This window comes from Arachis stenosperma, chromosome 9, assembly GCF_014773155.1.
Source record: "Arachis stenosperma cultivar V10309 chromosome 9, arast.V10309.gnm1.PFL2, whole genome shotgun sequence".
NCBI lineage: Eukaryota > Viridiplantae > Streptophyta > Magnoliopsida > Fabales > Fabaceae > Arachis > Arachis stenosperma.
Window position 1 is genome coordinate 51,564,209 of NC_080385.1, and position 72,089 is coordinate 51,636,297.

A 72,089-nucleotide genomic window follows, 5' to 3' on the forward strand; every position below is an offset into this window, starting at 1 on the left:
AAGAGTGAATGGAGAGGGAAGATGAAGAGGGGGCCGAAGAGAGTGGCGAGTGGAGGGAGGTTAGGGATACATTAAATGCTGATGGAGAGAGATAGTGGAGGGAGTTATTAACCATTAAAAGGTGCGATTATTAACCAAGGAAATATTTAAAATTAAAAATTGAAAGATTAGTTCCTAGAATCAAGGGATGAGAGAAGGATAAAGATTGGATTTGACACACAACTCCTTTCTTTGATAGGACAACCTTCAAAATCATGATTCAGGCAAACTCAAACAGAAACGGGTCAGACCAAGGTCAACGAGATTTTGGGGCCCAAGATAATTAATGTAAGCGCAGTCTCCCCTTGTCTCATGACCCGTTCATCATAGCCTGAAATTTGTCTCCTATTTTTCTACGAGACAAAAACAAACAGAATCAAAAAATTCACAAGTTATCAACAGAACATAATTCTATCATTCCCAAACTACTTCTTAAAGTACAGAATCTGTCTTCACACAAGGGCTTAGGGAAAATATCCGCAAGTTGATCTTTGGATTTTACAAATTGAATATCAATAGTTCCCTTTTGCACATGTTCTCTAATAAAATGATATTTAATTTCAATGTGCTTGGTTCTTGAGTACAAAACAGAATTTTTTGAAATATTTATGGCACTCATATTGTCACAAAATAAGGGTATACTATTGATTTTTAATTTGTAATCCTCTAATTGAGTTTTTAACCATATTAATTGTGAACAATAAGCGGAGGCAGAGATATATTCAGCTTCGGCTATGGATAGAGCTGATGTGGCTTGTTTCTTGCTTGACCACATGTTGAGTGAGCTTCCAAGGAAGCAACACATGCCCGATGTGCTTCTTCTATCCACCCGATCTCCCGTATAATCTGCATCACAAAATCCTACTGCACAAAAATCATCAGATTTTGGATACCATAAGCCATAATCACTAGTTCCCTTAATGTATCTAATGATGCGCTTAACGGCTGAAAGATGGGATTCTTTTGGGTGAGATTGAAATCTTGAACATACACCCACACTTTGAACAATATCTGGTCTAGAGGAGGAAAGGTACATGAGTGAACCTATCATTCCTCTATACCTTGTTTTATCCACATCTTTCCCAGCATCATTCTTTTCAAGTTTAGTGTTTGGATGCATTGGTGTTCCCATTGGTTTGGAATTTTCTAGGCCAAATTATTTTATTAATTCTTTAGCATACTTCTCTTGGTGAATAAAAGTACCACTAGGAGTTTGTTCAATTTGGAGGCCAAGAAAGAAGGTTAGCTCTCCCATTAAACTCATTTCAAACTCACTAGTCATGAGTTTTTCAAACTCTTCACACTAGAATTCATTGGCCGATCCAAACACAATATCATCCACATAAACTTGAACTAGGAGAATATCACCATTAGATGCTTTAATAAATAAATTTGTGTCGGTGGTACCCCTTTGAAAGTTATTTTCCAATAAGAAGGCACTAAGCCTTTCATACCAAGCTCTTGGAGCTTGCCTAAGGTCATAAAGAGCCTTTGAAAGTTTGAAAACATGATTTGGAAATTTTTTATTTTCAAAACCGGGGGTTGTGCCACATACACCTCTCTATCAATAAAACCATTAAGGAAAGCACATTTGACATCCATTTGGAACATTTTAAAACCCTTATGGGCAGCATAGGCAAGAAGAAACCTAATTTCTTCCATTCTAGCTACCGAAGCAAAAGACTCGTTAAAATCTATACCCTCTTCTTGATCGTAACCTTGGGCCACTAATCTAGCCTTGTTACGAACAACTTTTCCATCCTCACCAAGTTTATTTTTGAAAACCCACTTAGTACCTGTAATCTTCTTACTATCCGGATGAGGTACTAGTGTCCAAACCTCATTCTTGTCAAATAGGGCCAGCTCCTCTTGCATAGCTTTGACCCAAGAGGGATATTCAAGGGCTTGCTTCACATTGTTGGGATCCATTTGTGACAAGATAGCAAAATTGCTTGGTTTGGTTTGCTTTTTGGATGAGGATCTTGTTGTTATACCTTGTGAGGGATCATCAATGATAAAGTCATGAGGATAACCCCTCATAGACTTTCATTCCCTTGGTTTTCAAAGATGTGTTGAGCCTTGATGAGCTTCGGTGGGTTGTTCTGCTCCAGTTTTTCTTACTGGTTCAGGAGACAAAACAGAAATGTCTCCTCCATTCTTACGAGACAAAATTGGACAGACAGATTCTTCATTTTGAATAGACTTGGGATTTTCTTAATTGATTTCTTTATTGACAGCATCTTCACAATCTAAATCATTTTCTATCACAGTACTGGGAATTGAATTAGAATCACAAAAAGATAAATGTATGGATTTCTCTATTTTTCTATGTTCTTTGAGGTAAATTCTATAAGCCTTACTAGTGGTGGAGTATCCAACAAACATCCCCTCATAAGATTTTAGATCAAATTTACCAAGATTTTTGTTGTTGTTAAGTACAAAGCATTTGCATCCAGAAACATGGAAATACTTAAGATTAGGAGGGGTTCCTTTCCATAGCTCATAAGGAGTTTTCTTTAACCCTTTTCTAATGATGGTTCTATTCAAAATGTAACAAGCTGTATTTACAGCCTCAGCCCATAAAAATTTTGGAACCTCATTTTCACATAACATAGCCCTAGTCATCTCTTGAAGGCTTCTATTCCTTCTTTCAACAACCCCATTTTGTTGAGGTATTCTAGGGCATGAAAAGTTATGAGCAATTCCAAAATCATCACATAATTTTTCAAAGTCTTGGTTTTCAAATTTCTTTCCGTGATCACTTCTCAAATGGGCAACTTTTAAATCTTTTTCATTTTGAATTCTTTTGCAAAGAATTGAGAAAGCATGAAAAGCATCATTTTTATAAGCAAGAAAAAGTACCCAACCAAATCTAGAGTAATCATCCACCACCACTAAGCCATAGTGTTTACCTCCTAAACTTTGATTTCTTGTTGGTCCAAAAAGATCAATGTGTAACATCTGTAATGGCCTCTTGGTTGAAATTCTATCTTTTGTTTTAAAAGAGGATTTTACTTGTTTGCCTAATTGACAAGCATCACAAGAAAGATCATTATCAAATTTAATATTTAGAATTCCTCTAACCAAGTTCTTCTTAACTAGCTTAGAAATTTGGTACATGCTAGCATGACCCAATTTCTTATGCCATAGCCATTTTTCAGATTCAAGAGAGGTAAAGCATGTCACTTTTTGATCTTTCAAGTCTTCAAGACTCAATCCATACACATTGTTGCACCTTTTAGCCTCAAACAAAATATTCCCAGATTTTTCACAAGCAACTAAGCACACAAACTTTCTAAAAATAACTTCAAATCCCAGATCACATAATTGGCTAACACTTAGTAACTTATGTTTCAAGCCATCAACAAGAAGAACATCATTTATAGAAGATGAGAAGCTTTTACCAACTTTTCCAATGGCCACTATTTTTTCTTTACCATCATCACCGAAAGTGACAAACCCTCCATCATACTCATCAAGCTTTATGAAGAAGGTTGCCTTTCCGGTCATATGCCTAGAGCATCCGATGTCCATATACCACATATTGTCCTTCTGCTTGGATGCTAGACATACCTACAAAATGAGCTCAAGTGACCTTAGGTATCCAAATCTTCTTGGATCCTTTTCATGTTAAACCATCTCCTATGTCCCAAGCCATTGTAGTAAAAAATAACTTTGTAAACTTTGTCACCAATCATTCTTTCACCAAAAAACATTGAATAGGAAAGTGGCCATTTCGGTTGCATAGTCTACAAAATCTTGGAGTTGATGTTTTGCTAAAGCTTGTTGGGTTTTGAAACCTTGTATCATTTGAAGATGAAACTATGTTTTCAAAATAAGATTTTTCAACAGATTTGAAATTCTTGTAAAACCCCAAGCCAGCTTTATCATATAGAGGTTTTTGACTAGCCAAGATTTGATTTAAATTTTCAGAACTTTGAGTGAACTTGGCTAAGTCATTTTCAAGATTTTTGATATTTTTCAGCAACTCTTCATTTTCTTTAAAACAATTTACATATGCAACAACAGAATGATCACTTTCACAGCTTCTAAGTTGAGCTTTTAACTGCTTGTTTTCTTCAACAATTTCAACAGCAGTTTTAGCCTCCCTTAGTTTCTCTTTAAGGAAACCATTTTCAGCTTTAAGAATGGTGATTTGCTGTTTAAGATCTTGGTTATCAAGCAAGAAACATCTATTTTTTTCAGAAAGGTGGTCTATCATAAGATGAAGATCTTCAGTGTCAGGGTTATGAAAAACTACTTGTTCAATGTGATCTGCCATGAAACATGGTTGGGACTTGGTCTTTGATTCTTCATCATCGTCCGAGTCATTTTCCAAGTCCTCCCAAGAAGCCATCAGTCCCTTTTCTTTCCTTTCTTTGGCTTCTCCTCTTTCTTCAACTTAGGGCAATCAGATTTAAAATACCCAGTCTATTTGCAGTTATAGCATGTCACCTTGTTAAAATCTTTCTTTTGTTTTCTTGAACTGCTTCCCTTGCCTCTTTCCTTGAACTTCACCATTTTCCTAAATTTTTTGGCAAACAACACAAATTTATTTTCAGAGAAATTATCACTGAATTCATCATCCAGGGGGTTAGTAACAGATGTAAAAGTAATTCCTTTCTTTTTTGAATCCTTTTTCAAATAAGTATTTTCAAAAGCAAGTAAATTTCTTCTCAAGTCATCATATGTCATGGAATCTAGACTACTACTCTCAGATATAATTAATGCTTTAGTTTCACACTCTTTTGTGAGACATCTCAAAACTCTTCTCACAAGCACAGAATCAGGATACGTAATTTCCATAACATCCAAGCCAACAATGATGATGTTGAATCTTTCGAACAGTTCATCAATAGATTCTTCTTCCTTCATTGCAAACATTTCATACTCTCTGTTCAACATATCTATCCTGGTCTTCTTCACTATGGTGGTTCCTTCACGGGTGATTTGAAGTATGTCTCATATTTCCTTTGCTGTTGTGCATCGTGATACCCGTCGGTATTCTTCGAAGCTGATACCACAGTTGAGCAAGTTGACAGTCTTGGCATTGAGCTCCACCTTCTTCCTATCTTCTTCGGTCCAGCTTGCTTCGGGTTTGAGAGAGATTACACCTTCAGCGCTTGTGGTGGTTGGAAATTGAGGAACCTCCAGGATAATCTTCCATAGTCTGTAGTCCACTACTTGCACAAAAATCTTCATTCTCTCCTTCCAATAGGTGTAGTTTTTCCCATTGAAAAAAGGAGGTCTGTTGCTTGATTGTCCTTCTGTCAGGTTATAGGACACCAATAGGTGTAGCATTCTTCTATACCTTCCCCAGGCATCATGAAGAGATTCTTTATTCTCTTGTTTGAAGCCTTGGATGTCCATCCTTAACTGGGTCAATTTCCTTGGGGGAAAGTATTGATTTGGAAACTCGTCTACTAGCTGCTTCGATGTTTTCAAGCTAGATTTGGGTTGGTTATCTAACCACCTCTTTGCTTGATCTCTTATAGCAAAGGAAAAGAGTAGCAGTCTGTAGACATCCTGGTCTACTCCCTTAGCGCATACTGTTTCAGTAATTTGTAAAAAGTTTGCCAGGAACTCAGTAGGTTCTTCTTGTGGAAGTCCAGAGTACTGGCAGTTTTCGAAAAAGAAGAGAGAGAAAGAGATAAGAAATTTTTGAAATTAAAGAGAGAGGAATTAGTTAGGAAGTTTTGAAAAAGAAGAAAAAGAAAACAAGTAACTAATTAAGAAATATTTGAAAATAAAATATTAGAAAGAAGATTATAAAAATATTTGATTTAAAAAGTTTTGAAATTTAAGAATTGGAAAGAAAAAATCAACAAGATAATATTATAATTTAAAAGATTTGAAAAAGATTTGATTTTGAAATTAAAATTGAAACAAGATAAGATAAATATTTGAAAATAAGTTGAAAAGATAAGATTTGAAATTTGATTTTTAAAAAAAGATTTGATTTTGAAATTTGAAATTAAGATAAGATAAGATAGAGATTTGAAAAAGTTTTGAATTTTAAAATTTAAAAAGAAATATAAGATAGGAAAGAATCAAATTAAAAGAAAAGATTTTAAAAAGATAAGATTTGAAAATTAAAATTTCAAATTTGAAATTAAGATAAGATAACATAATAATTTGAAATAAAAATTTGAATTTTTTTTGGAATTTTCAAAAATTTTTTGAAATAAAGATAAAAAAAATATTTTTTTGGATTAATAAAGAAAGAGAAAAACAACCAAAAGACACCAAACTTAAAATTTTTAGATCAAAAGACACTAATTTTCGAAAATTAAGAAGACAAACACCAAAAGACACCAAACTTAAAACTTTTTAAGATCAAAACAAGAAAAGAAACAAGAACAACTTGAATATCAAGAAGAACACTAAAGAATATGATGGTTTATTAGTGGCTAAGAGAAGGAGGGGTTGAATCTTAGCCCCTTTTTCACTTAGTAACTCTTGCTGTACTTTAGAACACTTGAGGAGATATTTTTGTTTTTGTCTCGTTCCTAGTCAAGAGACTTTTTCGTTTTATCTCGTGACCAGCCAGGAAATATTTTTCAGTTTTGTCTCCTATGCAGCAAAATAAGAAATGGAGTAGAAGAGAGAGAATATTACACCCAGATATATCCTGGTTCAGCTGCAAAGTGCAATGCAGCCTACATCCAGTCTCCATCACAACAATGATGGAATTTCACTATAATCATCTTTGATTACAAGCACCAATTCTCCCTAGGAACTATCCTTCCTATCCGGGACAAGTCCAGAATTTAATCTCCAATCCTGAACTTGACTTGGTCACTGTCAAGCTTTCAACTGCTAAGTGCTAACCCAACTTTCAAGGGGATTCCCACAGAATCATAAAACACAACACAGATGTACAAAGGACCTTTAAGGACATCTATGACTTTTTCTTTTAATTTTGTGCACTCTGCCTTTTTCTACTCTATAGCTTTTTCTTACAAACCTCACAGTTTGCCTTTTTCCATGAGACTCAAGACAGACAAAATTAAATAGAAAATTACAAAATAAAGAACATTGAAAGAGAAGAAATTCTGTTAGCTTAGGTAGCTATGTGAACACTGTGCTTTTCACTCTTTTTCTTGCTTCAAGCCCTGGTTGTTCTCCCTTATTTATAGAAGGGGAAGGCTCCACAGTTGAAACTGTTGAACCAAGCTAAACTTCTTCTTCTTCATGCAAAACTGGTTCGGCCAGAGAGAGAGGAGAGATAACCGAATGTAATAACCAACATGCAATTACCTCTGTGTCTTCTCTTTACACCAAGATTTATCAATCTGAGCCATCCCTCTTGACTTTCACTCCAAGAAGGACTCCTAGCCCTTGATGCATGACAGCTCCTTCTGCTCTACTTTTTCTTCCTCCTTCACGTAGCCTCCCTAGCTACCTTCTGTGATGAGTGAACACAAAAAGCAGAGACGAGCCATGCCTCTGAGATCTTCTTCCTCTGACCAAAACCCTCTTCTTCCATTTTTGGTATGGAGAGCATGAGCTTACTTCACCAAACCTTACCTTATTTTGGTGAAGATCTCAGCCACAACATACTTTTTGTTTTCTTTTTCTAGCCATCATTAAAATGGTCTTGTTATTTGCTTCTTCTTCTCTACAGTAGCTTGCCATAGCTTCCATATTTTACTGAGAAGTGACCGAGAGTGAGAAGAGAGAGTAGAGAGAGAAGAAAGAGAAGGAAGAAAAGCATTCAATGGATTTGAACAAATGAATTAAATAGAATTAATTTGCTTCCCTTTTTGCTTTAGGTAGCGTGTATCATCATTAAAGCCATCAAATAATTTTTCTCTTTCTCTTTCATATTTCCAATGCTTACATTAACTTCACTTAATAAAATTTGAATTCCACTAGATGGAGAGAGTGGTATCCGTGGAAGCATGTAGTCATGAATCAATGAATTGGGTTTCATTACTTTGAAAGAATAACTTAACCATAGTGCTCCAATTCCATCTTACTTTTGGACCAAGCCTTTTTGTTGGGCTTTTAAATTGGTTTTACTGGCCCAATAACAAGATGTTGTTTCAGCCAAGCCACTTAAACAATTTAACTAAGGCTGAATGTTTGCAATTTCATTGGGCTTACAATTTTTCTTTTCTTTTCGGCCCAATATCAAAATCTGCACAACAAAATTATTTTAATTAACATATATGAATTGAAATCAAATTAATAATTTTACAATTAATTGTTTTAATAATGTTTGATCATCATCAATTTTAAATTTGAGTTTTCTAAACTCATCAGAACAAATTCGAAAACTCAAAGGAAACAAAGAACACACAAAGGACACCAAACTTAAGAATTGATACTAGACTCAAACAAAAGAGACTATTTTTGAAAATTTTTTGAAACAAAAACAAGAAAGTTCGAACCTTTAACAAGAACAAGAACAAAAGACTTAAACAAAAGATAAAGATTAATAAAGAGAAGCAAAGATTTTTGAAAAAGAAAATAAAAGACTCAAACAAAATAGTAAAAAGTACCTAATCTAAGTAACAAGATGATCCGGTAGTTTGTCAAATCCGAACAATCCCCAGCAACGGCACCAAAATCATGGTGCACAAAACTGACTCTGCACGTTTCGCACAGATAGACAGGGAAGTATATCGGATCGTCCAAGTAATACCTCAGGTGAGTGAAGGTCGATCCCACAGAGATTATTGGTTTGAGCAAGCAGTGGTTATCTTGCAGATCTTAGTTAGGCGGATAGAAAATATAGTTTTCACGAGAAAACGCATAAAACAGATAAATAAATAAAACGTTACTAGGTATGTGTGAAATATGAGACCGGTTGAGGTTTCGGATATGCTTTGTCTTTCCGGAATAACTTTTCTTACTGACTACTTCAATAACTTTCTGATTCCTTCAATGGCAGCCGTAAGTGATTAACTCATGTCTTCTCGTCAAGTTAACCTCCTCTACTGCAGCAATCCACCATGTTGAGATGACTCATGTCCTCTCATCCTGTCACCCCTAGGCTTCTCACTGTAGTAGAAGATGAAACTCTAAGCGATCCACTCCCCTTCATGATCCTACTCAAGGTGCCACAGACAAGGCAGATCTTCCGGATCAGAAAGTGTTGCTTCTCTGACTCTAGCCTTAACACCACAGAGACCTCACGCACCCATAGTCAACGGGATTTCATGTCACGTATCCAAAGTTGCTCAGATGCTCTATTGGAATCCGCAATGCATTCTCTAGCTTTAGTTCAATGCTATCCGGGTCAAGACTCGTACGGAACCCATGTAGAACATGGGTGATTGTCACGGGTCACCCTCAATTCATGAGATGAAGAACTAGAATGCATAAGAGAATAGAATCAGACTTACATTGAAATAGAATAGTAATATTATTTATCCATGAAACTCAGCAAAGCTCCTAACCTTAACCTTATGAGATTAGCGACTCATACTGTACAAAAGTGATGAATTCGAATGGGGAGGAAGAAGATCAAAAAGTTTTTAAACAAGGGTAATCTTCTCCTTTAAATACTAATCTAATAACTAAGGATTACAGAAATATGATAGACTAGACTTAGAGGTGCGAAAATCCACTTTCAGGGTCCACTTGGTTAGTGTTTGGGCTGAGCTAAGGGTGTCTCCACGTACTAATACCACTTAGGGGCGTTGAACACTGGCTTGGGACTCCCTTTTGGGCATTCAACGCCAGCTACCCCCCCCCTTTTGGGCGTTGAACGCCATGAATGGGGCTGGTGGTTGGCGTTGAACGCCCATTCGAAGAAAAGTATAAACTATTATATATTTCTGGAAAGCCCTGGATGTTAGCTTTCCATAGCTGTTAAGAGTACACCATTTAGACTTCTATAACTCCAGAAAAGCTCTTTCGAGTGCACAGAGGTCAGATCCTGACAACATCTGCAGTCCTTTCTCTGTCTCTAAATCAAACTTTTTCTCAAGCTATTCAATTTCAGCCAGAAAATACTTGAAATCATCATAAAACACAAAAACTCAAAGTGGAATTCAAAAATGTGAATTTTTCACTAAAACCTATGAAAACATAATAAAACTTAAACAAACATAACAAAACCTATATGAAAATATGACAAAAGACATATAAAATATTCGCTCATCAGTGGCGTTGTTTGTCTTCTGTCTTCTCCTTGTAGGTAGCGTCATAGCAAAGAAGAAAGTCTCTCTGCCTCACCCTTCAATCAGCATCAACAATGACCGTCGTAACAACGAAGACACTCTCCCCCATTCGCATTTTGTTCGTCTTCTCTTTGGCAGCGAGAGCAACTACAAATCTATAGCAGAAGCAACCACAGATCTCATTACAGATATGATATTTTCTCGTTGGTCCTGTCCTTCTTCCATCTTTCCTCATTTTCATCTTCTTTTCATTCTTCTCCACTTCATTCTTTTTTTCATTTTTTATGTTGTCTTATTCTACCTAAGATTCAATTTGTATTTGTGAGTTGTATATTCTATCCATGTCTTAATTATCAAACAAAATATAAAATTAACGTCTTCTTATATTTATATATGCTTGTGTATTTGTATTTATATCTTCATAATTTTAAGACATAAACTAAACACAACCTCTTTGAACAACGATTTATTAGCATGAAAAATCTTAACACACCAAAACTCTTAAATTCTAGCATTATTTGGTAAGAGAGATGTCATACAAATAATCGTTACAAGATTCAACGTAATACATATATATATATATATAAAAGATGATGTCAAATGACTTCATTATTTAACTATAACTTTGGTTTACTTTGGGAAAAAAATTGGTGTAATTAGTATATTATTCATTAGTTAGGTAACGATAATTTTAGGAAAACAATAACTTAAAGTTATTTTATTTAATTTAATATTAACAATTTTATATATGTAATATTTATAATTATATCTAAAATTATTTAATTATTTATTTTTACAAATACAAAATAAAATAACTCTAATTTTGACGGTTTTGGATTATTTTTTATTATTTTTTAAATTTTTTATGTAATTAGTTTTAATTATTATTATTATATTAATTACGTTGAATTATTATGAAATAAAATAGTTTTTCAGTCCGTTGAATTACTCGGAGTAAAATCTACCATATCCAAAATAAAGACAACTGAAATTAAAAAAAAATACTGATTATATATGTTAAATACGTGCGTCCGTATTAATGTCTAAAGTTTTCTTACTTTTTTCCGTTCTGATATAAAAATTTAATTTTAATATATTATTATTATAAAATTATTTTATATATATATATATATATATATTTAATTATATAATATTATATCAATAAAAATAATTATTTTTTATATTAATCACGTAAATAATAATTTAAAAGAACAATTGTGGCTGTTACACTATTAGAGTTTTAGTGTATCAAAATTAACTTCTAACGTAATTAATTACTATACTATTTATATATACATGAATATCAACATATATAGGCATGATAATATAGCTCACCAGACACCAGCCAATACCTACTTAAATAGCCTATTCGATCTCTTGAACATGCAACATTATTTTTCTTTTTCTTTTATTTTTTTCTTATTCGTTCTATTTTCTCTCTGAAGCTTATCTTACTCGATCACTCGCTGGTTTTGTTGATTATCCTCCCACTACTACTCGTTTCGATCCTTTCGAAATGACCATGGCTAATGTTCCGGTATTCATTTTCTTGTACAACAACATGCAATTGCTTCGCAAGAAGAGTTAGGAACAAAAATAGATAAATAAATAAACAAAAAGAAACATTGTAGTTTATTAAATTCATAATATTAATTGATATATATTTCATCATGTCATGTTAGTTATTCTAATGTTCATCATGCATCCAAATGACATCACTATTTTATTTCTTTTTTTTTTCGCTTCTCTTTTCAATATGCATGGTCAGGAATAAGAATAGGATGAAAATTTCTATGAACGAAATCCGACCCGTCAGTAAAATGTATATATTTTCTTTAATTTTTATATGTATTGTGTTGTGTATAAATATATTCCGCTTGTCTTAATAGAAACCACAAAAATTGAAATTTTATATTTTCTACTCATCAAAATTATGATATTATATCATAAAATTATTTATTTTTAAAAGTTTGTATTATTAATTAAAAGATAAATAAATCTTTTCAGAAAAAATTTAAGTCACAAAGTAAAGAATTAATTATTATTAAATTTATAATTTTTATCATCCATAAATTTTATTATTTTGATTCGAGAGTGATTAAATTCTCATTTTCTTATTTAGAGGAACTATAGATCCGATCCTTGTATATCTAACAAAAAATACATACAGTTAGTAGGGAAGGATCTTGGAACAGTGGCGGGTGGAGGAGGAAGAGGAAGAAAAAACTCATGTCTAGTATGTGCAGTAATGATGGCGAAATCAGTGGAAGAAGCGTTGATTGTGATGTGGAAAGCTAAAGAAGCTGGTGCTGACCTTGTTGAGGTTCGGTTGGACTTGTTGAAGAACTTCAATCCTTCACATCATCTTCAACTTCTCATCAACAACCGCCCTTTGCCCACCTTAATCACTTACAGGTAATAAATAAATAATCATGTTACCATCACAATTTTATTATCATTTTTCAATGTGTACATATGTGTTTGTTACATATATAATTATTTATGTTCTTCGTTCTATTAATTTAAATTTCTTTAAAAAATAATTTTATAATATAATATTAAAATTTTTATGATTCAAAAATTTAAAATTGGATCATTGTTGATGTAAAAAAAAAAAAAACCATTGACATAAAACAAATAAAAAAAATCTATGAAACATTCAAACAATGTCAAAAGAGATTTTTGTTAATGTACACCTTTCTAATAACTTAAACTTTTAATAGAAGTGATTTTATGAAACTGATCATCCACTTTAATTTAGTTTCTGTATTTTCTTTATTTTTTTCTGTTTTCTTAAACACTCGGTGATGAAACCATGTATGTTCTGCATCGATCAATGCATCTAATAGGAAATTGAAAGACTTGCAATGATTACTTCCTACAAAAAATTATAGATTCAGGATTTGAAAATCATACCTTTAAAAATCTAATATATATATATATATATATATATATCTTAAAGCAATACACTTTATACAAAATTGTATTAAAGAAAATAGATCCACACATAACTTTCCATTTCACTTTAACAAGTTCAAATGTAATGTCTTACTTAAGGAATCAAAAGAAAATATATAAAAGAATGTCTCTAAAAAATTGTGAAAAAAGTATTGTATAATAAGATGTTATACCTTATTAATTACATACAAGATCATGTTAAAAAAAAGTTGAGAAGATCTATTTTTAAAATTACACATAAAAAATTATATATTTTCTTTAATTTAATATTGTTTTCTAACTTTAGATATGTATTTTTTAAAATTTTAAAACTGTAATATAACACAGAGATATCACATGAGACTAAAAAACGTGAATTTAAGTAAATGAAGAATAATTAGAAGTCTTAATTTATTAATGTAATTCTTAAATGATTAAAATTTAAATATATACGTATTTTTTGAAAATATTAAAAACATTAATTTTAATATACTACTAGTATAAAACTATTTTACACATGCATTCAGTCATTCAAAATAATTATTAAAAACTATTTGCATCAACGTTAAATTCATTAGAAAAAGAAAAATTTATTTCAAAGCATTTTTATTTAAACATTAAAAATTAACTGGAACGGTCAATATATTTATATCTCATTGAAAAAACCGTGTTATGTTAAGTGTCACCTACTCACCTAATATTGAACATAAACATAAAAAGCTTCACTATGCAACGGGTGGAAATTCAAGTGTAGTCAATTTTACGTGAAGTTGATACTTGAGAGCTGTTAAATGATTTGACTGATTTGATTAAATTTTCATCTAACAGTTCTCAAATATCAACTTCATATGAAATCCCTGAGTTTTCACCCCATGCAATAATAAAAAGATTTAAAAATATGAATATGGATGATGTATAAATTGTGAAATTTATAGTATTGTACTGCAAAATTATTATATTGACTTAGCTTTTGATGGTGCATGTACTACGTACATAATGTGTGTGTTGATGAATTGTACTTTGGTATCAGACCAATATGGGAAGGAGGACAGTATGATGGTGACGAAAGCAAGCGACAGAGTACTCTACGCCTAGCCATTGAGTTGGGTTCTGACTTTGTTGATGTTGAATTAAAGGTAATTTATGTCACTGCCATCTTCTATACCTACCTTGTGTCATATAATTAATAATCACCCAATCATTTAAGTGTAAATAAAACGTCAATTTCATTCAAACTGTATTCATATTTCACTCGATAATGAAGTTTGTGTGAATTCACATAGTTTTCTTTTCATATATAATCTAGCTAATTGCTGTTGATTAGTATTATGGATTAAATATATATAATATATATATATATATATATATATATATATATATATATATATATATATATGAATATTGTATGGTAAAACGCAAGGAGAAAAAAAAATATGGTGGGATTGAAATAACTATCATTCTATATATTAAAAAAAAGACATTAATATTCCAATCAATTTTTTTGTGTATTTTGACATAATAAGAACAAACATTCATTCATGAAATAGTCATATATAGTACTTACAGATAAGAGAAATTCAAACATTAGATCTAAGTCTAATGAAAAAAAATCAAACACTAGCTCTCCATGGTTTATTTCTTTCCACTTTAGGTTCAAAAAGAGAGAGAGAAAGAAACGCAGAGGTTTACTTCAGAATGAGATCCGTGTCTATATAGTAAATAATGTACTTTACAATGTCCCTCGTTCTAAATGCAATCTATATATCTATTAAGAAATAAGATTAGTTTTCTTTTTATGATTCCTTTTTTTTATCTATTAACGTCAATTTATTATTTTATCATCATAAAATAGAGTATATAAATTTTGCTTAATTATTTACTGAAGGTAGCTCATGAATTCTACAAGTCCCTTGGAGGGAAGAAGCACGAGAGTGTGAAGATCATGGTATCTTCACACAACTTTGAGAATACTCCATCCATTGAGGAATTGGGTAATCTTGCTGCTACAATTCAGTCGGTTGGTGCTGACATCGTAAAGATTGCAACAACTGCCTTGGATATCACGGACTCAGCACGTGTTCTCCAAGTCCTAGTGCATTCTCAGGTATTTTCACCTTCACAAAAATTAAATCACCACTATATATATTTTATACTTTTATTGTATTTTAGTTATAGATATAAATTTATATTAGAAGAATGATAGAGACCCTCAAAATTTATTGTTTTTGGTCATCAATAATTAAAAGTGTGGACTTGTTGAATTACTAAATTAAAAGAATTGAATTGATGGTTAAAAGTAATAGTAAAAAATAATAAATTTTGATGGACTTCTAGTATTTTTTTTATTTTAATATAACAGAAGTTTTTAATATATGATTTATTTTGAGCTATTTTATACTTGTTGATGAGTCCAGAACTTTATAAGTTGAAATAGGAAGGACAGTTAACATTTTAACTGAACAATGATAATTGTATATAGGTGCCAATGATAGGAATAGCAATGGGGGAGAAAGGATTTATGACACGAATACTGTCAGCAAAGTTTGGAGGATTTCTTACCTTTGCTTCAATGGAGGCTGGAATTGAATCAGCAGCAGGGCAACCATGTATCAGTGACTTGCTGGATTTGTACAACTTTAGACTCATTGGACCAAATACCAAAGTGCATGGCGTTATTGGAAACCCAATTAGCCATAGCAAAAGCCCTCACGTTTATAATCCAGCTTTCAAGTTTGTGGGATTTGATGGAATTTACTTGCCCTTCTTGGTTGATAGTGTCTCACGTTTTCTTCACACTTTCTCATCTCTTGATTTTGTTGGATACAGGTATGTAATTATGTATCCTAACATGGATTGTTTCTTCCTGTATGATTTGATTTTGGACATCTTTATGATACAGAATGGGCAAAATAACCATTTTTCGAGGTTTTTTTCTTTTTTTTTTTTTTTTTTGTTATGCTAACTTACTATTGAAATTTGAAAGGAATGTGAATTTGTTTCAAGTAGAGTAAACAAATTAGAAGTTAGATAGAGTAAACAAATAGAGCAGTTAGTTAGAGTAAACAAATGTAGCAGTTAGTTGGTTAGCATGAAAGTTAAGCAGCTTGAGTCAGTTAGAGGTATTTAGTGAAAAACGTCGTTTCACATAACACGGATCTCTTTCTCACTAGTGATGGTCATAAAACAATATGTATTTTACTCTGTTTGTTCATGTGAAACGCGTCATTTCGATGAAAATTAGACACTAATATAAAATGATGTCATCATTTTTATTCAGTATATGTGACAAGTTAACGTGACAAATTAGAATGCTATTAACGAAGATGAGTTTAGGAATTAAGCGAGTTATGGTTGTAAATTTTGGGTACATCTTGGATCATTTAAAATTTTAAAAATCAATTTTATGATCAATTTGAGTAGTATAGCTCATATACTAGCTAACTGATAGTTCCATCTTGTATATAAGCATCATCTCTCAGATCCGATAGAGATAGAAGCTTCTAGCACACTTTCAGATCAACGCACAACAACAAACTCTCCCTCTTTTGTATCTCAGCTCTGTTTCTTGCATTCTGAGAATCATAGTTTTCTTCTTTCCCAACCATTGTATACAAATACAATAGTTACTTAAGCTAGTTCTTCTTCTTATTATTTCTTTAATAATACAGTTACACGATTCCTCACAAGGAAGATGGACTTAGGTGTTGCGATGAGGTGGATCCTATTGCCAAGGTACTTACCCTAAAAGGTTATCCCATAATTGTGGATGCTATGGTCTTAAACTGCAGTTGTAATTATAGTTAATTGTGGTGTAATGTGAAAATAAAAGTAATTAATTCATAGACTGTAATTTAAAATAATATAAACTAATGTTTAGTGTTAACAAATGTTTAATTTCTAACAAAATCTTTGTTATTTTTTCAGGAAATAGGAGCTATTAGTTGCATGATTAAGAGGCTACAAGATGGAAAACTACTAGGTTACAATGTTGACTATCTTGGGGCCATTACAGCTATTGAGAAGGGACTAACAGGTCTCTGTATGTTTCAATTATTTTTTATTTAAATTGTTAATATAAAAACAAGCTTTTATTAATTAGTTACCTGTAAATATGTGAATTTGTAGAATCAATCGGAAGATCCAAATCTAGTTCACCTTTATCTGGAAGACTATTTGTGGTAATAGGAGCTGGTGGTGCAGGAAAAGCACTTGCATATGGTGCAAAAGTGAAAGGGGCAAGAGTTGTTGTTGCTAATCGTACATATGGTATCATAATATTTTTGTCTTTGCTTTATTAGAATTATTATTCCTGATTAATTAACAATTATGCTTAATTAATTAATTTCAGCCAAGGCCAAAGAACTTGCTAAAAAAGTGGGAGGAGAGGCTATAATTCTATCTGACTTAGAGAAGTTCCACCCAGAAGAAGGAATGGTTCTCGCAAATACTACATCTATTGGAATGAAACCAAATATTGATCACACACCCTTACCAAAGGTTTGGAGTGAGTTAATGTTGCATAAAATCCTCAAAATGAGCTAAATTTATTGGCTTAACCCATATACCCAACTTAAATGAATGAATTTTTATCTTTAAAATTAAACTCGTAAAAATGAGAAGTTAAAAGTGTTAAATGGACTTGACATGATTAATCCGAAAAAATAAAGTTAAAGGGACAAGTCATGAGTTAAACTAGCGGTCTGTTTAAAATTTTATTTTTTTTATTTTCCAAAAAAAAGAGTAATTTTTTTTTCAATTTTCACTAGTCCAATTTAAAACCTGACTCCTTTGCTAAAAAAAATTGTTTGTTTACATTTTTCACTTAAAGTGACGGTTTTTGTAAAAAAAAATATTATTTTGGTGCCAAAACTATATTTTTATCTATTTTTTTTTAAATAGGGCAATAGACTAATCTATATAACTCATTATATTAGTTCATAGTTGTAAAAATTGGATTGGACTGATTCGACTAAAAAATCGGTGAATCAGACTCCCAACCAGTCTGGTCCAGTTTAAAAACTGTTTAAGATAAAAAAAAAAAAAAAACTGATAAGAATCAGTTAAACTAGTAAAAATCCGTAAAAAACTAATTTAACCGAACCGCTCAAAAAAAATTTTAAATTTGATAAAGGTGTGGTTTGAAGTTATTCCTTGTTATTTCATATGCTAATTATTAATTATATAATAAAATTGCATAATAATTTTTCTTAATATTTTTTTAATTTTATATTCACTTATATTCAAATTAATTTTTTTATCATTCATAATTATTAATATAAATATTATTAAATATGTGTAATAAAAAATATCAAATATTTCTATTAATTATAGTATAATTCTTTTTTGTATAATAATATGATATTTGTTAATATTATTGTTCAATAAATACATATATTATATAACAATATAATAAATATAAAAATATTTTAATATAAAAATAATATAAAAAAATTTTATCATGAAAACTATTAAAATTTTATATACTTATTTAATAATAACTGAATTATAATTTATTGATTATAATTTATTAAAACTTAATTATTTTTAAAATATTAGTTAAATATATATTTTAAATTTTAATTTTAAATTTTTTATTATTTTATATTTTTTATTTATATATGATTGATTTTTATTGGTTCAACCAATAATTTATCAGTTAAACCAATAAATCAATAAACTAATAGTCTTTCAATTATCGGTTTGATTTTTACAACTATGTGTTGGCCATGAACTGTTTATGCTTAAAAACTAAAACAGTAAAACTAGTGAATAAACGAAAATAAACGAGACAACTCCTTTGATAACACTAGTGTTGCATTTACATATATGCGCATACTGTTAATTATGTTGGTTTTGATGGAAATGATTAATTTCGTATTTTTTTTGTCAACAATATATTAATTCGAAGGGTTAGTTATTAGTTCTTATTTGATAAGTGTGTGAATAAATTTCAGTTAAAAAAAAAGGTTGGTGGTGAAGACTCTCATCAAATAACAAGATATGGGTCTGAATTTGGTTAATTAAGCAAACATATCAATTTCACAGAGCTTGCACTCCTTGCTGGGTCTTAACGAATCTCAAGTTATTATATATGTAGATTTCATGCCACTTAGTGTTTGTATATTATATTAACACGCAGGAAGCCCTGAAACACTATTGTTTGGTGTTTGATGCTATATACACACCCAAATCAACAAGACTCCTTCAAGAAGCGCAAGAAGCTGGAGCTGCTGTAGTCTATGGTACAGAAATGTTCATCAACCAAGCATTTCAGCAGTTTGAAAATTTCACAAATTTGCCTGGTATGTACCAAAGAAAAAAAGAGACATTCTAATAAAAAGTGAAGACTTTGAGTTAATATTCAATTTGGTCCTTAAAATTTAAGGTCAGACTTAAATTGACCCTTAAAATTCCAATTGACTTACTTCGCCTCCCAAAATTTATAATAGTAATTCATGTTAACCCGTGAGCTGATTTTCATAAATGGCGTGTTGATTTTACATGTTAACTTGTCAAGATTTGGATCCCTTGCCTAGATTCTATATGACTAAGACTTACTAGACCTCCTAGAAGCTTGATTGGCTCCCAACATCCTTACGAATATGACAATAACAAGTTTAATTTAAAAATTTTGCGGCTCTGAGAGCAACAATCAAGTTTTTGGAGTTCTAATAAATCTTGATCGCATGAAAGTTTGGCAAGCAATCCAAATCATAACAGGTTAATGTACCAAATCAACACGTCGTTAACGGAGACTAGCTCAAGGGTTAATGTGAGTTGTGATTATAAATTTTGGAGTCCAATTTAAGTCTATTGAAATTTTAAGAGTCAAATTGAATCTAATTTTAAATATCAAGGGCCAAACTAAATATTAACTCGAATACTTCTATATAGAAATTTTATTGTACAGTGTAAAGATCTTTTTAAAATGAAAAAATATAGGTAGACAATGAAAATACTAAACAATGTGAACAAAGGATTATTGCATGTTTATTTCACTAGGTATCCGGATGGTTATTCTAATATTAAAATTTAGGTGTGTAATTTGGAGGTATAGTATGTTTTGATTTGATTGGTAGTTGTTCATGTTGTTCAAAAAAATTATTGGTTACCTAGCATAACCTTTTAAAAATTATTCCAAAGAGTGACATGTACCCTTTGAAGTTTAAATTTTCTTGTTTTAATTAATAAATGTAGCGGATTAACAACAATTACAAGAAGTAACTTTATAAAGAAAAGAAAATATGGTACCACATGATAAGAATAAAACACAATTCCCTACTTGCAAGAATTAGAGGAGCAACAATATCTACTCACAACAAGTATTGACACCAGCACAATAATACCCAATAGCAGCAAAAAAATCACATAAACTAGAAATTAGAAACAAGCTAACACACCAAGATTTTTAACGTGGAAAATCTCCTCAATGTGAGAAGTAAAAACCACGAGTCACCAAGACCAGGATATAGCTTCACTATGATGAAAAATAGGGTACAAGAGAGTCACAAATTACTGCACAAAATGTGCATACAACAAGCCAAACAACCCAAGCTTCAAAACTTTCAAAACAAGAACAAGAAGATGAAAATACCACAAAACAGAGCTACTGTGTGTGGCTAATATCTCCAGCTACAGACATCTAATTGAAGATTCGAATAGTGAAATCAAAGAACCAGATGTGTAGAACACACTGTCCAAATTTGAGCTTGATCCAACGGTTAATGAATCTGCAACAACCAATTTACAGAGACAGCTTTGTATATGTGCAAAAATGACTTTCTCTCTTCTCTTCTCTCTAGTATTGGTGTTCTCCTTTCAAAATGATCTCTCTCACTCAACCCTAACTCACTTCAGCCACTTCAACTATTCATGGGCTTCGATACTAGCATTTGGACTTTTTCTCTATATAGGAAGGGAGCCCAAAAAATCCAACAAATCTCCCCCTCACTACTATATGGAGGTAACCGCCAATCTGGCGATTAAGCGACAAACTTCAAACTTCCATCTTAGTAATGCCTTGGTCATCATATCAGAACCATTCTCATCAGTATGAACCTTTTCAAGTTCCAAAAATTCAGCATCCAAAGCATCACGTATCCAATGATACCTCACATCAATATGTTTGGATCGAGAATGAAAAGTAGAATTTTTACCAAGATGTATAGCACTTTGACTATCACAAAACAACACATACATCTCTTGAATAAACCCGAGTTCCTTCAAGAATTTCTTCATCCAAAGTATCTCCTTGCACGCTTCGGTAATGGCAATAAACTCAGCCTCGGTAGTAGACAAAGCAACACAGTTTTGAAATCTTGATTGCCAAGACACAGCTCTACCCGCAAAGTTGATCAAGAAGCCTGAAATGGACCTTCTAGAGTCAATATCTCCTGCCATGTCTGAGTCAGTGTAACCAACTAGAATAGGCTTATCACTTTCATAGCACAACTTCATGTTAGAAGTGCCACGAAGATATCTCATTATCCATTTTACAGCATTCCAATGCTCTCTTCCTGGGTTTGAAACAAAACGGCTAACACAACCAACAGCATGAGCTATATCCGGTCTTGTGAACACCATAGCCTACATTAAACTACCCACGGCTAATGCATATGGAACTTTTTCCATGTCTTTCTTATCTTCATCACTTGATGGACTTTGCTTGCAACTCAATTTGAAGTGTGTAGCAGGAGGAGTACTAACGACCTTTGCTTTCTCCATTTGGAACCTGTGCAACATTGTCTCTATGTATTTCTCCTATGACAACCAAAGTTTCTTCTCCTTTCTATCACGCTCGATTCTTATACCAAGAATCTCCTTTGCTGGCTGATGAGCAATGATTGTTGTCGGTCTAGAATTTCTCTTGTAGAAATAAGAACTTCGTTGTAAGCATAAACCCAAACCAACAAACAATTCTCACATCAAATTAAAATTTGGTTGTCACAAGTAACAAACCCCAAATAAGAATTAACCAAAGTATTTAAACTCCGGGTCGTCTCACGAGGAATTATAATGAAGTGATCAATTATTGGCTATGAAGGGACAAAGGGGGTTTGATTGATAAATTGGCAAGAATTTAAATGACAAGAAAAGTAAATCAAGTAAGTAATTAAAGAAAGCAATTAATGAAGAGAGACATTCATGGCAGAGATTGAGAATATAGACTTTCTATCCTAGTCATGCAATGATTAATTCATCATATTTAGTCAACCCCAACAAATGGAAGAATGTATCATGTTATCTTCACATAGGGAGAATGTCAAACAAGACTAGTCAATCATATCACAATAATAACAAGAATTTATCTTATTAAGTCATCCTGAACGATAGAGGAAGATGTTATATTATCCTCACACTCCAAGAAAGTCTAATAAGACTAGCTAATCTCAATCCAAAAGTTCTAATCACTTACGAATTAAATTAGCAAGAGACTAGAGTCAATGGAAATCATATTAACTAATAACTCTAGATCACCAACCTAAGTTGGGTATCCATGACTCAAGATTGCCTAATTACTCTTTCCAAGCCAAGAATGCTCAAGATCTACTCTAACATCCCACCAAGCATTTTATCAAACACTTGGTGGGTATAAAAGGAAAGCATGGTAAAAGTGCAAGAATAATAAGCCTACCAACTACCAATTATAAGGAAACTAAAATTCACAACTCAAATCATCAATAAAAAGAACATCAAACATCAATTGTATTAATAGAAAATCCAAATCCAACAAGTGTTCATTAATCCTAAACAAAGAGGCATGAAAAGAGAAATTAACAAGAGAGAGCAAGAGAGTTACACTACTAAAGCATGAAAATGTAGAAGAAACAAGATGAAATCAAGAAATTACATTTAGATCTAAGAGAATTTAACTTAATCCTAACCTAATTCTAGAGAGAAGAGGGTTTGGGCCTGAATTAAGTGCTCCCTCCTTGCTCTAGCTTGAATTCTGCATGAAATAGCTTCAGGAATGAGTTGGGTATGGGCCTGGGCAGCTCAGAAATCGCCCCCAGCGTTTTGCCTTTAAGTGAGTCACGTGCGAGCATCGACGCGTACGCGTCATGTGCGCTTACGCGTCATGTGCGCGTACACGTCGCCGGGCAATTTTCCATCCACGCGTACGCGTCATGTACACGTACGCGTCGCCATGCGACGTCACTTCTGAGCGCGCACACCTTGTACGCCTGTGCGTCCAATGATGCACTCCCAATCCTTAATTCTTCATGTATTCTTCACTTTTGTATGCTTTTTTCTTCACTTCTTACATCCAATACTTGCCTTATAAACCTGAAATCACTAACAAACATATCAAGGCATCGAATGGAATTAAGGTGAATCAAAATCACTAATTTAAGGGTCTAAAAAGCATGTTTTTATATTTAAGCACAAATTGAGGGAGAATTACAAAACCATGCTATTTTATTGAATAAATGTGGGAAAAGGTGATAAAATCCTCTAAAATAAGCAAAAGATAAACCACGGAATCGGGGTTTATCACTAGCCCAAAGTCCTTCATTGCAAATGACATTGCAAGTTGCTTCTTCAACATATCAATCCTAGAAGCATTCTGACCAACAATAAGCATGTCATCAACATATATCAAAAGGATAATAAAATCATTACTAGCAAACTGTTTAACAAATACACAATGATCAGAAGTAGCCTTCTTGTAGCCTTGTTCTGCCATAACAGACTCGAACTTCTTGTACCATTGTCTTGGAGCTTGCTTCAAGCCATACAAGCTCTTCTTCAATTTGCAAACATGATCCTCTTTGCCTTTTACCATGAAACCTTCAGGTTATTCCATGTAAATTTCATCCTTAAGATCACCATGAAGGAGAGCAGTTTTCATATCCATCTGCTCTATCTCTAAATCAAGACTTGCAACTAAACTCAAAATAGTCTTAATAGAAGATCTTCTCACAAACGGTGAAAAAATTTCATTATAGTCAACTCCCTTTTTCTGCCTGTAGCCCTTGACCACTAAATTAGCCTTGTACCTTGGACACTGAGAATTTTCTTCATGTTTCAACCTATAAACCCACTTGTTTTGCAAAGCTTTCTTTGCTTTTGGCAACTTCACAAGCTCAAATATTTGATTAACATACAAGGATTTTATTTCATCTTGTATTGCATCAAACCATTTCTTATTGTCGTCACCTTCCATAGCTTCCGCATAACATTCAGATTCTCCCCCATCAGTCAAGGTCACATATCCATCAGTAAATGTTGCATACTCACTAGAAGGATACCTCGTTGAAGGTCGTCGCTCTCTAGTAGACCTCCTAGGATGGAAACCTAGTGGATCTTTAGGTAGCTCAGGTTGATTATCAGCATCATCATCAACTGGAGCATCAATCGGATCTCCCATCTCCTAGTCATTAGGAACCAAAGGCTCATTTTGCTATATATGCTCCTGATCTTGATTCTCTGTTTGTTTTAACAAAGGAGGCGGCTGAACTGGATCTGCATCAGTCAAGTCACTGCTCTCTTGTGATTGACTCTTCTCTGCCTTATCAATGTCTTCAATGGTCTGGTCTTCAACAAACTTTACATCACGGCTTCTTACAAGCTTCTTTTCAACTGGATCATAAAGCCTGTAACCAAACTCATCTTGACCATATCCAATAAAAATGCACTGCCTCATCTTCACATCCAACTTGGACCTCTCATCCTTTGGAACATGAACAAATACTTTGCATCCAAAGACTCTCAAGTGACCATACGAGACATCTTTGCCAGATGGTGCACGAAATTGCAATAACACTTTTGCAATCCCGCACAACTAACCAGCAAGTGCACTGGGTCGTCCAAGTAATACCTTGCGTGAGCAAGGGTCGATCCCACGGAGATTGTCGGCTTGAAGCAAGCTATGGTTATCTTGTAAATCTTAGTCAGGATATCAGAAATTATCAGGATTGATTGTAAAAAGCAAAAGAACATGAAAAAGGTACTTGTTTTGCAGTAATGGAGAATAGGCTGAGGCTTTGGAAATGCTCCATCTTCCGAATCTCTGCTTTCCTACTGTCATCTTCATCAAACACGCAAGGCTCCTTCCATGGCAAGCTGTATGTAGGGTTTCACCGTTGTCAATGGCTACCTCCCATCCTCTCAGTGAAAATACGTCCTTGATGCTCTGTCACAGCATAGGCTAATCATCTGTCGGTTCTCAATCAGACCGGAATAGAATCCAGTGATTCTTTTGGCGTCTGTCACTAACGCCCCGCCTTCAGGAGTTTGAAGCACGTCACAGTCATTCAATCATTGAGTCCTACTCAGAATACCACAGACAAGGTTTAGACCTTCCGGACTCTCTTGAATGCCGCCATCAGTTCTAGCTTATACCACGAAGATTCTTGTTAAGGAATCCAAGAGACATCTACTCAATCTAAGGTAGAACAGAGGTGGTTGTCAGGCACATGTTCATAATTGAGAATGATGATGAGTGTCACAGATCATCACATTCATCCGGGTTAAGAGCAAGTGATATCTTAGAATGGAAGCAAGCATGATTGAATAAGAAACAGTAGTAATTGCATTAATCCATCAAGACACAGCAGAGCTCCTCACCCCCAACCATGGGGTTTAGAGACTCATGCTGTGGAAGGTATACAAGAAACGTGTAAAAAATGTCATGAGGTCATAAGGTACTGATACAATGTCAAAAGATCCTATTAATAGTAAAAGCTAGTATCCTAAGGTTTACAGAAATGAGTAAATGACAGAAAAATCTACTTCCGGGCCCACTTGGTGTGTGCTTGGGCTGAGCATTGAAACTTTTATGTGTAGAGACGTTTTCTGGAGTTAAACGCCAGCTTTCATGCCAGTTTGGGCGTTTAACTCCAAGTTTTATGCCAGTTCCGGCGTTTAACGCTGGAATTTCTGATGCTGATTTGCTACGCCGGTTTGGGCCATCAAATATTGGGCAAAGTATGGACTATCATATATTGCTGGAAAGCCCAGGATGTCTACTTTCCAATGCCGTTGAGAGCGCGCCAATTGGGCTTCTGTAGCTCCAGAAAATCCACTTCGAGTGCAGGGAGGTCAGAATCCAACAGCATCTGCAGTCCTTTTCAGTCTCTGGATCAGATTTTTGCTCAGCACCTTCAATTTCAGTCAGAAAATACCTGAAATCACAGAAAAACACACAAACTCATAGTAAAGTCCAGAAAAGTGAATTTTAAATAAAAACTAATAAAAATATAATAAAAACTAACTAAAAGATACTAAAAACATACTAAAAACACTGCCAAAAAGCGTATAAATTATCCGCTCATCACAACACCAAACTTAAATTGTTGCTTGTCCTCAAGCAACTGAAAATCAAATAAGATAAAAAGAAGAGAATATACTATAGACTCCAAATTATCAATGAAACTTAGCTCCAAATCAGATGAGCGGGACTAGTAGCTTTTTACCTCCGAACAGTTTTGGCATCTCACTTTATCCTTTGAAATTCAGAATGATTGGCTTCTTTAGGAACTCAGAATCCAGATAGTGTTATTGATTCTCCTAGTTAAGTATGATGATTCTTGAACACAGCTACTTATTGAGTCTTGGCCGTGGCCCAAAGCACTCTGTCTTCCAGTATTACCACCGGATACATACATGCCACAGACACATAATTGGGTGAACCTTTTCAGATTGTGACTCAGCTTTGCTAAAGTCCCCAATTAGAGGTGTCCAGGGTTCTTAAGCACACTCTTTTTGCCTTGGATCACAACTTTATTTCTTTCTTTTTCTTTTCTTTTTCTTTCTCCCCTTTTTTTTTTTCGTTTTTCTCCTTCTCTTTTTTTTTTTGTATTCACTGCTTTTTCTTGCTTCAAGAATCATTTTTATGATTTTTCAGATCCTCAGTAACATGTCTCCTTTTTCATCATTCTTTCAAGAGCCAATAATTTTAACATTCATGAACCACAAATTCAAAAGACATATGCACTGTTTAAGCATACATTCAGAAACAAAAGTATTGCCACCACATCAAACTAATTAAGCTAGTTTTAAAGATGAATTCGAAATCCTGTACTTCTTGTTCTTTTGTGATTAAAACATTTTTCATTTAAGAAAGGTGATGGATTCATAGGACATTCATAACTTTAAGGCATAGACACTAAGACACTAATGATCATAAGACACAAACATGGACAAACATAAGCAAAGAAAAATTCGAAAAATAGAAGAATAAAGAACAATGAGATTAAAGAACGGGTCCACCTTAGTGATGGCAGCTTGTTCTTCCTCTTGAAGGTCTTATGGAGTGCTTGAGCTCCTCAATGTCTCTTCCTTGTCTTTGTTGCTCCTCTCTCATGATTCTTTGATCTTCTCTAATTTCATGGAGGAGGATGGAATGTTCCTGGTGCTCCACCCTTAGTTGTCCCATGTTGGAACTCAATTCTCCTAGGGAGGTGTTGATTTGCTCCCAATAGTCTTGTGGAGGAAAGTGCATCCCTTGAGGTGAAAGCTTTTGCCTTCTCTTTCCTCTTTCTAGAGGTTTCTCCAGCCTTGGATGCCATAAATGGTTATGGAAAAACAAAAAGCAATGCTTTTACCACACCAAACTTAAAAGGTTTGCTCGTCCTCGAGCAAAAGAAGAAAGAAGAGAGTAGAAGAAGAAGAAATGAGGAAGAAGGGAGTGGCTCTGTGTTCGGCCAAAGAGGGGAAGAAGTGGTGTTTTGGGTGTGTGAGAATGAAGGAGTGAAGATGGTAGTGGGATTTGATAGGTGGGGGGTTTTTGGGTAAGAGGTATTGAGGTGATTGGTGGATGGGTGAAGAAGATGAGAGAGTGGTGGGGTTGGTTGGGGATCCTATGGGGTCTACAGATCCTGAGGTGTCAAGGAAAAGTCATCCCTGCACCAAATGGCACTCAAAATCACGTTTTGAGGCATTTCTGGCGTTAAACGCCGGGCTGGTGCCCATTCCTGGCGTTTAACGCCAGGTTCTTGCCCTTTTCTGGCGTTTAACGCCAGTCTGGTGCCCCTTTCTGGCGTTAAACGCCCAGAATGGTGCCAGACTGGGCGTTAAACGTCCAACTGCTAGCCTCACTGGCGTTTAAACGCCAGTGAGTTCTTCCTCCAGGGTGTGCTGTTTTTCTTCCTGTTTTTCATTCTGTTTTTGCTTTTTCAATGGATTTTGTGACTTCTTATGATCATCAACCTACAAAAGACATAAAATAGCAAAGGAAATTAGATAAAATAACATTGGGTTGCCTCCCAACAAGCGCTTCTTTAATGTCAGTAGCTTGACAGTGGGCCCTCATGGAGCCTCACGGAGGCTCATAGCAATGTTGGAACCTCCCAACACCAAACTTAGAGTTTGGTTGTGACCTCCCAACACCAAACTTAGAGTTTGACTGTGGGGGCTCTGTTTGACTCTGTTTTGAGAGAAGCTCTTCATGCTTCCTCTCCATGGTTACAGAAGGAGAACCTTGAGTCTTATAGTTTGCACTGTCTGCAAGCCATGGAGTTTCCTGAATAGCAAACAATTGCTCATCCGGAAAGATTTCAGAGATCTCAGTAGGAGGGAGGGATGCTCCTGCTACTGGTCTAGAAGGTTTATCTTCTTCTTGAGGAATTTTCAGAATTTCTTTTATTTCCTTTAGTTCCTCCAGATCAGGCTGAACATCTTTAAAGATGTCATCTAGCTCTGATTCAAGACTTTCAGTCATATTGACCTCCTCCACCAAAGAGTCAATAATATCAATGCTCATGCAGTCATGTGATGTGTCTGGATGCTGCATAGTTTTGACAACATTCAACTTGAACTCATCTTCATTGACTCTGAGGGTTATTTCCCCTCTTTGTACATCAATGAGAGTTCGTCCAGTTGCTAGGAAAGGTCTTCCTAGAATGAGAGTTGCACTCTTGTGCTCCTCCATTTCCAGCACCACAAAGTCAGTTGGAAAGGCAAAGGGCCCAACCTTGACAATCATGTCCTCTATTATGCCTGATGGGTGTTTAATGGAGCCATCAGCAAGTTGGAGGCATATCCTGGTTGGTTTGACTTCTCCCGCCAACCCAAGCTTTCTGATAGTGGATGCAGGTATTAGATTGATGCTTGCTCCAAGATCACATAAAGCTGTCTTGGTGCAAGCACCTTCTAATGTGCATGGTATCATAAAGCTTCCAGGATCTTGAAGCTTTTCTGGTAAGCTTTTCAGAATGACTGCACTGCATTCTTCAGTGAGAAACACTTTTTCAGTTTCTCTCCAATCCTTCTTATGACTTAAGATCTCTTTCATGAACTTAGCATAAGAAGGTATTTGCTCAAGTGCCTCTGCAAACGGAATCTTTATTTCAAGAGTCCTTAGGTAGTCTGCAAAGCGGGCAAATTGCTTATCCTGCTCCGCTTGGCGGAGTTTCTGAGGATAAGGCATCTTGGCTTTATATTCTTCAACCTTAGTTGCTGCAGGTTTATTCCTTACAGAAGTGGTTGGAGAAGCCTTTTTAGAGGGGTTACTATCAGCACTCTCAGGTGTCTGAATCCCTTTTTGCGTTTGAACGCCAGGATTGGGTGGAAATTGGGCGTTTAACGCCAACTTTTCCCCCTTTTCTGGCGTTTGAACGCCAGAACTGGGCAGGGAATGGGCGTTTAACGCCAGCTTTTCCTCCCTTTCTGGCGTTTGAACGCCAATAGCATTCCTCTCTGGGCTCTTACTGTCCTCAGAGGGATTTTGGATAGTGGTTTGGCTATCCTCTGTCAATTGTTCCTTATTTGGCTTTTTGCCACTTTGAGCAATGTTATTCAATGTCTTCCCACTCCTCAGTTGAACTGCTTGGCATTCTTCTGTTATCTGTTTAGATAGTTGCTGCCTTGTCTGATTCAATTGTGCTTCCATATTCTTGTTAGCAATTTTGGTTTCTTGGAGCATTTCTTTAAATTCAGCTAACTGTTTTGTCATCAGTTGTAATTGCTGATTAAGCTCAACCATCTGTTCTTGAGGGTTAGGATCAGTGGCTACTGCCATAACTTCTTCTTTTGTAGAGAACTCATTGCTAGAGTACAAATATTGATTTCTAGCAACAGTATCTATAAGCTCTTGAGCCTCTTCAATCGTCTTCCTCATATGTATAGACCCACCAGCTGAGTGGTCTAAAGACATCTGAGCTTTTTCTGTGAGCCCATAGTAGAAGATGTCCAACTGTACCCACTCTGAAAACATTTCAGAGGGGCATTTTCTAAGCATACCTCTATACCTCTCCCAGGCATTATAAAGGGATTCATTATCCCCTTGTTTAAAGCCTTGGATGTCCAGCCTTAGCTGTGTCATCCTCTTTGGAGGGTAAAAATGATTCAGGAATTTGTCTGATAACTGTTTCCATGTCTTTATGCTTGCTGTAGGTTGGTTATTCAACCACCTCTTAGCTTGATCTTTTATAGCAAATGGAAACAGTAATAGTCTGTAGACATCCTGATCTACCTCTTTATCACGTACTGTGTCAGCAATTTGTAAGAATTGTGCCAGAAACTCAGTAGGTTCTTCCTGTGGAAGACCGGAATACTGGCAATTTTGCTGCACTATGATAATGAGTTGGGGATTTAGCTCAAATCTGCTTGCTTTAATGGGAGGTATACAGATGCTACTCCCATATGCAGTTGTAATGGGGTTAGCATATGACCCCAGAGTCCTTCTGGACTGCTCAATTCCACTTAGGTCCATGATGGAGAAAGGGAAATGATATGAATTGCAAGTAGATTATTTACTTATTTAATTATTTATTTATTTATTATTTTTTTTTAAAGTGACCGAAAAAATATAAAATAAGATAAATAGAGAATAAAATAAATTTTCGAAAATTAACATAAAATAAGATCAAAGCAAATTGAAAACTGAATCAATTAGTTAATTAAAGAGATATGATTGATAATTATTTTGAAAAAAGATATGATTGAGAAGATATGATTGTAAATAAAAATGATTGAAAAGATATGATTTTGAAAATCTTTGACTAATTTAATGCAAAATTTCGAAAATTCTGATTAAAACAAGGAAAGGATATATTTTTTATTTTTAAATTTTAATGAGGAAAGAGAAAAACAACAGAATGACACTAAACTTAGAAATTTTAGATCAAAGCAAAGATAACAAACAAGAAAACTTTGAATGTCAAGATGAACACCAAGAACACTTTGAAGATCAAGATGAACACCAAGAACAAATTTTTGAAAAATTTTTAAGTGAATAAAAGCACAAAAGACACCAAACTTAAAATTTTTAGAAAATCAAACACAAATTTTCGAAAACTTAAAGGAAAACACAAAGAAGACACCAAACTTAAAATTTTTATGAATAAAAAAGGGATTAAGAACATGCAAAAACGAAAATTTTAAAAGAAAAAATAAAAGCATGCAATTGACACCAAACTTAGAATATGAAACTAGACTCAAATAAAAGACTCTAAACCAACAAAAACAAAACAGTCCTAATCTAAGCAACAAGATAAGCCGTCAGTTGTCCAAACTCGAACAATCCCCGGCAACGGCGCCAAAAACTTGGTGCACGAAATTGCAATAACACTTTTGCAATCCCGCACAACTAACCAGCAAGTGCACTGGGTCGTCCAAGTAATACCTTGCGTGAGCAAGGGTCGATCCCACGGAGATTGTCGGCTTGAAGCAAGCTATGGTTATCTTGTAAATCTTAGTCAGGATATCAGAAATTATCAGGATTGATTGTAAAAAGCAAAAGAACATGAAAAAGGTACTTGTTTTGCAGTAATGGAGAATAGGCTGAGGCTTTGGAAATGCTCCATCTTCCGAATCTCTGCTTTCCTACTGTCATCTTCATCAAACACGCAAGGCTCCTTCCATGGCAAGCTGTATGTAGGGTTTCACCGTTGTCAATGGATACCTCCCATCCTCTCAGTGAAAATACGTCCCTGATGCTCTGTCACAGCATAGGCTAATCATCTGTCGGTTCTCAATCAGACCGGAATAGAATCCAGTGATTCTTTTGGCGTCTGTCACTAACGCCCCGCCTTCAGGAGTTTGAAGCACGTCACAATCATTCAATCATTGAGTCCTACTCAGAATACCACAGACAAGGTTTAGACCTTCCGGACTCTCTTGAATGCCGCCATCAGTTCTAGCTTATACCACGAAGATTCCTGTTAAGGAATCCAAGAGACATCTACTCAATCTAAGGTAGAACAGAGGTGGTTGTCAGGCACATGTTCATAATTGAGAATGATGATGAGTGTCACAGATCATCACATTCATCCGGGTTAAGAGCAAGTGATATCTTAGAATGGAAGCAAGCATGATTGAATAAGAAACAGTAGTAATTGCATTAATCCATCAAGACACAGCAGAGCTCCTCACCCCCAACCATGGGGTTTAGAGACTCATGCTGTGGAAGGTATACAAGAAACGTGTAAAAAATGTCATGAGGTCATAAGGTACTGATACAATGTCAAAAGATCCTATTAATAGTAAAAGCTAGTATCCTAAGGTTTACAGAAATGAGTAAATGACAGAAAAATCCACTTCCGGGCCCACTTGGTGTGTGCTTGGGCTGAGCATTGAAACTTTTATGTGTAGAGACGTTTTCTGGAGTTAAACGCCAGCTTTCATGCCAGTTTGGGCGTTTAACTCCAAGTTTTATGCCAGTTCCGGCGTTTAACGCTGGAATTTCTGATGCTGATTTGCTACGCCGGTTTGGGCCATCAAATCTTGGGCAAAGTATGGACTATCATATATTGCTGGAAAGCCCAGGATGTCTACTTTCCAATGCAGTTGAGAGCGCGCCAATTGGGCTTCTGTAGCTCCAGAAAATCCACTTCGAGTGCAGGGAGGTCAGAATCCAACAGCATCTGCAGTCCTTTTCAGTCTCTGGATCAGATTTTTGCTCAGCACCTTCAATTTCAGTCAGAAAATACCTGAAATCACAGAAAAACACACAAACTCATAGTAAAGTCCAGAAAAGTGAATTTTAAATAAAAACTAATAAAAATATAATAAAAACTAACTAAAAGATACTAAAAACATACTAAAAACACTGCCAAAAAGCGTATAAATTATCCGCTCATCACCAGACCAAACATGATCTGGAACATCATTGTCCAAAGCAATTGTAGGACTCAGATTAATCACATGAGCTTCTGTAAGTAGCGCTTCACCCCAAAAGACTTTAGGTAGCTTAACTTCAGTAAGCATACACCTAATTCTTTCAATCAACGTTCTATTCATCCTTTCTGCCAAACCATTCAACTGAGGTGCTTTAGGAGGTGTCTTTTCATGCTTAATGCCTTGCTGCTTGCAATACTTATCAAATGGTCCACAATACTCACCACTATTATCAGTGCGAATACATTTAAGCTTTTTATCTGTTTGCCTCTCAACCAAAGCTTGGAATTGTTTGAACTTTTCCAAAGCTTGGTTCTTTGTTTTCAAAGTATAAGTTCAAAACTTTCTTGAATGATCATCAATAAAAGTAATAAAGTAAATAGCTCCACTAAAAGACCGTACCTTCAAAGGACCACAAATATCGGAGTGCACCAATTCCAAGAAGTCTAATTTTCTTGAAGGTTGATGCTTCTTGAAGGATAATCTTCTTTGTTTACCGGCCATGCAATGAGAACATTTCTCTAACTCTGCATTCTTCAAACCGGAAAGAGCATCCTTTCGAGCTAAATAATTAAGTCCTTTTTCACTAATATGACCAAGTCGTCTGTGTCACAAGTTACAAACTTCTTTACTTTCAATTGCATTCACACTACCTTTTGCAATCATGGCATGCATCACATACAAACTTGAAGTACCTTTTTCTCGAGCCATCACTAAGTTGCCTTTAGTAAGCTTCCATTGTCCAAAGTCGAAAGTGTTTATAAAGCCTTCATTATCAAGCCTTTTAACTGAAACCAAATTCAAGCGAACATCTGGAGCGTGTCTAACATCTTTGAGTAGCAGCTTCATTCCCATATTAGTCTTAAGACAAACATATCCTACACCAATAACTTTGGCCAAGCCATCATTACCCATCTTAAGTACTCCAAAATTACCTGGAGTATAAGAAGTGAAGAACTCCTTCTTCGGTGTAACATGTATTGAGGCGCCACTATCAATTACCCAGCTGAACTCATCATCAGAAACAAGAGTGACATTGTACTCATAATCAGCAATATCAACAGTAAGAAGATCATCTGAAATAGAAGATACACGATCATTACCACTATCATCCTTCTTTTCTTGCTTACCTTTATTTTCCTTTTTTCAAAGATAGCAATATTTTTTAACGTGACCCATTTTGTGACAGTAGTGACACTCAACATTCTTATATCTTCCCTTGGATTTGCTCCTGCTTTTACCTCTACCCTTTTGAACTCTATTCTGATTTCTCCCCTGGTTTCAATGACTAACATTTCAGAGTGTGACGAAGAATTTTGTGTCTTCCTTTTCATCTCTTCATTTAAAATGCCACTTTTAACAAGTTGCATGCTCACTTTACCATTCAGAGCAGAATTAGTAAGAGAGGTACAAAAAGTCTCCCAAGAATCTGATAGAGTACTTAGCAACCACAATCCTTGAACCTCATCTTCAAACTTGATTCCCATGCTTGACAACTGATCCAGAACCCCTTGAAATTCATTCAAGTGATCTAATACTTGTGACCTCTCCATGTATCTCAAATTCATCAACATATTCAACAAATACAATTTATTATTGTCAGACTTGGAAGCATACAAGGATTCAATTTGATTCTACAAAGCCCTAGCATGAGTCTCATTAGCAATGTGATTATAAACATTATCATCCATCCATTGCCTAATAAAATCACAAACTTGTTGGTGTTCAAACTCCCATTCTTCATCTTTTTTAGATTCTGCTTTTTGTGTAAAAAATACAGGTAAATAAAGATTTTTGACAAACAACAAATCTTTCATTTTGCCCTTCCATAGATGGTAATTAGTGCCATTCAAACTTATTATCCTAGTAAAATTATTTGCCTCCATCTTTCAAGCAAGTTATAACCAAATACCCAAAACTGAGCTCTGATGCCAATTGATAGGAATAAAATACAATTCCCTACTTGTAAGAATTAGAGGAGCAACAATATCTACTCACAACAAGTATTAACACCAGCACAATACCCAATAGCAGTGGAAAAATCACATAAACCAGAAATTAGAAACAAGCTAACATACCAAGATTTTTAACGTGGAAAACCTCCTCAATATGAGAAGTAAAAACTACAAGTCACCAAGACCAGGATATATCTTCACTATGATGAAAAATAGGGTACAAGAGAGTCACAAAATACTGCACAAAATGTGCATACAACAAGCTAAACAACCCAAGCTTCAAAGCTTTCAAAACAAGAACAAGAAGATGAAAATACCATAAAAATAGAGCTACTGTGCGTGGCCAATATCTCCAGCTACAGACATCTAATTGAAGATCCGAACAGTGAAATCAAAGAACCAGATGTGTAAAATACACTATCCAAATTTGAGCTCGATCCAACGGTTAACGAATCTGCAGCGACCAATTTACAGAGACAACTTTGTATATGTGCGAAAATGACTTTCTCTCTTCTCTTCTCTCTAATGTTTGATGTTCTCCTTTCAAAATGACTTCTCTCACTCAATCCTAACTCACCTCAACCACTTCAACTATTCATGGGGTTAGATACTAGTATTTGAGCTTTTTCTCTACATAGAAAGAGAGCTCAAAAAACCCAACACCACAACCCATAGGCCACAATACATTGTGGGTGTTGCTAATGTTCTTGTTACTTTTTATTTTTTAATTATTTTTTAATAATTGTTTTTAACCTAATATATCTATTAATTAAAAAAATAAAAGTCTAAATGAAAGAGTATATGTCCCTCTTTTGGAATAATTTTTAAAAAATCTATAAAAACTCTATATTAAAAATGCATTTTATTTCATTTCTTTTATTTAGCTAGACAACTTCATACACCACTTTCTTAAATAACTCATCACTTGAATTCTATCTAATTTCGTTTGATTTGCATGACAGTCAAATTTTTTTTTTTAGTATTCGACCTACACTACACATACAGTGGGTGTGTTATCACACAATTGGGTAAATCAAATAAAAACAAAATTCAAATAGTTGTAGGCTGTCTGCGTGATTTTACACGAGGAGTGTAATGAGTCATTCGAAAGAGTTGTTAATTTAAGTTGTAGTTGTTTTTAATAAGGTAATAAAACTGATCATGAAAAATTATGACGCTAATAAATATTACTATAAAATAACTAAAACTAACTTGTAACTATAAAAGATAGATTCTAATAGACAATATTATCTAAACCTTAAAAATATATTAAAAATTTTTAATTCCCTCTTCTAAATTAACCTAATCATTCCCAATCTCTTTCCTAAATCTTCTCTTTTCTCGTCATTCAATGGTTATCTCCTATTACTATGTTTTCCTTTTCACTTTCACTTGTTACTTTTTAAACACGAACTAAATTCTATTTTTCACTCTCAAATTTCTCAATTTTCAATTTCGATGGCCTCCTTCAAACCCTTTAATTTCCCAAAATTCAGCCCTAATTAATTCTGCTATGAACAATACCATCACTAATGACACCAACAATTTTGACATCACTGATTCTCGTAACTTCACTACTACATACTTGACTTTTACTAACATTTAAAAATTGTTACTAAATCATATTAAAATGTTACCTATGTATATTAGTAATATTTTAACAAATGTTAAATATACCCTATGTTACTAAAGAGTTTTACTAACATTTTTTTAAAGATTTAATAACATTTAGTAAAAATGTTACAAAAGATATTCTATAGTAATATTTTGAAAAATGTTACAATAGACATTTCTTGATAACACTTAGAAAAATGTTACAATAGATATTTTTTGTAACACTTAAAAAAATGTTACCATAAATATTTTTTGTAACATTTAGAAAAATGTTACCGTAGATATTTTTTGTAACACTTAGGAAAATATTATTGTAGATATTTTTTGTAATACTTAAAAAATGTTACCATAAATATTTTTTATAACATTTAAAGAAATGTTACCATAGATATTTTTTGTAACACTTAAAAAAATATTACCATAAATATTTCTTTTAACACTTATAAAATGTTACAATAGATCTTTAGTAATATTTTTTTAGTTCTATTATACTCTTTTTTATTTTATATTATACACAATATAAATATACTAAAATTAATTACTACAACATGAAATATTTCATTAAATATACAAATTCACAAAATGAAATTTTTATAGCCTCTTTAATCAATAATCATTGTACAAGTTTGTCTCTTTCATTAAATTCACAAATTCACAAATTCATCTCAATATTACAAGCACACCACTTTCTTCTTTTTTGATCTTTTCTTATGCTGGTCATGCTTCATTTTCTCCAATTTCAAGTCAAAAACTTCTTGAGTAAGAGAAGAACAAAAAGCCTGCAAAAAAATAACTATTTTAAGGCACCAATACCAATATTTCTACAATAAATCTCAATATGATTATTATAAAGCATGAATTATAAATGCTATTTTAAATTCTTCGATTTTAGGTATAAATATACCTGCTTCTTTTTAGGTGAAAGAATCACATTCTTCTCCCTTGTTTGAGATAATGACTTAGTATGAGATTTAAAAACATCTTCTGTTATAGTAGATGATTTACTTGGAACCTAAAATATAAGAAAAATAAAATATTATTAGACCATCCATAATATTACTAAACCACCCATAATAAGAAAGGGAAAGAAAAAATAAAGGGGCACTCAAAAGTGCATGCAGACTCTGTTTGTTTTATGGCTTTATTTTTTTAATATTCAATTCACATATTAATTTGTTAAGAAGTTTTATCGTTATAATTATTGGTTATTAAATAAAATAGAAAATAATAATATTGATTCAAATTGCATGTGTTTGTAAAGTGAAGATAAAAAATAAAGAAATTAAAAACAAAAGATATATTAATTTGTAGATTAGTCTATACACGCTAAGATTGGTTCATTGTAGATTAAATGATTGAATACATTTAACACTATGAAAAGTAAATTTTATAAATTATTATTAAGAAAAAATGCAAAGAATGATATAAATACCTCTTTTTCAGCAGTAAAAACTTCATGATTTGCTGTTGCAGTAGCTTCTACTTCCTTTGTATTTAAAGTAGTTGACAGAAAAGAGAGATTTGGAATTTCTACTCCTGGGAGATTTTTCTGTAGTTGATTCAAAAATACATTAAATCCACACAACATCTGTGACTTCATGTCCTCCACTCTTTCTTGAAGTTTTATTTCCATCTCCTCTTGCATCTTTTGTTGTATATTCTGAATTTCTGCTTGAGCATTCTCTTTAACTTCTTTAATTAACCTCTCCGTCTCAACTTGAGATCTAGATCCCCACAAATCTGAACCTACAACACCTCTACCATAAGTACGGACACGACCGGGTTGATCTTTTCCTAATACTTGGGAAAGTATATCATCTTGATTTGTGCTTTCTAATTTTTCAGGATGTGAAACTATGGCATCCTCAAGCTCAGACTACAATCCAAAATTCAAACTACATTAATCTATGACAAAAAAATCTATATCACAAAAAATATATATTAAAAGAAATACATATCTTACAAAAATTTTGCTTGTTCCCTCACTCATTGGTTTTCCATCTCTTGACTTGTGTGTTAAAAAGAACATGTTCACCCGAGATGGTTCTCTTCTATCAGGATTTTTCATTGCCTATTAAGAAAAAGCACAATCAACTAAAAAAATAAATACAAATAAGACAAGTGTGAACAGATTAATTCTACCTCCTCTTCACGTATTTCAGCAAATGTTTTTGATCCTGTTGTATGCTGACTTGTATTCTTTGCTCTTCTAGCTGTATTCTTCTTGCTTTGTTCCTTTAAAATCATAAAAATATAATTGAATAATTAAGCCTAAAAATACACAAACAAGCAAAATTAGATAGTATAACTAATTATAATGTCATGAAAATTACATGCTAAGAATTAATATACCTTAATCATATCTAGGCTCCAAAATTGAACAAGAATCTTCCAATGTTCAAGTGGAACAGTACGAGGACAATTCTTTATATTGTAAACTAGTGGCATGTTTTCTTTAAAATATTGATTTTTTAACCGACTTTTATATGTCCTCCAAGATGAACCTAAGGTTTTGAAAACCCACCCTTTAGCTCTTTCTCCAATGTCAAACTTTCCCTGCACCATGATGTAGTAATACTTAATTTTTAAGATCAATAAAGAAAAAAAACACCTAAGTTAAAAGAGGTAAAAGTGTAATACAATGGTAGCTTCCCACAAATCTTCCCAATTATCTTTAAGTCCATGCCAACTTGTGTATGTCAATGGAGCAAGATGTGCATTTCTAACCAAAGTTCCTAAATGACTGCTTAACTTGGCTCGATTGCAACCAATTGGTTGACCATACTTATTTAATCTTATTGGCAGCCGATCCTCATAGCTTAAACCATGAGTTTTAAGGCACTTTGTCGGACCCCTTTTTCTTTTGGTTGCTGGTCCTGTTATGGAAATAAAGAAATAAAAGACAATAATGTAAAAAATAATATACATTGATTATAAGTATTAAACTAAACATAAAACATAATTACTTACTATCATCATCATTAGTTTGGGGTGATGTTAAAACTGGTCCTGTTATCAAGTATTAAAAGCAAAAGTCATTTAAAAGGAAATAGATTAACTGTGACAAAATTCAAAAATTTATCTCAATTTCCTAACTTGTTTGTTTGTGTTTTTTTTTTCTTTTTTAAAAAAAGAATTGGGCAATAGTATTAAGGTATTATTAAATTCAAGAATAAAATACACACACAAGCAGGAAATTAAAAATAGTATTATTTTATTTCTTTCAAATCACATGAAATAAAGGCACACTTACTATCATCATTAGCATATGGTACTAAAGGTGTTTGAGAAGGGCTTGATGCAGTATCCTCTAGCTCACCAATGATATTAACCATAGAACCACCTTTCAATCTTCTACTTTTCTTCACCGTTGATATTAATCGGGATTGACGAGGACCTAATCCAATTTGCTCTTCTTGTTCATAGATAATATCTCTCATTGAGATGCTTGACCTTAAAGTTTTCTCTTTCTTGTTTCCCATAACACTATAACAATTATAGAAAGTACGTAAGATAAATCTGCATAAATTTAGTGAACACAAATTATTATCCATACACCAACTAACGAAGGCAGCCATAAATGGACAATTAAAAGCAAACACAGCCATAATTAAACAATTAAATAAGAAAATACCAGAAGAACAAGAACTAAATCACAGCAAAAATAAGAACTAAAATCAAGAACAAAGACCTATAATAACAGCAAAAGAGCAAGAACAAGAACTAAAAAAATTAAAAAAATCACAGCAAGACCAAGAACTGAACAACAAGTAATCAACCAAGGCAGCCATTATAAACCAACAACATAAATTAAGTGAAAGAAAATTATTCTCCAAACACCAACTAACTAAGGCAGCCAAAATTGAACAATTAACAGCAAACACAGCCATGATTGAACAATTAAATAAGAAAAACAAGAACAAGAAATCAAACCAGTAAATCATAGAAAACACAGCACGACTAAAAACTAAACAACAAGAAAAATAACTTAAATCTAAACTAAACTGAAAAATCTCATATGCTTTACATTAACATAGAACGGCTATATTGAGATTCATTCAAGCCAGCAATCAATCTGCATGTGAGACCATAAGAGTTGGTGGATTTCCTTGTTGGTAGGTATTAATAATGAGAATAAGTTACCTTCCAAAAGGGGGTTTGATAAAAAGTAGACATTTTATTTCAAAAATAAAAAAGGGCAAGGAAATGAAAACTTTTAATTTGAACTGAATACTGACTAATGACTAAACTCTCACTAAGGTAACTCTTAAACAGAAGGGTTTCAAATTTTTCATAAGTCATTGATATAAATTGTAAACCTGATATGAAAAACAAAGGTGTTAAATAAGAGAAAATATAAATGCAGCAAAGTGTAAGGTATAAGCAATATCCAATTACAAACTCCACACTCAAAAGTATCACTACATGGCATTGATATCATCGCTAACAAAACTAATTACAAGCCATAATATTGTGTATTTGCATACCATGAAATTTAATTTCGGCATGTTTAACTTATATTTATAATATATATGTTAACCTCTTAAATTTATTTAATGAAATGTATATATAGAAAGTAAGTAATTATAAGATATGATTTAAGCATAAAGTAAAAGTGATTAGACATTTTAAGTTTTCGTAGTTATTTTGTTCCACTTGGTTTAAGCTATGTATCCTTTGGAGATTGACAAGGGTCATTTAAACATTATATTTATATAACAATATAATTAATTCAATTCACTACATATTTGGCTCAATGGTCCCCCGAATAAGCTGCGCCATTTTGACCTTTCTTCTATTTTGGTTCCTTTCGATTGGTTAATTATATTAATGCATTTAAATATAATAAACTTTTTCTGTAGTGAGAGAGAATATAATATTGTTCATGAATATTAGGTCAGAGATATTTGAATGATCCTAGCCAGTAATTAAAATATACATTAGATTCTGAAATCTGAATGAACCACTTTAAATACAAAATAAAATAAAATATGGAACAAAAAAAAGCATGCACCGTGGAATTAAGTGGAAGATACTAGTTTGGATTGACTTTGTTATATATATGATTTACCAATGAAGTAGTATGTGTGATCATGTGTACTCAAGTAAAAGATATAGAGTTCAGGAATTCATGTTAAAAGATGTGTATGTCAAACAAAATTGCCATCATGAAAATTTTCTGCTCTGCTGTGAGACAAAACAGAACAGAAGCAACACAAGAAACATGATCAAAATGTGATGATATATAGCAATCTTGCCTCTCTATTAGTTAGCCAGCGTTTGAAGAGCTCCTCGCTGTCGATGCGAAAGCTTTGAGAAACACTCTTGAATCCCTTTAAGCAATTAAAGAAAAAAAGCAAGTGAATAAAGACTATAAGCAATCACTATAAGCAATTAAATTTCACTTAATTTCTATAGACTAATCAAATAACTAATGCCTAATTATTCAATTATCATGAATGAATGTTCTTCTGCATTCTCCTAGTATCCTATTTTTAAGAAATTGCTTTACAATTCAACTCTGAATCTAATATTTTTATGCAGAGAAGAAAAAAAAGAAGGAATGACAAGAGATATTAGTGATCAAAGCACACCTCAATATCTTAGTTCAAGCAGTTCTAGCCCTGCTTTAACATCTTCAATCATAGGATAATTCAAATGCCAAAACACATATAATACTAACACTTCATAAAATACATAAAAGCAATCGAAAAGACAAAATATGCTAACACTTCATAATATCCTCATAAGTCTCAATGAAAACAATACATGTATGCTATGATTCAGACATTAAATCAAACATGTATTGGGCAGCTACATCTAACCAACCTATGCTGCACCAAATCGAAATGTATAGAGCAAAACATAGCAATATTGGATATAAACCAGTATTATCAAAGGCAATGAAAAACTAACTGCAATATGAACTGACAATCAATGTACAGAGAAATAGCTTATCCCTCATTCCCAAAGATGCACTTATCAGTTATCAAAAACATTCTTCTGATGTTTCTTGCTTTATCAATAAGTAGCACAAAATAACAAAGAACATTGAAAGCTTCTCATAGACAAAAATGTGGTGCCATCAGGTGAAAAATAGATAGATAATACAAAGTGAGACTTACAGCAGCATCAAAACTCTGAACAGCTGTGAGAGGAAAATATCGACCCCCCTTCAATTGTTTCTAAAACGCCGCACAAAAGTTTAGTAAGTATAAATTGCCAAGTATAAACATAATTTGAATTGAAGGAGCAATTAAACTCATTTATACCTAAATTCAAAACCTAAATTCAAATAAACAACTTAATTGGTGAGAAATTACATATGCATGATTCAAATCTGGATCAAAATCAGTAAGAGAAGAAAGAATCCGAAAAGAGATTTTTCTTCTCATCCATTAGACTCACCTCAAAACAGAGAATAACAAATCCAACCCTAGAATTTGTTGAAACAAGAGAGAGATTCAAAGAGCGGAGGAGCACATGTGAGGTTGAGAGTGAGAGTGCGAAGGAGAACGAGATTCGGAGTGAGATTGAGAGCGCTAGTGAGGTTGAGAGCGAGAGTGCGAAGGAGAACGAGATTCGGAGTGAGATTGAGAGCTATGACTGGTTCCCGATCTTTCTTCTGTTTCGTTAGGCTAGGTCTCCGTCCAAAGTGTTATAGGAATAGGTAACATTTTTTAAGATTTAAAAAAAAAATTATATATATTTACTAACATTTCTAATAAAATGTTACTTTATAATATAATTTTATAATAATTACTAACACTTTAACAAATGTTAAGCAATAAATGTTACCAAATCTTCAAAATGTAGTAGTGCTTTTTGCCACACTTTCAAAAAGCTTACAACAATGACAATCACTATAACAACAATAACAATTCTTTTATCGGTGAAATATAATACTTTTGTCCTTCTTCGCCTAAAATATTTATAATGTTGGATGCGGTTCTAACTATATTACTAGTACTTATTGAATGTTGACAAGCCACAGAAAAAAAGCCACTGCAATAGAAAAAACATAGTTTCATCTGTTTCTATCCCCAAACACAGTAGAAAAAAAATTTATTGTTTTGTTTGGATGATTATAACATAAAAAAAAAATTTTGGATGATAAAATTTCGGAGAGAAATTAAAAGTAAGGAATTGGAGTGAGAGGATTGGAGAGGAAAAAGGTTATTAGTGAACGAAAGAGGAGAGAGGTTGAGAAAAGGATTAAAAGATTGAAGATGAAAATGAAGAGTATTGAGATTAAAAATAGATTAAGATTTAAATTTGATAGTGATTAGATAAGGTTAGATGAATAATTTAAAAATTTTTATAATGTTTTAAAATTTGAATAATTTTATTTATCGGAATCATTTTTTATAATTACAAATTAATTATTTTTTTATGATTAAAATTATGTATCATAATTTTTTATGGTCAATTTTAGTACTTTAATTTTTTTCTTCTCACTTTTAGGTTTACTTTAACGCTTTAACATTATTTTAGTACTAAAATTAACTTCATGTATGTTCTTTCTCACAGCTCCAAAGCAAATCATTAGGGATGTGCTTGCAAAAAATATATGAGAACAAGTTCGGATGCTTGAAGTGATGCTGATTAATTAGAAGTTGTTTCTATTAAGTATTAGTTATATATATGGACCATTTTTCAATTATTTCATTGCTCAATTTAATAATACATTGGGGATATTGGAGACACATTCTATCGAACAGAATTAATGTCATTTTGTATTTCAAGTATTAGGTATTTCATATATTATGATATATAATTGCCTATTAATTAGATTGATATTATTGATATTCTTATTGAAGATAGGATATTAAATATTTATTATTTGATTTTTTTTTACTTGTTCATCACTTCATCATCTACAAACAGATGATATCTTGAATTATGTTACATAAAATCATCACACAACAACCATAGATAAATGCATTTGACATTTATTATTGATTATTATTATGAATTCTAACATGATATTAAAGTCATGGTATTTTTTTTTTTTAGTATTTTGAGATTGTTGTCTCAACCTCTCTATAAATAAAAAACTTTATTCATATTTCCATATGTCTTATTTGATTACTTTTTGATGTTTTGTTTGTAACATAACCATTATCACTATCTTATTTTTTATCTGTCTCAACTCTTTTTCCATGTCTGTTTTATGCCCTCCTTATTTTAAGCTTAACTGAATCACCTTTTCAATAATTGATTTGTCACTAGCACTCTAGTAGTACCAATCTTTTTGTATTTTTGAAGTTTTGTATGCTTTTTGAGTTGTGGCAGTTCTGTACATTATGGCAATTTGATTTGCACCTCGAATTCTGCCAGTTTTGTCTACACTCAAAGTTTTCCAATAATTTCATCTGTATCGTGAGTTTTTCTGGCAGTTTCATCTATACCTAAATTTTTCAACAGTTCTGACTACACCAAAGTTTTAAAAATTTCGTCTGCACCTTGAGTTTTGTCAACTCTATTTGCATTCTGAGTTCTTACAATTACATATGTTCTCTGAGTTCGTGTAATTTTCTTATTTTGTTGTTGTTTTATAATAAGTTACAAACTCAAGTTGTCACTTGTATTTGAGAGAGTGTTACAGGATATTAAGATATTTGTTTGATATTGATTGATTCTCTTATTAATGATAGGGTACTACACGACAAGAAAAATGCTGAATACCGTTAGAGGTTAGCAGCGAATTTATCGGTAGATTTATCGGTGGATTTAGCAACAAATTTGTTGGGTAAAAAAGTTTCTGTCGGATTCGGTTTTTCAAGGATAAATTCGCAAAAATAATTGGAGGAAAAAAATTGGCGCGATCATTATCATTGGATTTAGGGGAGAAAAATCTGACAGTAAGGTAATTAATTGAAACGCGCCAAGGTCACAGGTTGTGCGTTATTGGCCATTGATTCAGGGTGCATTGCAGATTATATATATATATATATATATATATATATATATATATATATATATATATATCTGTGTGTGCGCGCGCATGTGCACGTGTGTATGTATGTCACATCTTTCTTAGTCTAGACTAGCATTTTGTTATTGGGTGCGTGCATGCATGCGTGTGTCGCATCTTTCTTAGTCTATACTAGCATTTTATTATTGCATTAAATTAAGCATGCAAAATGACAATCATAGATTTGATAAATGTTGTGATCTTCTGGTTTTAGTCTCAATGTGCTGGCTTCAGTCTTCTAAGAATTCAAGTGTTGTGTTGCATTCTTGATTATTATTTCTTTTTGAACTTGTTTGTGAGTTATATAGAAGTTATTAAAGAAATTGTAAAATTTTGAATTTTGTTGGTTTAAAAATTATTAAACTTAAATATTTAAAATTATATATTGAATTTCGAAATAATTTTTTTTATAAAAATAAAATTTAATTTCATCGTTGGATTTACTATTAGTTAAATCTGCCAATAAATATTAATTTAATTATTAATAAATAATATGTTACCATCGATTTACCGGGGGGAATCCGATGGTGACAAACTTTAGAATTTTTTAATAAAAAGTTTATATTCGTCGGTAAACAATTACCGGCAAAGTTTATACTATCGGATTTATTCTGCCGCTAAATTTGACGGTAAACAGGTTATCGGTGAATTTTTTTTAATAAATCAGACGACTTTCTTGTAGTAATAGACATTTATTATTTGATTATTTTTTAATTTGTTTATCACCTATAAATGAGTGGTACATTTTTTCCAAAGGTGGTGAATTCATTCATTCTAAATAATAAGTAACATCTGTCGAAGTTATAGGACAATAAAAAAAAGTTGGGAATCTCCCAATAGGCACTAAATTTCCTTAAAGATTAAACAATTACTTGAAAAAAGAATAATAAAAAAAGAGAGGACGAAAAAAAGGAAAGGTGAAGTACGAAGGGCTACACTTGAGAGATGGTCACGTCGAAAGGGTTTTATCAACGAGCCTTACTAAGGCAATAACAACTTCAGATGGGTTCAGTATTTGATTATCAAAGATAAATTTGTTTCTAGCTTTCCATATATTTCAGCATAGACAAGCAAGCAAATTTATCTTCCTCTCTTCCCCATGTGTGCCACGAAGAGACGTTGATGAGGCTTCCCACCACAAGTGAAAACTTGGGTATTGGTGGTTAGAGACCGTCGCATCAAAGCTAATATGATCCCAAAATTCCTTCGATTCAGGGAAGTGGGAGACTCAGTGGTTAATTGTTTCTTCCTTGCTCAAAGTGACATCTCAAACACATTGTGCTTATTGATGAAAATTGATGGTGGAGTTGTGAGAGGATAAGGAGCCATTCATACAAGCATTTTCAGATAAAGATTTGAATTTTGTGGGGGAATTTTTTTGCTTCAAGTAACTTTCCACACTTTTTTTTGCTCAAGGGAATTTTTTTTACATTTTATTTATTTTTCTTCTGTTACCATGTCTTTTAGAATTTTTAATTATATTTTCTTGGTTTGCATATATATAATAAGCTTAGTAAAAATAATGAAATTTTTTTAAAATTTATTTATAGTACACTCCAATTGATTTGAGTAAAAAAGAAAAATATTTCATTGAACTTGTTTGAATTATATATTATAGAACATGTTTTTGAACTAAGAACACATAAACTTGTGAGTTTTTTAGCCTAATTGTGTGGTTGCATCATATAACCACTATTTTTCTTTTTGTGTGTTATTCTCTTTTATGATTGTAATCTTTGATTTATTTGATTCTTTATGTCCTTTATATTTTTCTGTATGAATACATTTACATGATTGATGCCTTTATTTCATTTGAGCTCACTTACCCAAATAGCTTTACCCTTTTATCCACCTTTGTTAACTAATTTTAAGCCTATTTTAATCTCATTTTGTTCTTAATTTTAGCACATCACTACCCCTAAGTGAGAAATAATAAGTATTCCTTGTTTGGATCTTTGATTAACTTAGGCTAGTGAGAGTGTGTATCATTTAAGTTTAGAAAATTTGAAAACATTGGTTGGGGTAAAAGTATGTTTTTATGTTTTTGTTGAGGATCTTTAGAATTGAGTACATACATACTCATGTATTGAATGTTGAACTATATGCATTAATCTTTTTGTATATATTATGTTATTGAAAAAAAAAAGAAAAAAAATAATAAAAAGGGGATAAAATACACCAAAGAAGAGTAATAATAACAATGCATGTGTTGTGATTGAAAAGAATGTATGAATATATAAAAAAAGTGAGATTATGGGTAATTAGGTATTGTATTAGAATTGTGTAGATTGTAATATGTGTTTGGTGAGAACTTAGGCTAATCAAAGATGAAAATTTCAAGCTCACTTGACCATATGCATCCTTACTTTTACCCTAGTCCCATTACAACTTTGTGAAAAGTCCTCATGATATTTGTATGCATGCATAGAATAATTATTGATTGTTAGATGAAAAATAAATTTTAAAAAATATGATTAGAGGAGAATTGAGTGAATCAACCCTATACACTTGAGCAATTAGAGCGTATACACATCTGATGAGAGTTCTATTACTCAATTCTATGTTTCTACCGATTATTATCTCCTTCTTGCAAGTTGTCAAATTATCTTCAATAACTCAATTCAATTATGAATTTGATTTAATTGTGATTGCTTTAGCCCTTATGTTCATACATGCTTTCTCTAGAAATGATTTATTTGCAACCGCACTCACAACACAGCTGAAATTCACAAATAGTTCAAATTTTCAAATGTATTGTTTTGTTGAGACCCAAACTAGAGGTGTCAGATAGAGCCTTCCTGATCGGTTTAAACATGCAAGGCAATCAGGCCTGTTTTATAAATTACTAGGGAAGGACCCGTGCCAGAAATAGATAAACAAAAGAAGCTGAAGAAGAAACCAAATGTCGGGGAGATGCGAATTATTAGCACTTTCACTAAAATCATTGCATGAAGCAATCAGAATATTCCCGCTGGATATGATATACCATTCAAGTTATATTGTAAAATCTCAAGTGCTTACTTTAGAACAGACAATTCAACATTTCCATCCATACAACAGAGACCAAAATGCGATCTAGCATGGCCATTAGTCCTGCTAAACCCCTCTTTATCCCACATGTTGCCACTGCAAAATACATATATAAATAGGATCACCAACATCCCAATATTCTATACCAACATAGAATAGAAATTTCACAACAAAAAATACAAATTAATACTAAAAAAATGTAAAAGGTGCCACGCATAACTGCTAAAAAATTCTAAAGGCTAATATTCATACATTCCTCATGAATGGCGGCAACAACATGAATTATAAATGAATAGCGTTGTGAATCAAATGTGACAAAAAAAATACAAATTTAAAAAAGAATATGGCAGTAAAAGCATAAAAGAACTAAGAAAAAACAAAACAGATTCATCAAAATACCTATCACATGGTTCTACATTGGTTCAGGAAGATTTAAAACATATCTCTAAAACTAGACCACTGCTAGATGGATCTGAAATAAGCTTCCTATTTTCTCTAACATTGGAAACAACAATCTGGTTCAACATAGCTAAAATAAAATGAGACCGTAATTAAAACCACTTAAATGGAAAGTTAAAGAAGCTTAACATTAAATATATTAAAATAGTGGTGTTCTATAGTACTGATCAAAAACCGCAAGATCATGAGATGTTGCATTCTGAAAATTTGAACTTGATGCATTGGCACATACATTACTCATTTGTAGAATGTTTTCATTTTGGGACATTATAGATCCATTTCTATTGACAAAAGGTCTCTTGAATGGTAAAATACCTCTATCTAGAGCTTCTATACATTAAAAACATAGCATTCATGGATATATTATTTGGACAATATATAAAATATCAAAATTACTACGCAGCTTCCTTCTGCCATTCGTAATGAAACTGGATGCAGATTTATGTATGAAAAAATAAATTAACATAGATAACTCTTTTGAGTTATAAATTTAATGGTTTCAACATTATATCTCAATTTAGCTGGGGAAAGTTAAAGAGAAAGATAACTAAATGTGATAAATTAAAAATCTTAATAAATAAAATCAACGACAATCATAAAAAACGTGAAGAAAAGAAAAATACACATAGAACAATCACAGAGTACACCCAAAAAGACAATGAGTCAGTTTCACAAAGTACACCCAAAAATAAAATGATACAGAAAATAACATAAACTAAAATAACAAATAAAAGACTGTTACATCAGCATATCTAAAGAAACTATTGATACAACAGATAACTATCTGGCATGACATTAAGACCCTAACCCAAAACAATCACTACTCACCCACCCTTTGCCAGCAAACTTCATGTCCATTTCCATTATACATTCAAACAATGATCTCATAGAAAAGGATAATAATAATATAATAATGCATGAGACCCACTTCAATAATTTTATATCCTAAGGAATGATAATACTTTCGATAAAATGTGTTTGATTCGGATCAAAAAATTTCATAGATTTTTAGAGAGTCCATAGCATCTCATTGTGGGTTTGTCATTCTCAAGTAGCAGTTTACAAATTATAATACAATTGAACTTACTATGAGTAAGCAAAGTTGAATAATGCTAATATAGAAAAAGTTTTTCCAAAATAAAAGGAAGTAACTAAAAAAAATCATACTAAGCTGAATTTAAGTCTTCAACTCTATCTCATTAACACTTTATAAATTGATATTCAATGCTTGGTTAACATGTAAGTTGAGTACATGTATGGTGCATTCCATATGTGTCCTTAAACTCTATGAAAACATAAAATTTGAATACAAATCTATGTAAATATAGACTATCATTTTTCAAAGTAAATAGAATTTAATAAGATGGTAAATAAAGACTACTGATGAGCGGATAATTTATACGCTTTTTGGCATTGTTTTTATATAGTTTTTAGTAAGTTCAAGCTACTTTTAGGGATGTTTTCCTTAGTTTTTATGTTAAATTCACATTTCTGGACTTTACTATGAGTTTGTGTGTTTTTCTGTGATTTCAGGTAATTTCTGGCTGAAATTGAGGGACTTGAGCAAAACTCTGAAAAAGGCTGACAAAAAGGACTGCTGATGCTGTTGGAATCTGACCTTCCTGCACTCAAAATAGATTTTCCGGAGCTACAGAAATCCAATTGGCGCGCTCTCAACGGCGTTGGAAAGTAGACATCTAGGGCTTTCCATCAATATATAATAGTCCATACTTTATTCGGAAATTGACGACGTAACTTGGCGTTGAACGCCAAGTTCATGCTGCTGTCTGGAGTTAAACGCCAGAAAAACGTCATGATCCGGAGTTGAACACCCAAAACACGTCATAACTCGGAGTTCAACTCCAAGAAAAGCCTCAGCTCGTGGATAGATCAAGCTCAGCCCAAACATACACCAAGTGGGCCCCGGAAGTTAATTTATGCATCAATTACTTACTCATGTAAACCCTAGGAGCTAGTTTATTATAAATAGAACATTTAACTATCATAATTTCATCCTGGATTGTATTTTGAATCTAGTGATCACGTTTTGGGGGCTGGCCTCTCGGCCATGCCTGAACCTTTCACTTATGTATTTTCAACAGTGGAGTTTCTACACACCATAGATTAAGGGTGTGGAGCTCTGCTGTACCTCAAGTTTCAATGCAATTACTATTTATAATCTTATAAACTTCATTTATTCTTATTCCAAGATATTCATTCGTACCCAAGAACATGATGAATGTGATGAGTTGGATAACCCTCATCATCATTCTCACTCATGAACGCGCGTGATTGACAACCACTTCCGTTCTACATGCAACAGAGCTTGAATGCATATCTCTTAGATTCCCCAACAGAATCTTCGTGGTATAAGTTAGATAGATGGCGGCATTTATGAGGATCCGGAAAGTCTAAACCTTGTCTATGGTATTCCGAGTAGGATTCTGGGATTGAATGACTGTGACGAGCTTCAAACTCCTAAAGGCTGGGCGTGATGACAAGCGCAAAAGAATCAATGGATTCTATTCCAACCTGATTGAGAACCGACAGATGATTAGCCATGCGAGTGACAGCCGCAGAGGACCATTTTCACTGAGAGGATGGGATGTAGCCATTGACAACGGTGATGCCCTACAAACAGCTTGCCATGGAAAGGAGTAAGAAGAATTGGATGAAAGCAGCAGGAAAGCAGAGATTCAAGAGGAGCACAGCATCTTCATATGCCTATCTGAAATTCCCATCATTGAATTACATAAGTATTTCTATCCTATTTTATTTATCTTTTAATTATCTAATCTCCCATAACCACATGGATAAGCCTGACTGAGATTTACAAGATGACCATAGCTTGCTTCATACCAACAATCTCTGTGGATTCGACCCTTACTCACGTAAGGTATTACTTGGACGACCCAGTGCACTTGCTGGTTAGTTGAGCGAGACTGTGAAGTTGATTTTAGACCATGGTATTGTGCACCAAGTTTTTGGAGCCATTACCGAGGAATATTATTCGAGTTGTGTGAAAGTATAAATCACAATTTCGCCCACCAAGTTTTTGGCGCCGTTGCCGGGGATTGTTCGAGTATGGACAACTAACGGTTCATCTTGTTGCTCAGATTAGGTAATCTTCTTTTTTATTTTCTTTTCAAAAAATTTTCAAAAATATTTTTCAAAAATTTCTCATCTATTTTCAAAAATTATTTTAAATTTTTAAGAATGAATTCTAGAGTTTCATAAAGCATGTTGAAGCCTGGCTGGCTGTATAAGCCATGTCTAAATTCTTTTGGACCGAGGTTTCACTCATCCTTATAGAAGAGCTTCTTTGTCTTTCTCAGCAAATTGGCTACTGTATAGGATGTTTCAGTTAAAGCTTGGCTGGCCATTGGCCATGTCTAGTGTTTTGGACTGGAGCTTTCATTGAAAGCTTGGCTGGCTATTAAGCCATGTCTAATTCCTGGACCGGAGCTTTAGACTAACATTGCATGATTCCTGGAATTCATATTAAAAATTTTGAATTTCTTATTTTCCTTTTCTTATATATTTTTCGAAAAAAATCAAATAAAATACAAAAAAATTAGAAAATCATAAAAATCAAAAATATTTTGTGTTTCTTGTTTGAGTCTTGTGTCAAGTCATAAGTTTGGTGTCAATTGCATGTTCATCTTTTTCTTGCATAAAATTTTCAAAAAATTCATGCATTCATAGCATTCATCATGATCTTCAAGTTGTTCTTGATGAACTTTCTTGTTTGATCTTCATATTTTCTTGTTTTGTGTTGTATGTTGTTTTTCATATGCATTCTTGCATTCATAGAGTCTAAACATGAAAAATTTCTAAGTTTGGTGTCTTGCATGTTTTCTTTTCTTGAAAATTTTTCAAAAATATGTTCTTGATGTTCATCATGATCTTCAAAGTGTTCTTGGTGTTCATCTTGACATTCATAGTGTTCTTGCATGCATCATGTGTTTTGATCCAAAATTTTCATGCATTGAGTATTTTTAGTGTTTTTCTCTCTCATCAAAAAAAAAATTCAAAAATCAAAAAAATATCTTATCTTTTTAAAATCTTATCTTTTTAAAAAGATAAGATATTTTTTTTATTTTTGAATTTTTTTTGATGAGAGAGAAAAACACACAAACTCATAGTAAAGTCCAGAAATGTGAATTTAACATAAAAACTAAGGAAAACATCCCTAAAAGTAGCTTGAACTTACTAAAAACTATATAAAAACAATGCCAAAAAGCGTATAAATTATCCGCTCATCACAACACCAAACTTAAATTGTTGCTTGTCCCCAAGCAACTGAAAATCAAATAGGATAAAAAGAAGAGAATATACTATAAAGTCCAAAATATCAATGAATATTAATTTAATTACATGAGCGGGACTTGTAGCTTTTTGCTTCTGAACAGTTTTGGCATCTCACTTTTTCCTTTGTAGTTTAGAGGTATTGGCGTCTCTGGGGGAACTTAGAACTTCAGATAGTGTTATTGACTTTCCTAGTTAAGCATGTTGATTCTTGAACACAGCTACTTATGAGTCTTGGCTGTGGCCCTAAGCACTTTGTCTTCCAGTATTACCACCGGATACACAAATGCCACAGACACATAACTGGGTGAACCTTTTCAGATTGTGACTTAGCTTTGCTAAAGTCCCCAGTTAGTGGTGTCCAGAGCTCTTAAGCACACTCTTTAGCTTTAGATCACGACTTTAACCACTCAGTCTCAAGCTTTTCACCTGGACCTTCATGACACAAGCACATGGTTAGGGACAGCTTGATTTAGCCGCTTAGGCCTGGATTTTATTTCCTTGGGCCCTCCTATCCATTGATGCTCAAAGCCTTGGATCCTCTGCTTGGCTTTTATTCCTTTTGATATACATATATTTTTTTTTTCACTGCTTTTTCTTGCTTCAAGAATCAATTTCATGGTGTTTTTCAGATCATCAATAACATTTCTCTTTGTTCATCATTCTTTCAAGAACCAACAAATTTAAACACTCATAAACAACAAGATCAAAAGACATATGCACTGTTCATTCATTCATTCAGAAAACAAAAATTATTGTCACCACATCAATATAATTAAACTAAATTCAATAATAATTTCGAAAATTATGTACTTCTTGTTCTTTTGAATTAAAACATTTTTCTTTTAAGAGGGGTGAAGGACTAATGGATTTTATTCATAGCTTTAAGGCATGGTTACATACTAATGATAATGAGATAAAGACACAAAACATAGATAAACACAATAATTAAAAACCGAAAACAGAAAGAAATAAAGAACAAGGAATGAATCCACCTCTTAGTGGCGTCTTCTTCTTGAAGGACCAATGATGTTCTTCAACTCTTCTATGTCCCTTCCTTGCCTTTGTTGCTCCTCCCTCATTGCTCTTTGATCTTCTCTTATTTCTTGGAGAGTGAGGGCGTGTTCATGATGTTCCACCCTTAGTTGTTCCACATTATGGCTCAAATCTTCTAAGGAGGTGTTGAGTTGCTCCCAATAATTGTTGGGAGGGAAGTGCATTCCTTGAGGCATCTCAGGAATTTGTTGATGATGAGCTTCCTCATGCACTTCTTGAGGACCGTGTGGTGCTTCCCTTGCTTGCTCCATCCTTTTCTTGGTGATGGGCTTGTCTTCTTCAATTGAGACATCTCCTTCTATGATAACTCCAGCTAAGTAACATAGATGACATATAAGGTGGGGGAAAGCTAGCCGTGCCATGTATGAAGGCTTGTCAGCTATTTTGTAGAGTTCATTGGATATGACTTCATGAACTTCCACTTCCTCTCCAATCATGATGCTATGAATCATGATGGCCCGATCCACAGTAACTTCAGATCGGTTGCTTGTAGGGATGATGGATCTTTGAATGAACTCCAACCATCCTCTAGCTACAGGCTTGAGGTCCAGTCTTCTTAGTTGGACTGGCTTGCCTTTGGAGTCTATTCTCCATTGGGCTCCTTCCACACATATGTCCTTAAGGACTTGGTCCAACCTTTGATTAAAGTTGACCCTCCTTGTGTAGGGGCGTTCATCACCTTGCATCATGGGTAAATGAAATGCCAACCTCACATTTTCCGGACTGAAATCCAAGTATTTCCCCCTAACCATTGTGAGGTAGTTCTTTGGGCTTGGGTTCATACTTTGGTCATGGTTCCTTGTGATCCATGCATTAGCATAGAACTCTTGAACCATTAATATTCCAACTTGTTGCATGGGGTTGGCTAGGACTTCCCAACCTCTTCTTTGAATCTCAAGTCAGATTTCCGGATACTCATTTTTCTTGAGCTTGAAAGGGACCTCAGGGATCACCTTCTTCTTTGCCACAACATCATAGAAGTGGTCTTGATGGCTCTTGGAGATGAATCTCTCCTTCTCCCATGACTCGGAAGTGGAAGCTTTTGCCTTCCCTTTTTCTTTTCTTGAGGAAACTCCGGTCTTGGGTGCCATTGATGGTGAATGAAAAATAAAAAGCTTAGGCTTTTTACCACACCAAACTTAAAATTTGCTCGTCCTCGAGCAAGAAAGAAAAGAAGAGTAGAAGAAGAAGAAGAGAATATGGTAGAGAGGGAGAAGAATGGGTTCGGCTTTTTGAGAGAAGAAGGGGTATGTGTTGTGTGAAAATGTAAAAGAAAAGAAGGGTATTTATAGGGAGGGGGGAGGGTATAGGTTCGGCCAATTTGGGTGGGAAAGGGTGGGAAATTGAATTTGAATGTAGTGGAGGTAGGTGGTGTTTATGGGGAAGAGGAGGTTGATGTGAATGGTGAATGGGGTAATTGGGAAGAGGAATTGAGGTGATTGGTGAAGGTTTTTGGGAAGTGTGACATTGAGAATGAGATTTGGATTAGGAGAGTGTGATTAGGATTAAAAGAGATGTGGTAGGTGGAGATCCTGTGGGGTCCACAGATCCTGAGGTGGGAATCCTGTGGGGTCCACAGATCCTGAGGTGGGGATCCTGTGGGGTCCACAGATCCTGAGGTGAAAACAAATACCATTCCTTCACCCTATAGGCATGTAACATGCCTTCGTGCAACATTCTGGCGTTCAAACGCCCATTGATGCTAGTTCTGGGCGTTAAACGCCCATGTTATGCATGTTTCTGGCGTTGAACGCCAGTTTCATGCTTGTTTCTGGCGTTCAGCGCCAGATTGTCCTCTGTGTGCGCATCCTAGCGTTTAACGCCAGGTTGTTGCTTGTTTTGGGCGTTCAACGCCAGAAAGATGCTCTGTTCTGGCGTTGAACGCCAGAAAGGTGCTCCTTCTGGGCGTTGAACGCCAGCCCGTGCGTCTCCAGGGTGAAAATTTTTTTTCTTCTGTTTTTGACTCTGTTTTTAATTTTTTTGATTTTTTTCGTGACTCCTCATGATCATGTACCTAATTCAACACAAAAATAACACCAAAACAAAATAAAATAAAATTAGATAAATAAAATTGGGTTGCCTCCCAACAAGCGCTTCTTTAATGTCAATAGCTTGACAGTGACTCTCATGGAGCCACATGGTGATCAGGTCAATTTAGTGTGGTATTCCCAACACCAAACTTAGAGTTTGGATATGGGGTTTGAACACCAAACTTAGAGTTTGGTTGTGGCCTCACAACACCAAACTTAGAGTTTGACTGTGTGGGTTCTTCTTGACTCTGAACTGAGAGAAGTTCTTCATGCTTACTCTCTTTTGTCACAGAGGGATGGCCATGTGCCTGAAACACAAGGTAGTCCCCATTCAATTGAAGGACTAACTCACCTCTGTTGACATCTATCACAGCTCCTGCTGTGGCTAGGAAAGGTCTTCCTAGGATGATGCATTCATCATCTTCTTTTCTAGTGTCTAGGATTATGAAATCAGTAGGGATGTACAGGCCTTCAACCTTTACTAACACGTCCTCTACTATTCCATATGCTTGCCTCACTGACTTATCTGCCAGTTGTAATGAGAACAAAGCAGGTTGTACCTCAATGATCCCCAGCTTCTCCATTACAGAGAGTGGCATAAGGTTTATCCCTGACCCCAGATCACACAGAGCTTTTTCAAAGATCATGGTGCCTATGGTACAAGGTATTAAGAACTTGCCAGGATCTTGCTTCTTTTGAGGTAGAGTTCTCTGAATCCAAGTATCTAGTTCACTAATGAGCAAGGGAGGTTCACTTTCCCAAGTCTCATTACCAAACAATTTGGCATTCAGCTTCATGATAGCTCCTAAATATTGAGCAACTTGCTCTCCAGTTACATCTTCATCCTCTTCAGAGGATGAATAGTCTTCAGAGCTCATGAATGGCAGAAGGAGATTCAATGGAATCTCTATGGTCTCTACATGAGCCTCAGATTCCTTTGGACCCTTAATAGGACTCTCCTTCTTGCTTGAGGGACGTCCCAGGAGGTCTTCCTCACTAGGATTTTCGTCCTCCTCCTCCCTAGTACATTCGGCCACTTTGATTAAATCAATGGCCTTGCACTCTCCTTTTGGATTCTCTTCTGTATTGCTTGGGAGAGTACTGGGAGGAATTTCAATAACTTTCTTACTCAGCTGGCCCACTTGTGCCTCCAAATTTCTAATGGAGGATCTTGTTTCATTCATGAAACTGAAAGTGGCCTTTGATAGATCAGAGACTATATTAGCCAAATTAGAATTGTTTTGTTCAGAGTTCTCTGTCTGTTGCTGAGAAGATGATGGATATGGCTTACTATTATTCAGCCTTGCACGTCCACCATTGTTAAAACCTTGTTGAGGTTTTTGTTGATCCTTCCAGGAGAAATTTGGATGATTTCTCCATGATGAGTTATAGGTGTTTCCATAAGGTTCACCTAAGTAATTAACCTCTGCCATGGCAGGGTTTTCAGGATCATAAGCTTCTTCAGAAGCTGCCTCTCTATTACTGTTGGATGCATGTTGCAATCCATTCAGATTTTGAGAGATTATGTTGACCTGTTGAGTCAACATTTTGTTCTGAGCTAGTATGGCATTCAGAGCATCAATTTCAAGAACTCCTTTCTTCTGAGGTACCCCATTATTCACGGAATTCCTCTCAGAGGTATACATGAACTGGTTGTTTGCAACCATGTCAATGAGTTCTTGAGCCTCTTCAGGCGTTTTCTTCAGGTGAATAGATCCACCTGCAGAATGGTCCAATGACATTTTCGAAAATTCAGAGAGACCATAATAGAATATATCTAATATGGTCCATTCTGAAAACATATCAGATGGACATTTCTTGGTCAGCTGCTTGTATCTTTCCCAAGCTTCATAGAGGGATTCACCATCTTTTTGTTTGAAGGTTTGAACATCCACTCTCAGCTTGCTCAACTTTTGAGGAGGAAAGAATTTATCCAAGAAGGCAGTAACCAGCTTATCCCATGAGTCCAGGCTGTCCTTGGGTTGTGAATCCAACCACACTCTAGCTCTGTCTCTTACAGCAAAAGGGAAAAGCAAGAGTCTGTAGACTTCAGGATTAACTCCATTCATCTTTACAGTGTCACAGATCTGCAAGAATTCAGTTAAAAACTGATAAGGATCTTCAGATGGAAGTCCATAAAACTTGCAGTTTTGTTGCATTAAAGCAACTAGTTGAGGCTTAAGCTCAAAGTTATTGGCTCCAATGGCAGGAATGGAGATGCTTCTTCCATCAAATTTGGACGTTGGTTTTGTGAAGTCACCAAGCATTCTCCTTACATTATTATTATTATTGTCTTCTGCCATCTCTTTCTCTTGTTCGAAATTTTCTAAAAGGTTGCTTCTGGATTGTTGTATTTTAGCTTCTCTTAATTTTCTCTTCAGAGTCCTTTCAGGTTCTGGATCAATTTCAACAAGAGTGCCTTTATCCCTGTTCCTGCTCATATAAAAGAGAAGAAAACAAGAAAAGAAAGAGGAATCCTCTATGTCACAGTATAGAGATTCCTTTATGTTAGTAGAAAAAGAAGGGGTATAAGAAAGAAGAAGGATGGATTCGGATTTATGGATGAAGATAGGTGAAGAGAAGTGTTAGTAATTAAATAATTAAATAGAAGAAGAGAAGAGAAGGAAATTTTTCGAAAATAATTTTGAAAAGGAGTTAGTGATTTTCGAAAATTAGAGATAAAATGTAATTAAAATTAAACATGAAACAATTAATTAATTAAAAAGAATTTTTGAAAAAGAGGGAGGTATTTTCGAAAATTAGAGAGGGAAAAGTAGTTAGGTGGTTTTGAAAAAGATAAGAAACAAACAAAAAATTAATTAGTTAGTTGAAAAATATATTAAAATCAAATTTGAAAAGATAAGAGGATAAGAAGTTAGAAAAGATATTTTAAAATCAAATTTTTGAAAAAGATAAAATTTTGAAAAAAAATATGATATAAAAGATATGATTTAAAAAGATATGGTTTTGAAAAGATAAGATTGAAATTAGTTTTGAAAAAGATTTGAATTTTAAAATCACAATTAATGACTTGACTCACAAGAAATCACAAGATATGATTCTAGAACTTAAGATTTGAATCTTTCTTAACAAGAAAGTAACAAACTTGAAATTTTTGAATCAAAACATTAATTTTTGATGCAATTTTCGAAAATATGATGTAAAGATAAGAAAAAGATTTTGAAAATATTTTGAAAAAGATTTTTGAAATTTTCGAAAATGATAAAAAATGAAAAAGATATTATTTTTGAAAAAGATTTTAAAAAGATAAGATTTTAAGTTTGGTGTTGTGATGAGCGGATAATTTATACGCTTTTTGGCATTGTTTTTATATAGTTTTTAGTAAGTTCAAGCTACTTTTAGGGATGTTTTCCTTAGTTTTTATGTTAAATTCACATTTCTGGACTTTACTATGAGTTTGTGTGTTTTTCTGTGATTTCAGGTAATTTCTGGCTGAAATTGAGGGACTTGAGCAAAACTCTGAAAAAGGCTGACAAAAAGGACTGCTGATGCTGTTGGAATCTGACCTTCCTGCACTCAAAATGGATTTTCCGGAGCTACAGAACTCCAATTGGCTCTCTCTCAACGGCGTTGGAAAGTAGACATCTAGGGCTTTCCAGCAATATATAATAGTCCATACTTTATTCGGAAATTGACGACGTAACTTGGCGTTGAACGCCAAGTTCATGCTGCTGTCTGGAGTTAAACGCCAGAAAAACGTCATGATCCGGAGTTGAACGCCCAAAACACGTCATAACTCGGAGTTCAACTCCAAGAAAAGCCTCAGCTCGTGGATAGATCAAGCTCAGCCCAAACATACACCAAGTGGGCCCCGGAAGTTAATTTATGCATCAATTACTTACTCATGTAAACCCTAGGAGCTAGTTTATTATAAATAGAACATTTAACTATCATAATTTCATCCTGGATTGTATTTTGAATCTAGTGATCACGTTTTGGGGGCTGGCCTCTCGGCCATGCCTGAACCTTTCACTTATGTATTTTCAACAGTGGAGTTTCTACACACCATAGATTAAGGGTGTGGAGCTCTGCTGTACCTCAAGTTTCAATGCAATTACTATTTATAATCTTATAAACTTCATTTATTCTTATTCCAAGATATTCATTCGTACCCAAGAACATGATGAATATGATGAGTTGGATAACCCTCATCATCATTCTCACTCATGAACGCGCGTGATTGACAACCACTTCCGTTCTACATGCAACAGAGCTTGAATGCATATCTCTTAGATTCCCCAACAGAATCTTCGTGGTATAAGTTAGATAGATGGCGGCATTCATGAGGATCCGGAAAGTCTAAACCTTGTCTATGGTATTCCGAGTAGGATTCTGGGATTGAATGACTGTGACGAGCTTCAAACTCCTAAAGGCTGGGCGTGATGACAAGCGCAAAAGAATCAATGGATTCTATTCCAACCTGATTGAGAACCGACAGATGATTAGCCATGCGAGTGACAGCCGCAGAGGACCATTTTCACTGAGAGGATGGGATGTAGCCATTGACAACGGTGATGCCCTACAAACAGCTTGCCATGGAAAGGAGTAAGAAGAATTGGATGAAAGCAGCAGGAAAGCAGAGATTCAAGAGGAGCACAGCATCTTCATACGCCTATCTGAAATTCCCATCATTGAATTACATAAGTATTTCTATCCTATTTTATTTATCTTTTAATTATCTAATCTCCCATAACCACATGGATAAGCCTGACTGAGATTTACAAGATGACCATAGCTTGCTTCATACCAACAATCTCTGTGGATTCGACCCTTACTCACGTAAGGTATTACTTGGACGACCCAGTGCACTTGCTGGTTAGTTGAGCGAGACTGTGAAGTTGATTTTAGACCATGGTATTGTGCACCAAGTTTTTGGAGCCATTACCGAGGAATATTATTCGAGTTGTGTGAAAGTATAAATCACAATTTCGCCCACCAACTACAATCATATTTTTGCTTTGAAATCAGCAGAGTCAGGTTGCTCCTTCATCTTGCACCCCAAACCAATTTATTTATAAAAAAATAAACCATGGCAAAGTTCACAAAATTTAAAACTTTTAAATGAAGTTAGAAGGTAAACAACATTTAAAGATTCTAAACTTTGAACAACCTAACTTCATAGCTAACATTATATATTAAAATAAGAGTAAAGGAAAAGTATAACGGGACCTGGTTGTTAGGAGCATGCCATGAAGAAAAAGAAATGTAGCAGAAAATCTCCATTTCTTCTGTGTGCCTCTCTCCAATTGGCTTCTTGATTACTGCTATGCTTATCTAAAACTTTGGTATGCCTCAACATAAATACAAAGAAAAAAAAAGCTACTAATTTATCATTTAACCCCAACAAACAATATTACAAAAAAATGTTTCAATTGCAAGGAATATAACAATGTAATGATGTTTCAATTTTTTTCAGCCGGACAGAGTTAAGAAATATTTTAGAAATAGTAACGCCACTCTCAAGTTAAAAGAATATAAAATTACTATGAGAAGTTCTATGGTGTGGATATTATGTGGACACCTTTTTCGATGAACACGTTTTGGTTGCTGATGCTCACAGGTTCAGCTAATGGGATAGCATGTCAGGGAGTAGCAGTGGTTTTTCAAATGTACTACACAATGTAAGAAATTTAATAAGTGTAATAAGATGATAATTATTTTTGGCAAGTTGGGGCCAATGGGAAAGTTGTACTTTTTTTGTGTATGTGGCCATAACTGGGTTTTGGGCTTGGGTCACCATATTTTATACAAATGTGCAGAAAGAAGTTTTCTTGTGGATAAAAACAAGTCAAAGATAGCATTAAAATGGAAATGGGCTAATGTGTTTTTGGATTTGTTTGGGTAATCTAGTTTTTTAATTTCTAGGGAATGTGGCTAAACTTCTCTAACTTTTTTTTGTGTGATGGTTTTCTCATAAAATGGAAGGGATTGTATATTGTTAAATAGATAAAGAAAACAAAAGGATGCAGTGCATTGTTTTGATATTTAACCCAAATAAATAAATAAATAAATAAATAAATATGTCATGTCTGTTACTAATAAGACAGAAAAATAATATTTTTATTATTTTTTGAATGTTATCCTTTATTATGTTGTTATTAGTAATTATTTATATAGCCTAAAGTTTCATAGTTTCAGGGAACTATAAAAATAGAGAATACCTTTTAAACATTACATATGTCATATTAATAATGTAAATCACATCTTTATGAGTACGCAATTTATTATAATATTTATGAAAGGCGTTAAAAAATAAATAAATAAAGATATTTAACACTTTTCTCATTTATATTTTTATTCATCCGATAAAGATATTAGTTTGTATATTATTTTTTTGTTATTTTTCTTATTTTATTAATATTTTTAATATTTACAATAATTACTATATTATTGTGTACAGAAGTGGACACTCACATGAGATGTGGGTGCAACTCGTACGAGTGTGGGGATGTATCTTACAAGGATGGCATATAAAATGGCTTTATAATGAGTTAGGGTCTAAGAGAAGATATTAGAAGTGTCAGTATTGCTTCCTCCCTTCCTCTTCGAATATACATTTTTTCCTCTATGCATTAAGTATGATGAGCACTGAGGCTGGTTGTTTTCCATTCTAAGTAGTGCACAGGGGTCGTGTCCCTGGTGTTTATAGGACATGGAAGGAATGTGACCAACAAGTGAATGGCTACCGAAACTGTGAATATCGTGGCTTTCGAGATTTGGATGAGGGTTTGGCTTGGTTGCGCAGCGCCACAGCTCCTTCCACCCGTCAGCCAACACATGCTGTTCAACTAGTGAGCAGAAGACCGTCTAGATTGTTAGACGGGGATTTTTGCTCACTCCCATCATCTCAGCAAGGATGCTCGGGAGTAGTGGCAGCGAACAGCCAGCACTGTAGTGGTGGCAGCAACTCTGATGGAGAGGGAGGTGAGATGTTAAAATATTTTTTTAAGCCTTTCCCAACATTTTCATTTATGAAACATTTAATGTCGAAGGGAGTGTCATGTTATTGATGTGCGTAAGTGTTAGACCATGTAGATTTGGGTCGTGGAGTGGTGGTGCCTATGATAGAGAGTGCGTTCATGCATGTCGAAGACATAGATCTCATGTTGATGCGAGCGTGCTCTTTCTTCTGGATTGGTCCCCCAATTTTTTTTCCTCAGGAAATCAACTCAAGGGATGGTGATGTCCTTTTTGGGTTTAAGGTTGTTTTTTCACAGAATGTCAGAGGTCTAAATCTTGTGGCTCATGGTCCCTTCTGCTACGTGGAACGTTTTGCTCGTCAAGAAGTGTCATTCACAATGATTAAGAAAATTCTTTCTGCGACGAGATATACTGTTAGTGATTACAGTTATTGCATTCTTGGTCGTGTCACAGAGCAGTTGAATTATTACAAGAAGGAGGAAGTTGACCGGTTGAATGAACAAATTCATTTACTAGAAGTTGAAAACGAAGATCTTAGGGGACAAGTTGAAATGTTTGGAGAAATGTTGGACAAATAGGCTGCATGTGATTGTGTTCATGTATTTGGTTCTAGTTTTAATCTCTTCTTTTTTTTTTTGAGTAGATGGAAGACTTGCATTCTTCTGGTTGTAACTGAGTATTGTGCAGGTGTTTTGGTTGGGCTTTATGGTTGAAACAAGCTTAATGTGGATCATGATGGGATACAGTTTACATATGGGTTTGAGGCAGGTTTAATCACGTCTTAAGTGATTTTCATTAGAGAAAATAATTGGGTAAAGATTTCCTAATTAGTAGGAAAACATCATACAAGTAACTTTATACTGTTAGAAATAATACGTTTTAGTTAAAATTAAACACAAAAGTAAATGATCAAGAATACTACTCACACGAAAAGTATACTACCGTTATATGCATCTTGCTTCTGTGTTGTTATTTTTTTAATTATTTTAGGTGCTTGTATTTGTGATAAAGAACGTGACATATTTCCCTTCATATACTTGTTGGTTATAAAACATGTAGAAAATACGTACGATATGAATAATAATTAAAATAAAGAATCAGAAACTAAAGAAAAAGATAATTTTGAGCAAACTTCGGAATTATCGATTAAAGAACCAATCCTGTCATGATTATTTTTACTTATCATCAACGAATTATGAAATTTACGGTAATGAAAATTAAAAGAAGATAGAAAAATAAAAACATTAACAATAAAGTTAAAGATTTGTTTTAAAAATATTTAATTGGATATTTATTTATTCATATTTTTATTAGCAAATCATTTACTTAAAAACATGCTTACATCACTTGCAAATTGATGATTTATTAATAACTCAAAAAATATAACATTAATTTATGATATTATTTTGTTAAGTATATTTAATTCGTTTTTTGTACTTCGTTCATTATATTTTTTACATAATTGTTTTTACAGTACCAAAATTGGGTATGTTATGAATTTTTACTTTCATAATGAAAAATAATATTCATTTATTATGTAAAAAATAATATACAAAAATAGACAATTTTTTAAGTATTCTTTTGATAATAAAAACTAATATATACTTGTTAAAATAATAATAACGTATAAATAACATACTTTAGTATTATTTTTATGTACTCTCAACAATGTTGTTATTATTATTATTCTAGGTTCTAATTTTGTACGAGTTATATTTTTATTATTATTGTGGACGATAAAATCTTATTATAATTGAATTTTGCCGGTAAGTTACGTATGGCGGGAAAATTAAATAAAATAAAATAAGGCATACCAAGTTTTAGGGGGAACCATATTCTTATGACTTAATCTAACAATATTAATTTAATTTAGCAATGGTTCAGAGTGGTTAGGAAGAACTCATGTTCTTAGTTGGCGCGAATGTTAATTATTTTGTTAACCGTGCTTTTTGTGATACGGTGAGTGAATCTTCTAGATTTTTTCTTGTGGGATGGTGGTGCATCAGAAAGGGATGATGGGTGTCTTATGATGTGACAATATGTGTAAAAGTAGGGTTTCTCTCACACTTAACCTTTCTTGGAGAGTGAGTATGCTGCGGGTTAATAAAACTATGCAAATATTTTATAAAAAAATAATTGCTATGACATGTACAAGTTAGGAATGATACACTACAGGAAGTGTCCCTCAATGTAAATAAGACTCTGTGTTGGGCCTCCCTGACTTCACCGATCCAAGATGCACAAGGCCCAAGCCCATTAACTATGGTTGCATCGTTGTCTTGATAAAGGAATGCATGCACGCTTGAAGAGCTTAACACTACTAATACAACTGCTTTTTCTTCCCATACAGCAAGGACGCTTCCTATTAACCAACACTGATGGAGAAAAATAGTGTCTCACCCTTTGGCAAGGAAAGAGACGTGTTGAAGTTTTTTGAAGATACCCCAGCATCCCAGTCTGAACTTGACAGCTATAGATTATTAGTTTGTACGAGCATAGATACACTAAGTCGTGTGAAATGATGCCTCCATACGACGGGTTGTCTTTTTCGTAGGGAAGAACGACCTGATGCCAGTGAGAATGGGACAACACAGGACCAACAAGTGTTGCGTCTCCTTGGTAACATTAGAGAGGTATAAGTTCTTATTTGGTACAGCAGTAGGGTCATGGAACTCCATTCACCTATTACACTCATTCTAATGCCTATATGGATGGTGCTGAGACACCTAAGGTATGACCATTATCATCCTATTGATGAATATATATAAAGATCATATATTCTTTGCCTATTTGAGTTTCCCCCTAACTAAGTAAGATTTGATAAACAGTGTATGGAATTACTATTCCTACCACCTGAGGGAATGTAGTTCGTTGGAATAGAACTTGCAGTTGCCACTTATGTTTTTGGAAAAAATTTGCCGAAGAGGTTTAGCTATCTATGTTGAACGATTTTGATTCTCTTGTTGCGTCGGATGTTTCCTATAGTTGCTATGTTGACTCAATACTTTCCTCGTTACTTAATAGCGAGGTCCTCATCCCAACCGAACACTGTTTCGGAGATAGGCGTTCCCTGCACACCCTCTGTTCTAGCGAACGGGTCATGGACGACGTACAAACGATATTACAATGTTGTTACCATTCGATTTTTTCTATACATACTCAAGAAAGCCATTGGCTGACCCTTATTATAATCGTGAATAAATCATTTTTTTGTTCTCCCATTTGATAGGTGATCAGTCTAGTTGCTAACATGTGCACCGAAGGCGCTATGTCAGATTCTGTTCTCAAGAGGTGGTGGCTTCCCACTTCTTTCCAGGTAACAAATTTACAACACATCTCCTTCTAAGTGTTTCAAAATTACTATATGTGACTCTTACAATTACAGCAAATCGCGGTTAATCCAATAGATTATTGTCCAAGCACGCTGGAGTACATCAAGCGCAAGTTCATGGGAAAGGCAGACCAACTGTTTAAGGTAACTTTCTCCATTTTTCATCATATGTTAAATGTCTCTATACATGGCAAACACACTGTTTCATTCAACATCCTCAGATTTACATTCCCTTGCACACTGATGATCATTGATTTCTTCAACTGGAAGTTAGTGTATCATGATTTGCTGAAAGATTCCAAGCTTACAAAGTCTTGTAAGGATCAGATGTTGTATGTGGTAAGCGCGATTGATGAAAAAGTTTCTTTTACTCAAGTTACTTTTGTGTGAAACAATGGAAAGATGCATTTTGTTAAATAAAAATAAACCATGTTGGCTTGTGGATGAAACAGGCATTTTTCTTGAAAAACTTGTTGTGTGATGACTTTTTTTACGAAAGAACTCCAAATAAAATGCACAAGCCATCCACTTATGAAATAGTGGAGCCTGAGATCGGACAACAAGCTGATGGATCGTAAGTAATTGGTTTATTTTTTTTCAGTTCTTTCCCCTTACGTGGCCAATAACAAGTTCTCCACCCTGAACAGAGTACGTTTTTTCCAAGCATATAAGCACCTTGTTATGATATACGTTGGTGCCTCAGGTTTTTTATGTGACAAGTAAATTTTGTTTGACTTGTAAATTTGATGTTATGAAAATTGATTGCATTGTTAATAGATCAAAGGTCAAGTGGTGGGCAAAACCATATTAACCATCATATTATGTACATTCTTTAAAAAAAATCACATACCCCATCCTTAGTTGTTTTGTTGTACCGGTATAACACTACCAATCATTTTTCTTTATTGGACTGATGTATCGTGCGCCCATGTTGCCTAATGCTATTAACTTTAGTAATGACTGCGGAGTGTGGGTCGCCTAGTGGATGATCCAGTCCCATCTGTGGAGTAACTACGACCTACCAGTAACTGCATACCCCAATTGATGTGCCGTTAATTTGTTAGCAAAATTACTATTCATAATACTATTTTTGTTGTAATGTTTGCCATTTTGTAGGTTGTTAACGAACATACAAGAATGACGTTAGCAGTTTATATTGTATTGAGGAGACACAACCCCTATCGAGCTGAAATCAGTTGGAAAGCTATAGAATATTAGGACAAAAGATGTAAGAAATCTACAAAAAAGACTAAGATGACTGGCCAAGTGGATGTTACTACAAGTCCTACCATATAGAATGTACTCAGCCAAAATGTACCCTTTTTTGGTGGCCAATTATGGAAATTTTTTTTATTATTTTGGGGTCATGTAATGGTGGAATGTTTAAACATTATAACATGAGTTGCTGATGTAAAATGCCCCTTTAGTTCCAACCAACATGTTTCAAATGATGGGCTGTTTGGTTGATATAAAGGGGCCCTGTTGGAATGTCTTTTTGTTTGGCTGATGGGTTTATATAAACAGGCCCTTTTGTTGTGTCCGTCTTTTGGTCCCTTGGAATTCAGTGGGTTGACTGTTGTATCTGAGTCCACTTTTAACAAGAGGAAGTATAGTTTGATTTTTTGGGCTATCACAACGTTCTTGCAACAAGTTTGTCAAACGCTTAGGCTGAATGTGAAGTATGCTCCATCTTCTAAGCTATTAATACACACGTGAATATCGTTAAAGGTGTTGGGTATTACGTGGGCTTTTCTAATAGATTTTTGACAGAAGCTAACAAATTATCCACCCAATATGCACTTTAGTTTCTTAACGGTGGGTAACGCTTATACCAAATTTTAATTCCACAAAGTTTTTCATTCTATGACCTTTGTTTAGCATCGCATTACCAGTTAAATTGTACATTAAGGCGGTTAACAATGAGGTCGGTTGCGCGAAAATTAATTAAAAAAATCCTAGTAACTTACCTCAATTACAAGTGCCCCTTATTTATAGTAACATTCCAGTTGACGATGTTACATTATCTACTTCTTATTTTGCAGTTACATTCATAAGTTATCAAGTAAATATCTAATATTACTCACCAAATATCTCAGTGATACTACTCAATTAAATAAAACCTCTTCTCGGTCGTTTGCAGATTGTAAAAAATAAATCATTTATGGTGACTCAATTTTCAATGATGTTTGTATAGTAGGAACTAATAAAACTGATATGTTGTCACCTTCTTGTTATTAGCTACGGACCTAATAGTCAATAGGAATTTGATCATGGTACAGAAAACTACCAACAAAGTGAAAAACTTACCTTGGAAATTTTTCCAACACTTTTATCTACTACATAACTGTGTAACCATTACATAGCCCCTTGTAACAAACCTTTCCCAACCCAAGAAAGCTCTTTATATCCTATCAGTCATGTATCCAGTTTTTCATTTTTTTCCTACACAATTGTTTATTTGTGCACTTATTTTGTATTACATTAAGTGTTTATTTAAATTCTTTAATAAAACCTATGAAAAAGTTGAACATATAAGTATGACTAAACATCAACATAGCTTCTCGCTACGGTAATTAACAATATTACACATAAACTTCTGCCAAATACTGAATCCTTTTCATGCAACGACAAACCACACAAGAGGACAAACAAGAGAAGGTCAAACATAGTGGTCCCCATGCAAGTATACATGGATTAGTTTAACATGAAAGTCACATTAAAGAGCTACGGATGGTGGCAACATCATAATCACACAAAAGTAGTCCATACTAACAAACATGCGGTTGGATGGAACCCTTGAACGAAAGCTTCACTCATCTACACCAGTTTAGACAAGTTGTGGAATAGTTCCAGAACCTAAAACAATGTCATTCATCAAAATCATTATCAAGATGCAAAACCCTATTAGTCTAACATACTAATTGTTTATGCATGCAGTTACAAACTTATTGATTTGGACCAACACCGTCGCTGGTTTCGAATGACTTTTGCCCACGGTATCGGTGAAATGGAACCGTCTTCATGGATTCTACCTGGGACATGCAAAGAGACCCACCTCCGAACACTTCTTCTATCCTGATTGTTTGATCATTGGATCCAGTCATGTCGAGTTCAGCAACCTAAATAACTCACAATTATTACCAATTCTCATATCATTAAAAGGTTCTTCACATAAAAAACCTTAAGTAAGAAACCGTTGCTGCCAAGTATCTAAGCAAATTAAAAACCTTCACGCTTTACCAAAAAAGAAATTTATAAAACAATCTATATTACCTCCTCACTTTGTCCCTCGTCTTCATCCGAATCCAATGTATCCAGTCGAGCCCTTTTGCCCCTTCGAGGCCTTCCATCTATGCAAGTCCTCTTAGTATGCCCCGACTTGTTGCACTTAGAACACTTTCTCTTGGACGCGTTCCTCTTATGACGCCTTGGTGCTCCTTTTGTTCGCACAACAATAGGATCTCGAACTTCACCGCATGCCTTAGAGTTCCTAGATTGGAGACCTTTAGCCAACTCTGATTCCAAGGTTGCACATAGTCGGCGAATCCCCTCCAAAGCAACAGCGAATAACCCAACCTGCTGGGCACCTAAAAAGAACAACCATCGTGACACCGAATGAAGTGCTCCGTGGCGAAGCAAAAACACTCTATTACCCCCGTCATCTGTTTTCTTGACGTATGCCTCTAATGATTTTGCTTCTTTGGTCCAACGCTTCAACACAAGATTACTAGGTATTGTCAACATGTGTTCATACTTCATCACAAAAAATATATATTTGCATGAAAATCCCTGAATTTTCCAAAAATTACAATGACATTCTAATTTACCCATATTCTTATCACATAAAACTATAATATGACGGCCTGGATAACCGTACTCCTCAACTGTGTGCACCTTCGTAGTCAACGACCTCCTCACCCCAACGAAATTAACCGAAGATACACTCTCAATCTCCCTTTTAACATCTCCAAATACGCTCTTGTGTAAAGAGAAGATGTACGACGCTTAAGGGAGTCTAGCGAGGTTGTCAGCACCGGTTCACTATAAATAGACCTGAACTGTGCTAGCAATTCATTGTTCCTATACACCCGCACAGGAAGTTCTAGATTCTGAACAAGCTCCAACATGCTGTGTTTTGATTCAAGAAAAATCTTGCACACCGAATTTATCCCTTCGCATCGTGATGTTGTCCGATATCCGGCACAAAATTTCTCGCACAGGAAAGCGTTTGCCCACATCTCTTTTTTCCCATACACTTGGTTCCACCACAGTGCGTCCTGCAAGCCATAATCGGCTACGGCCTGGGCCCACTCCACCTCAAAGTCTTCAACCCTCATATCAGAATAAATCCACCGATTAAAAAGCCGACGTAAATTGTCATCCTTTACGTTTGACATGACATTCTTCTCAAAGTGCCAAGCACATAACCTATGCCTCGCATTAGGAAAAACTGCTCATACGGCTTCTCGAATTGAATCATCACCGTTTGTGACAACAACAAACGGCTGCTTTGCTGCACATGACCTCCAAGAAATTCTCCAACATCCATGTATATGATGCAATACTCTCATCTAACACTAAACCAAACCCAAAAATACACGTTTGCTTGTGGTTATTACATCCTGAGAAAATCACCAGTGGCCTCTTGTATTTCTTCTTCTTGTAGGTTGAGTCGAATGCAACTACGTCTCCAAAGTATTGGTAATCTATCCTGTTGCCACCGTCGGTCCAGAGTAAATTCACTAGCATCTCGTCGTTTGTCACATTATACCTTGCCATCGAAGTCGTGTCTGCATCAACTTTACCCTCCAAGTACACTATAGCTGCGTTCGCGTCTCCGTCAAATATCTTTGCACGACGCCTCTTATCGACGTAGTTGTAAGCATCTTTCTTAAAAAAACCTACCAATGAATACCCTCTAGATACTCCAGCAATATACCGCATTGTCTTCGTAGTTGAGATTCCACATCCTTGAAACCCATCTATTTGGGCTTTCGCAGCATCCGTCATGGAACGAAAACTTGAAATTAGATGAACCATTCCAAGATGAGTCATGTCGTGGTTGTGGTTCAAAATGATTTTCTTGACCCTCCACAACAAGCTTTCCTTATCTAAATATATACACATTCTTGCTTCACAATTCGTCCTTGTCTCTGGCTTGTGAGACCTCTTCCTATCGATCCTGTTATAATGTTTCTTATCTCTTTGTCCCTCTCT

General features: G+C 34.1%; 3 protein-coding genes across 7 annotated transcripts; 1 reads left to right on the forward strand and 2 right to left on the reverse strand.

Moving 5' to 3' along the window:
- Positions 1-11,583: 11,583 nt before the first annotated feature.
- Positions 11,584-44,448, forward strand: LOC130951436 (bifunctional 3-dehydroquinate dehydratase/shikimate dehydrogenase, chloroplastic-like). Of its 3 annotated transcripts, none has more exons than XM_057880085.1 (11): positions 11,584-11,709; positions 12,343-12,587; positions 14,140-14,245; positions 14,995-15,213; positions 15,589-15,935; positions 16,778-16,841; positions 17,034-17,142; positions 17,235-17,375; positions 17,458-17,606; positions 19,249-19,411; positions 44,270-44,448. In XM_057880085.1, exons 1-11 carry the CDS (start codon positions 11,689-11,691, stop codon positions 44,311-44,313), a joined length of 1,608 nt encoding a protein of 535 aa, XP_057736068.1. In that variant the 5' UTR covers positions 11,584-11,688; the 3' UTR covers positions 44,314-44,448. The 3 variants fall into 3 exon arrangements, with proteins under 3 accessions (XP_057736068.1, XP_057736069.1, XP_057736070.1); XM_057880086.1 differs by having other exon boundaries at positions 15,589-15,839; XM_057880087.1 differs by lacking the exon at positions 11,584-11,709 and adding an exon at positions 11,945-11,994.
- On the reverse strand, positions 37,341-41,265 carry LOC130951435 (uncharacterized). Of its 3 annotated transcripts, none has more exons than XM_057880084.1 (10): positions 41,227-41,265; positions 39,993-40,225; positions 39,710-39,748; positions 39,380-39,615; positions 39,092-39,295; positions 38,882-38,974; positions 38,703-38,810; positions 38,172-38,615; positions 37,644-37,751; positions 37,341-37,518 (listed from the first exon to the last, which is right to left on the reverse strand). In XM_057880084.1, exons 2-10 carry the CDS (start codon positions 40,219-40,221, stop codon positions 37,411-37,413), a joined length of 1,569 nt encoding a protein of 522 aa, XP_057736067.1. In that variant the 5' UTR covers positions 40,222-40,225; positions 41,227-41,265; the 3' UTR covers positions 37,341-37,410. The 3 variants fall into 3 exon arrangements, with proteins under 3 accessions (XP_057736067.1, XP_057736066.1, XP_057736065.1); XM_057880083.1 differs by lacking the exon at positions 41,227-41,265 and adding an exon at positions 40,767-41,170; XM_057880082.1 differs by lacking the exon at positions 41,227-41,265 and having other exon boundaries at positions 39,993-40,314.
- Positions 44,449-69,689: 25,241 nt separating the features above from the next.
- LOC130949505 (protein FAR1-RELATED SEQUENCE 5-like) lies at positions 69,690-71,209 on the reverse strand. Its single transcript, XM_057878201.1, has 4 exons — positions 70,926-71,209; positions 70,146-70,827; positions 69,905-69,991; positions 69,690-69,728 (listed from the first exon to the last, which is right to left on the reverse strand). Exons 1-4 carry the CDS (start codon positions 71,207-71,209, stop codon positions 69,690-69,692), a joined length of 1,092 nt encoding a protein of 363 aa, XP_057734184.1.
- Positions 71,210-72,089: the final 880 nt, after the last annotated feature.

Coding starts and splice junctions, on each gene's coding strand:
- LOC130951435 (XM_057880082.1), bottom strand. CDS start 40,293: ATGGATAATAATTTGTGTTCACTAAATTTATGCAGATTTATCTTACGT. Junction 38,975..39,091: donor GGAGCCTAGATATGATTAAG/GTATATTAATTC, acceptor ATGATTTTAAAG/GAACAAAGCAAGAAGAATAC. Junction 38,811..38,881: donor CTGAAATACGTGAAGAGGAG/GTAGAATTAATC, acceptor TTTTCTTAATAG/GCAATGAAAAATCCTGATAG.
- LOC130949505 (XM_057878201.1), bottom strand. CDS start 71,209: ATGAGGGTTGAAGACTTTGAGGTGGAGTGGGCCCAGGCCGTAGCCGAT. Junction 70,828..70,925: donor GAATTGCTAGCACAGTTCAG/GTCTATTTATAG, acceptor AGATGTTAAAAG/GGAGATTGAGAGTGTATCTT. Junction 69,992..70,145: donor ACGAGGGACAAAGTGAGGAG/GTAATATAGATT, acceptor TGAGTTATTTAG/GTTGCTGAACTCGACATGAC.
- LOC130951436 (XM_057880085.1), top strand. CDS start 11,689: ATGACCATGGCTAATGTTCCG. Junction 14,246..14,994: donor TTGTTGATGTTGAATTAAAG/GTAATTTATGTC, acceptor TATTTACTGAAG/GTAGCTCATGAATTCTACAA. Junction 15,936..16,777: donor CTTGATTTTGTTGGATACAG/GTATGTAATTAT, acceptor TTAATAATACAG/TTACACGATTCCTCACAAGG.